The sequence below is a fragment of the Telmatherina bonti genome, assembly GCF_933228915.1.
Source record: "Telmatherina bonti genome assembly, chromosome: 15".
NCBI lineage: Eukaryota > Metazoa > Chordata > Actinopteri > Atheriniformes > Telmatherinidae > Telmatherina > Telmatherina bonti.
The window spans coordinates 16,128,756-16,189,703 of NC_136613.1; the positions used below are offsets into that span (position 1 = coordinate 16,128,756).

Consider the following 60,948-nt stretch of genomic DNA (forward strand, 5'->3'; position numbering starts at 1 on the left):
TCTAGGCATGTTAGCTAGGTGAACTGCATTAATAAAGTGGCTCTGACTACTCGATCAGAACATGTCCAGGAGTCATGGAGACTGGGGCAAACGGCTAAAAAGGAAGGGGTTTGGGTCTGAGTGGGAACAAGGAGGGGGGGGGGGGGGGGGGGGCTCGCTCAATCGGAAATAAATAACTCTACATTAATCCACCACAAGCCTGTCATTACTGCAAGACCCCCTGTGGCTAAAGCATTCCACAGCAAGTGACTGCAGAAAGTGGGTGGCTGGCTGTTGCCATCTATGTTTATGAAGTGTATTAACATATTTAGATTAGCTTTACATTCCATTAGTGTTTCATTTTGGGGCCTTTTAAATTCATTTTCTGCGTGTACTGGGAGTTAATACAGCAGGAAAACAGCCTAGTTATGGGGCTGCACAGGTGTCCAGTGAATCAGAATGACTTGAGTGGAATGCACGGCTGTATTTTGGTCTACAGGGGAAGGGGCTTACCAACTAAATCCACAACAACTGCTCCTGGCTAGAGCTCAAATGAACCTCTGCACTTATCCCACTGCTCAACAAAAAGCATTTACATACTGACTGACCAAATCAAACAATGCTAAGAGGGTGTTAATACGTAAATACTAAATAGTAGACTTGCCGGCAGTGTATAAGGAGAGACTGGTGTGTTGCTTTTTTTGTTTTGTTTTTTTAACCCTTCCCATTCCTTAAACCTCGATTATTACTACTTCGCTACTTCTGTGCTTCTTTATAGAACCTGGAAACTTGCAGCCACCATAGATGGCTGTAGTTAACATTTACCATTTCCATACTACATGTAAAATAATCTACAAGATGTTATCTTGACAAGGAGTGCCTGAAAAGTCAAGAAACTTATCAACTTCCTGACTTCAAGCAAATGAGAAAACAACAAAAAAAAAGGAAAGAATGCAAAGGCAGATATCAGCAGCACCCTTCAACACATGTAGTTACTTGGTTGAATGGTTTGCAAAGCCTTGCCGTGGAACAATGCATTATACAAATATCCTGCAAAGAGAATTTCAAACCGCTATCTCATTAGCGCTGTAATATGGGAAGGCTGGCTGAATACAGCAGAAACGTTAATGTGTGCTTAGAGATTCAACATGAGACAGAGCAAAACCTAATTAGCACATCCTTATTCCACCCTGCTACCTATATTCGTGTTAAACACAGAATGCACAAAGACCACTTTTTCTGGGTCAGTTTTAGCACAGAGTACATCTATAAAATACTTATGATGTTTGGTCAAGGCAGATTATCTTTCAGTTTGAAGCAATTAACCTGGTAGGTGAAAAATCCCCAGATAAATCCAGCATTTATATCAATATTCAAACTATTTAAAACGGATTTAAATAGCAGCCAGTGCATCAAACCAAAACAGTCTAACAAAAGAGAGCAGAATCTGCAACACTGGGCTGAGCACACAAATGAGCAAAGATACTGGATGCAGTGTAATTTGATGAACAGTAATGGGGCTAACACCTCTGTAAGCTACTGTGGTATCTCTCTTGGGTGGTCATTAAGGGGCTGTATATAGACGAGGTAGAAAATTCAATCTAACCAAATTAAAGTGTGGTTTCTCAGGGATGACAAGGAGGAATATTCAACTACCACCACAAAGCATATGCAAGGGTTAGCCACATGATTCAGTGCTACAGTTTGGTGCAGACAGCACTGATTCACATCTACTCTCATCAGCTGGGAGATAATATTTGCATAAACTTCTAGTTATTTATAGGGCATACAAAATACTGCACCTTTTCAGCTCCTAAAAAGAATGTTGACTGTTTACTCCACAACTCTCCACATTTAATCTATTAAAAAGGGCACATTATTGTGACTGAAACAAAATTCTAAATAGTCTGAATATTTTCCAGCTAAAGCCTCCGTCTTCACAATGAGTGCTGTGTTTTAAAACTGCTATACCCTGTTAGTAGCTAAAAACGGTTTAATGAAATACTTGCAAATGTTTATTAGTGATCTTAATTATGGCAGACACATGACAGCTATCAGGGACAACATGGTAATTGTTGCCTGGTGAATGCAACAACTTGTAGGTCATCTGTGGCCTTCTTATAAAAGATCATCTCCTGCACCTACGTTGCAAACAGGTTTGATCTCTGTTTGTATTTCTCAAACCATGTTTTCTTTTCTTTCTCTAGAAGTAATAATAAGACTAATATCCATTTGATGTCGATCATCTTATATATATTTTTTTTTTAAAACAAGTAATGGTCACTCTTGGTCAAATGTTTGATGTGTATTGCAGTATCCATTATCTGACAGTCTTGCATAGAATAGTTTAGTCAAAAATGAATCACTTGAGCACAAATCCCCAGAAACAAGCAGTTAAAGTCCTGAAAACACCACTAAACTCTTACATTTTTCTTCCTCCAGAATGAAAAGACTTGTCTGACTGGAGCCTTCATGGAGGCCCTCTCAGTATTTTGAGATGGCATGTCCTGAATTTATTACAGTGGGTGATGCATTATTCATAGCAACTGTGTTTACATCGATGAATATTCATGATGGAACTACAAGGCTGGAATGAGGGTGGAACTGTAAAACTGATTAAATGAGAAAAGTAGCTTTAGTGTGACAGAAATATTTCTCATCTGTTCTTTAAGGAGCCTAGCTTAATAAACTGGCTTTTTTTTTTTACATAAATGAGCATACTTCCAAGCAGGTGACGTATGTTAAAACACTGATAAAACTAACATTTAAAGTGTATATGTATGAAATAAATTTCCACACGTTCTTTTTCTCAGATATCATTAAAACAATACATGTAAGTTGGTATCATAATTATCTAATGTCACATAAAATATTATTTGTAATATGATGGCATTGTTTAATAGGAAGAGTTACTTGAGATTGAACAATTAAGACTATAAACAAAGTATGAAACATGCACCACATGGTTTCTAGATTCAATCAAAAATAGTTTGACATGAAACAGATCTTCCAAATTAAAAAATAATTACAACGTTGTTTAATAGTAATAATAATAATAGTAATATTATTTTGCTGTAATGTACAAAAAAGGCCAAATTTAAATCAAAATTCTGTCTTGGGTTTTAATAATAGTATTCCTTGCAATTTACCTCTCAAACTCTACAAGAGAAAGAGAATCCATTTTAGCCAATAAGTTATTTCTTAAGAAAATACACCTGGTTAGTTACATGACCTTTAATAACAGGTGTCCGTGGATGTTCACATCCAATTGAGAAAGTAAAAATTATTCAAATTATCAAAGATAATAGTCCCACTTGAGTGCTTCCCGAAAAACTTTGCACTGTTATTGCAGTACAATTATTTTTATTTGAGACACTTACACTCATTCGAAACAATTATTCAGATGATTTCAATTCAGCCTTGAAAACCAGATGACCCTTTTTCATCACTATTTATGTTAGTTTTCTTTCTTCTACAGTCTAGAAACACCATCTTCTTTCAGAATAGGACCTAATGATGTAACCAGCACAGGCAGCACATATTTGACATATAGTTTTAAGCATGCATAAATAAATTAATTAATCAATCAATAAATAAATGAATAAAGATGCCAGCCAAAGTTACAAATACTATCTTAAATCAACAATGGCATACAATAAAACCACTATTAGAAAGATAATTATCGTGTAATACTTTGTTGTGGTAAACAAAGTTTCTACTATAGACGTGCATTTCTTTTTCTTTATAACCAACTGAATGCAAAATGTGGAAGATAATGGAGTAAAACGGTGCCATCAAGCTGAGTCTTGCCCGGCTATGAAACCGGCGGAGAGAATAATAACAATGCCCTGCCTGTTATTACTGTGGCCTTCCGGAAGTGGGCCTCACCACCCCTCCCTGTGCCTGGGGGGGTACACAGGTACAATCTTTGAATTCAGCACAGTCGCACAAAGTCTAAACAACATCCACAAAGTATGGCAAAAAGGCAGAAACCAAGATTCCCAAAATAAACCCACTTAAAGCTAGATGACTAATAAAAAGAGACAATGCATTCAGATAAATTATACACCGTCGTCAACTGATTATTAGTTCACCAGACAACAGTATCACACCGATGCCAGGATACTCCCACCTTAACAGGACAAAAAAAAAGTACTCTGTCCAACTTTCCAAGTGTACGTGTACCTAAAGAAAACAAGCTCTTCCCAGCAACTTTCACATCGTTTTCAGCAGCCAAACACAAACAATCCCAGTCAATCTAATAACCGTAAACATAAAGTTAGCTATAAAACTGGACCAAGTTGTAGCCAGTTAGCTGTTCGGGGAAACGACCGTTTTCCGTTTGAATTTATTTTTTAAAGCGTCTGTTGTGTTTACGGCCGTTTTTAAGCAGCGCAGGACGAGCTTCTCGGCGCTGGATGGGATATGCTGAACTCCGCACTCTGGCCGAGGGAGGCCTGCATGAATAACACAACAGGCTGCTGTGGCTCCGCTGCGCCGAGCACAAAAGGCTGAGAGAAAATCCTCCGCTCCAAAAATCCCGTGGATCTGGGGCACACCGAGCTGACACCGTGGGTTTAACGAAAGCGGGGGGGGCTGTTGTGGTGTTTGGATGAATAACCTCACAAACAGTGCTAGAAAACACCAGAGCTTAACCACTGCCCAGCTGGTGAAAAATGAATATGCAAACCTCTCCCAAAAGCCTCGGTGTGCATCAACACAAAGCCAGGCGTTAGCAAGAGAGCTAACGCTAGCTAGCTAGCATCCTCTTTTCAATCAAACTGCGTTCATGATATAAATATGCGTTTCATATCAAACAGAGGAACGATGGCGATTACTAATAAAATATGCTAAATTGTATTTGTCGACAGAGGTATGAATATGTAGCGACGTACAGCCGTCTGATCACACAAAGGGGGGAGGCATGTTTCCATGTAATTTGCCGTCGCACTGCAACAGCTCGTTTCCTCCTCTGTCAAATTACAGTTGGCTAGCTTTCTGCAAACTAAAGCGACGCTTAATATCATCCTCATCAGCCAGTCACTCTGCCTTTCATAAGTATTCTGTTATCATAAATTGTGAGTAACACAGTTTGAATATGAGTATGAATATGTAAAATGCTGTAATCATTACCTGGTCCCGAACTCTCATCTTGACTCGCTGCTCCTCCGTCCGCCATTTTGAATATTTAACCCGAAATCCCAGCCCTGAGCTTGCCACACACACAGACACAAACACACACACACACACACACACACACACACACACACAAAACTGAGCACACAAGAATGGAAGGTGTTCGTGGTTTTTATTTACATACTTAAAAAAAAAAAATCTGTCACTATAAATTTTAATTGAGAAAAGCACGTGGCAGGAAACATTAAGCCGAATTATTATTAACAGTTTAGCTTTAAAAAAAAAAAAAAAAAGGTTTAAACATACACTGACACTAAAAGTCACTTTTATTACCACACATTTATGTGAGAAATAATGCCAAAGGTTTCATGTATTCAGTTTTTACTGTCAAATGCAGAGATTTTTATTTTACAAAAAATGATGTCAGTCTGAAAGTATTCCAGGGATAATTCTCATGTCATTGTAAAAAAAAAAAAGGGGAGGGGGGGAGGGGGGGGAGCACTTTCCTCCATTTTTATTACTTTAAAATAAATAATAATTTGCTTGTAATAGCTCTTGAAAGTAACCACAAACAACCCAATAAATAAACATAAGCTAAGTTACAACAACTTCCAGCAGCTATATATCCTCTTAACTAGCAAAAACTTTATATAATCACTGTCTTTATGATTTTTCCAGTATCTTACACTGATGTTGAGCAATTTTGGCTCGATTTTCTTGCTCACTTATGACAGTGTTGCTTCAGTTCATTGAGAGTTGTGGGTATTTTTTATGCAGGGCTCTTACAAAGTTCCACCACAGCCTTTCAGACTGGACTTTGACCAGGCCATTGCAACACCTTGATTCTTTTCATTTTCAGCTTTTCTGTTTTAGATTTCCTGGTATACTTGAGCTCAATGTCCTGTTGCATGACAGAGTTTCTGCCAAATGAGCAGAAGGATCTACATTTAAATCCAGAGTATGTTGGTAAACAGAGGAATTCATGTCGGACTCAATGACTACTCGGGGAGCAGGCCTTTTGGCTGCAAGCAATTCCAAGTTGTCACCCATTCGATACTGTGCTTGAGGTGTTTGTGCTGATATGCTGTTTTTATCTTAAAACACCTCCATATTGGTCTCATATTTCCAAAGGACTTTGCTTCAAAAGCCCTTTGTTTCAAAAGTCTGGCTTTTGTCAGATGCATTTATAAAACTAAGCTGTTACCTTTATCGCCACCGTTCCCACCACATGTGCACACCACCACATCATGCACTGCGCAAAGGGGCCCAAGAGTTGGGCCACAAAACTCATCAGGTCGAGGCAAAATAAGTGTTCGATATTCATGGTTACATGTTAATATAAAAATATAGACAACATAAAACTAACAATAACCAATTTATGGCCTGAGAAGAAGTTCTATATAAGGTCCTCCGCCGTTCGCCCTCTTGAAAAAAAAAGAAAAAAATTCCTGACTGTTTTGTTGTGATGGATGCCTCCTCCACTTTGACAGACAACATGGATTTCATAAATCATAAATCAGGGGCAGAAAAATGAAAAGAAGAACAAACAGCGAGTTGAAGCTGTTTGCAGGTAAATCCATGCCTGGTGTTGACGTTAGCTACCGTTAGCATACTAACTGCTAGCCATGTTCACACTTGGATTTAAAAAAAAAAAGTTTAATGTGACTTATCGATAATTTTTTTGCTGAAAAGTGAGGACAACAACAACAGACGTATTGATTAAAAACTGAGTCTGGTTTCCTGCTTTTAATAGGCTGGGGAGACAAAGCAGTTGTGCTTAGGGCCCCCAGATGACTAGCAGCTGCCCTGGTTACCATGTTCTTTTTTCAGACTAAGGATTAATAAAGTATTCTGATTCCTGGAAAGATCTTCATCTCCTTTAAATGATTTCCATTTGATAATAAGTCTTCTCACTTTACAATGTCCATATGGCCCTTATAGCGCTTGTTGCTGATGTGTGAATAAACTGCCTTGGATGAGCAGCACCTGGTGACTCCCATGAAAGTCCGATGGAAGCAGAGAGGCTGTACATGTTTTTTTCACACATGAAATCCATCCTTACACTGAAACAAGCTGTTCCTAATTTTTCACATGATTGCATGTGAAGTTACTTAACATCTCACTTTGTGCATGTGGAGCTGCAAAACTTCAGGGGGACAGAAATATTAATCCAGTAAAGAAATATTACCCAAATATATGCAAAGTGTGAAGCAGCCCCAGAATAAAGTAGCAGACATTTCTTCTGTGTTTGCTGTGATATTTTACAACATAACGTGATCTAAGCTTTCCATTTTTAGTCAAAATTGTCATCTACAATCTATTTATATGTTGCATCTGGGAGGAACAAGATACATATTGATAACCACAAAAATCTCAGATATGTGTGACTGTTTTGTTTTGTTTTTATTTTTGTCTTGTCCATCATTTAATCAAGCAGAACGATTATCTGGATGCTGCATTCTGCTGAGCAAATTTGCTCCCCTTTGCATAGGGGAGCATTATATATCATATATGCATTATATATGCATAGGGGAGCATTATATATAATGCTTTTATTGATATTCTGGATTCTTATTTTATTTATTTATTTTTTTTTTTTTGCATAGATGTTTACATTACAAAGTTTGTATTGCTGGCCCGGACCGGAGATGATAGAAGAGGGACAGAAAGAGAACCAAAAAGAAGAGAAAACACCTCATAGAGAGAGAGAGAGAGTGACACTTGGACTGTTTTTTGATCACAGAGGGGAAATTACACGTCTTCTCCAACATGAAAACCTTTAAGTTTAAGAACCATTATAAGGTAATGCAGCAGGTTTTCAAAACATGCAAAACTGACAAACATAAATGCAGTCTTGGTATCTGTTCCAGTTGATTGAATATCCTGAAGGCAGTTTCCAGGAAAGTCCCACATTCTTGCATGTCACCTGGTTTTGGTAATTTAATTAATTGCAGTTTTTACCGGGGATTGGCATGACTATTCTTTAGCCTTGCTTTTGTGGTGGGACCCTGCAACATACTTCAGTTTAGATATCATTATCATATTGAATTTAATATCACTTTGATTGTCTCAATGATTGATTGGATTATTAATTCCCTTAGTGTGCTGATACACAGAAATGGAAAAAGTTCACATGGAAATACAAAACAAAATCAATCAATCAGTCAAACTTTATTTTTACAGCACTTTTCATATGAATGCAGCTCAGACTGTTTTATATAATAAACAAAAATATGAATATAAATAAAAACATAACATTTATAAATCCATCACACCCTGAAGTTAAAAACATTAAAGTTCAAGAACATACACCTGATCATACTTACATTCTCTCTCTCACACACACATACACACACATCATCTCAAATCAAATCAAATCAAATCAAACTTTATTTCTTGAGCACTTTTCATACCACGGGCAACACAAAGTTCTTTACAGTTAAGTCATAAGGATTAAAACAAACAGTGGATAAAAAGGCATTTAAAATGAATAGACACAAGCTCTTTCCACACACTCACACACACACACACACACACAAGGACATAGAGCAAAGAACCCCCCCACACCCACACACACATATCCACCCATATTCCCCGAAAAACATCATTCTCTGAATACTGTCTCTTTAACTGAATTCTGGTTAATAAAACAACTAAAAACATTAAGTAAGTGATAAAAATTCTGACTTGGTGCTGATGTGAGGAAACAATACATAGGGATCCATCCACACCAGGAGCCAGTCCCCCGCATGCTCATAGGGGCCGCTGCCACAGGAACCGCACAACTCCCAGGCAGCAAAGGGGCCACCCCGCAGCCGTGAAGCTGCAGTGCTGGACCCCGTATCAAAGATACCTACATAGTACACATACTCCATCCCCACCCCAACCACCCTTTGCATAAACATAGACCCTTGCTTCTAGTTTCTCTCTTTAACTGAAATATCAGAATAAAAACGTAACTGCGTTAAACATCTGAGGATAAACATCTGGCTTAACGCTGAAGAAGCAAAACTGAAGAGAGGCACACATTAGATTAATTTACTGTCCAAACAGTAACATAGACACACACATCTAACCTGTACATGTCAGCAACAGTGCTGCAGAGGCATGTTATTTTTCTACCATGAAGAAGGGTTACACATGTATATAAACTGCTTGATTGTAAATTTTAGAGTAATGATAACTAATTAAACAACATCAGAATTACAGAAATATATTTGCAATTGCAAAAGTTTAAGGTATCACAAGCTGTATTTTAAATATTTTTATTGTTGTTAATTTACTCCAATTGGAAATTGTTCTTTGTAGCTGTAAGGGAAACTTTTGCTAAATAATGTAAAAAAAAAAAAAGAAACACAGCCTAGTTTTAGTAAATGTTTTGACAGAGTTCTCCTGTTAAAATGAAGCAATACATTTGAATTATATACAGTTGTATGCAGTGAAATATCAGTATAATACTCCCACAAGCAATACAGAAACTACTTTTATTGTACACTGAATTTACTGTTATTTAACAACATACTCTGTGTTCCAAATTATTCTCATGTAGGATTTCAGCTACTGAAACATTTCAGTTTTATTTTTCAGTGGACGAATAAGCTTGTAACCTTAAAAGGAGGATCTGTGAGGAGGGGGTTTACATCCAAACCAGCAACTTTGAGAGTTAATCCTGTATGAGATCCTGGCAGCACCGCTTAATTGCCACTGAAGTTCAGGGAATAAGAGAATTATTAAGATGATTAGCAGCTGTTAAGGGCTGATCTACAATGAAAATGATCTACCATGCAAAACAAACAAAAAGCGTACATTTTTATTCCTTTACAGCCTATTTAATGTTTTGAAACTGAAATAATTTAGGCCATTGTATTTTCAGTGATTGTCAATGAATTTAGTGACAGTTTTGTTTTAACAGAATCTAGACTAATATAATGTAATAAACTAATATAACCTAATATAAACTTTGATTATCAATCATGTTCACAGCTGCATTTCAGTAGTTTTTATTTGAAGTTTTATTAGGTCCACATCTGCATATGTTTCTTTAAGATGGAATCAATCGATTATGATTTGAATAGTCTTTATTTTGTGTTATTTCCTTTTCCTTTCTGACATGTTTCTATAAAGTATTTTGAATAATCCTGTCATTGAATTGTGCTATATAAATGCTTTGCTTTGCCTTTGAAAACATTGTATCTACTGCCAGTCAAATTGCCTAATAAGTAGAAATGAACACAAGAACATTTGCAAAAAACTTGTAACACAGTTTGACCTAAATTGAAACTCTTAACTAAATCCCAGGGAAAGCCACTGTTTGCTGCTGTATTCACAAGAAAGCTAAAACTATACAGTGTAAAAGGTATTTGAAGATATAAAGACTTTCTGTCAGGTGAAAGCTCTGTTAAGACAGAGCAACAGAAAAACTTGTGGTCTGATAAATCTAAATGTGAAAAAAAAAATTTTTTTTGAAATCATGAACATGTTCTCCTAGCTTAAGGGGATATGATAAGTATTTTTTTAGTCTTTGTTGGAATATTTTATCATTTTAATGTTAAACAACTTCACAGTTCTAACATATTAAGACATGTTCCCTGAAGACATTATGAAGCACAAGCAAGACAACAACACAGCTGATTTCTATCAGTATATTAATACTGAAATGATGGAGGACAAATATTTTTCTGCATTTCATCACATCGGATCCCAAAAGCTTGCAGTGTTTTGTTAAAGAAGAAGCGATGCAACACGGTTCAAAACCATGCATGTTAGCTTCAGTAGTGATTGTAATGTGTTGGCCCAACGATGGACTGGTAACCCCATTAGGGTGGACTCTACCTCTTGCCTATAGCAGCTGGGATAGACTCCAGCCACCCTCTGAACCTGAATATGATAAAGCTAGTACAGACAGCAGATAGACTATTTTCATTTTAAGATAGTTTAAATGATACATGTGTGTCACCGCATTCTGTTTTTCAAAGGGAATAATAATAAGTGTTGTCATTATGGTTCCAACCACCTTTAGGTTTATCTTTTCCATGTATTCTATTGGTAGTATGTCCACACTTATGTAACAACATTTTTTTAATCTGTCTCACACAAATTAAAGACTATAACATGACAGAGATGTGCTTAATATTTAATTAGATAACAAATAGCTTATTAATTCTCAAAAGGAAATTATCAGGTTGTTGTTCTACCTTAACACTTGTGCAGCTGGTTTAAACTATAGTTTTCAAATGATGTATGATTTACTTCACTTGAAACCTTTCAGCCTTCCATGCAAAGGCCCACTGCAAATCGCAAAAGGGTAATAATGGTCTTTTCAGATTTATCCTAACGTGTACAATTTTTTTTACACTGGGTGTACCACAGTGAGGTATACACACTAATTGAGTGCTTGAGGCAAGTTGTGTATTTGGCAGGACAATACTGCAGCCTGCAGGTCAAAGTAAGCACAGCACCAGCTGCTGGCTGAACGCGCAAAGAATAATCCAACTCTCTCAGAAGGCAAACATATGAGAAATTCTATCTATCTATCTATCCATCCATCCTCTTTCTGGTACATCCTGTATCATGGATCATTGGATTCAAACCCAGAAAACAGAGGCTCTCGATTGGCTCTCTGGTGACACGTGACCTATATTGTTAACTTATTACCTGGAAGAGTCAACTTCTCCATACTTGGGAGTTCACCGTGAAGGTTGGGCAGGCTCCTTGCTCTTTGACAGGGAGCATCAGTTGTATATTCCTTGATGTAATATATTTTTTATCTTCTTTTCAAAGATGACAATAAGAAGTCAACTTGGATGGCAAAAGCTTCTCCTCATACTCACAGGTAGGATATATCTTTATACTTTTTCACTTTACTAAAAAACTATAGCCACACCTTGATGGTATTATAAACACTGTTAATTATTAAACCAACTTGCTACTACTGAATAGGACACAGGATTGGGTCCTGGTTAGTGGAAGTTAAAACCATGATTTTACTTTACCTCATGCCAAGTTAAACAAATGAACAACACAGTTGTAAAAGGATCTCTAAGAAAAATATATTTTTTTAATATTGTTTATTTATTTTTTCATTTTCAGTGCTTCCCTGCTGCTGGAGTTTGCAAGTTTCTATCCCTCAGACAGAATATAAGGTTGCAAAAGGAAACGACATCACATTGACTTGTTCTTTTAAACCTGCTGTTCCTATTGAGAACAACTTTCTCCTCACATGGGAGGCTTACCCTGATGTTACCGGTAACCCACTGGTAAGATATGAAAATAGTTGCATGTGCAATGTCCAGGCAGAGATGATTTTATAAATAGAAATTGTTGATTGATTCTGGTCCAATTTGAGACAGATATAAATTATAAGTGTACCATAATGGGGAAATTCAGGGTGAAAGATGTGAGTGTTAACTAGAACAGGAGGTTGATGATTTGCATCAGAGCCGCATCACAGGAAGTAAAAGATTTATGGAGCTTAGTCCTCTCTAGATGTTTTTTTTTTCTTTTTGTAATAACATCAGTTTCATTTTTATAGTATTGTTAGCTCAATTCTGTTATCTGTCAACAAAAACATATGAGTAACTTTTTCATGAAATGTTATTAATACAAAAAATAATTTGCCGACACTTATTACAGGAAAACACAGTTTATTTAAACATATTTTATGATCAGTGCTTCTGTTGAATGTGAGGTGATTCACATAATGGTGACCTTTGTCCAGTGGAAAATGAATAGGAAAAAGAGTCAGCCTTGTGTACACAGGTCACTGCTGTTCAGGTGAATAATGTTTTGTAATGATTAATAGACAGAGAATAATGTAATTTATTTATAAAATATATAATATATAATATATATAATATAAAATATATAAAATTAATTTATAAAAAAAAGGAAGTGTTGGAACCAAATTTATTTTGTTTAAATAAATGAATAAATTAATAAATAAATAACTATCAGATAGCGCAAATGAGAAAATTATAGAATTAGCTTGTAATTTGCATTTCTAAAGCAAAAACTAGCGCAAGTATGAATATGCAAATCAGTATTGCAGAGTTAGTTGAACCCAGCTGAGTGGCAGGAAACATGGCTCTAACAAAAGAATTGTCTGTGGAAACAATGGAAGGGCACATTAAACTCCTTCACAAAGGCAATTCAGCGCTGAATATTATTATCTCTACCGTAAATAAACAAGTGGACGCTGAAAGTTTGGAAAATTTATTTATTCCATCAAGTAGGTTTGATCATGCAGAGGGAATGTTTCAGGGTAATAATGGATCCTACTACAGAATAGAGTTCAAACTTTTCCTCAATAACAACTCAAAGACATGAACAGCAAAGAGTCCAGAATCCCAGACTGATTAAAATTTAAAAAAAAAAAAAATTAACCATGGAAAAAGGAAAATTTAACCATGACAATACTGAAACCTTTTTATTGAATTAGGTTATTGTTTGAATGGTTGCAGTAAAGAACTAATGTTTTTTTCTTTTTCATTTTGGTTTGTAAATCTAAAATTTTCTCCGTACTTAAAGAAAGAAGCAAGAAATTATAACTTGATTTTTTTATCTATGTTTATTAAATCCAGATTATTCATTTTGTTTAAAAAAAATTATTTTTGTCATAATCTGTGTTTTCTACTTTCTGTCTGTGTTTGCTTGGATGTTTGCACCAGAAAACAGTGGCATCATACTTCCTCAACAATCCTGTTGACATTGCACCTCCTTACGAAGGCAGAGCATCCATGGAGGTTGACATCAATAGTGGGACAAGCACGCTCCACTTCACTAAAGTGACCATGGTGGACAAGCGAATTTTCCAGTGCAGTGTCAAAATACCAAATGATGATGAGGGAACAACTGCTGCCTCCACTTCCATCCTGGTCCTTGGTGAGAATTAAAGCACTGATATGGTTTTATGAGTCCTGTTTAGTTGTTACTGCAATTAAAGGGCAAACTATCACAAAAGAAATAAAATGAAATATCTAACTTTTTCTATAATCATCTGACCAAGATGATTGTTCATCATCCCAAAGCAAACATTTGGGCACCATTTATGGTTAGTATTTACTGCAGATTGTGGCCTACCATGGACTTGGTAGAGCTTAGGATAGTTGGTCAACACTAAAAGGGGTATTTTAATCATAGCTTTCAAACAGACAAGGTGATGTTTGCATCTGAAAAATCATGGTATGTGATATTATTTGTCTATCTACAAGGCAGGGGTGTCCAAAGTCGGTCGTCTAGGGCCGCTTTCCTGCAAGTTTTTGATGTATCCTTGTTTTAACACACCTGGCTTCCATTAAATGGATTCAACAGCCAATAAAGTTCTGCACAATGATGGATTCTTTTGAGCCAGGTGTGTTGAAGTAGGGGTGTATGGAAAAGCTTCAGGATTGTGGCCCTCAAGGACCTGAGCTGGGTACCTCCTGCATTAAGGTATGTGCCAAAGCCGATATAGCAATAAATGGCTTTATTGCTGCAACATTTGCCTCAAAGGATACATCCCAGACCTGGGGATGATGTCCCACCCCAGTTGATTACCTCCTAGTTAAAACTAGGTAACCCATTACTGGTCAGACTAACAATTATCAACACTAGTCAATAAAGCACACCAGGATGTAGTTTAAACATAAATACATAATTGCAAAATGAACAAAGTGAATTGTTGCACCGCACACTTGATTTAATGAGACACAAACCAAAAGAGTTGCAAATAACCCACTCACTTAGAGTCACTTTCAGCTCATTTGTGTTCAGTTAGCGGTCAAACTGAATTTTAAGTTTGAGCATTTAAGGCTTTTGAGACTTTCCAAGTTGAGAATCAAGTATTGAACAGAGCAAAACAGAATTTAAAGATAAACTTTGATATTACCAAGATAAGACAGCACTTTAACAGGAGCACAGGTCTTCATCCTCCATTTTCATTTTAAATTTGCTTTCACATTTCATTAAATAAATTACATTATAACTTTTCAAACACATAACCACAAAACAACCAGTTCCCAGTTTTTGGCATTAATTTTTCATTCATCCAATTTGTATAACGCTTATTCCATTTTAGGGTCACTGTGGAGTCGGACCTTATCCCAGCAATTAGCTGGCAAGAGATTCATCCCCAACAGGTCACTAGTCTATTGCAGGGCAAACACAGAGAGACAAACAACCGCTCGCGCTCACTCAAACTTAGAGAGACCAATTAACTTAACATAGCTTGCATGTCAGAACTCATATACATAAATGCAAACTACACACAGAAAAACCATGCAGCCTCAAATTTAGGCATGTAAACTATAATTGTAGTCAAATGCAATTGCCCAATGTTACACAAAGTTATTACATTTCTTGCAGTGAGTGTAAATTTTTCTTGTCCAGAGCCTCCTTCGCCTCCAATCTGCAAGCTTCAGGGGAAAGCAGAGTATTTTCACAACATCTCACTCACATGCCTGTCTGAAGAGGGATCTCCACCACCAGTTTATCAGTGGACAAGCTACAGTATTGAAAACATTCCCAGACCGTTTCCACCTAAGACAACTCAAAGTATGTGTTTCAGTCATCCATTCTTCTCTAAAGTCTTTTATTTGCCAAGACAATTTGAGAGTTTATTTCCTTTCCTTGGTGTTCAACTAGTGAAAGGAAGTTTAGCAATTGTCTGACCAATTTTTATGACTATGTTTCAGAGGATGGAGTTTTATCGCTCTTCAATATTTCAAGAGAGACATCTGGGTTCTTCATATGCACATCAGAAAATGAAATTGCCTCTGCTAAATGCAACTTTACCTTGGCTGTGATGCCTGGTGAGTTTTGTTTTGTTTTGTTTTTTTTAAACATTTTTCATATTATTTATTCAGATCTCCATTAGCTGTAAAAACAGATAGTCTTTTTGGAGTCTATTCACCATGCTGCCATACATTTTACAATATTTTAACGATGTTTTACAATGATCACACACAGCATTTGCTTTTCGAGAGTATAACTAGTATGAATTATTTGGCAAATGAATGTGTATATACATAAAGTTATCATCATAAAGTTTGATATATACATATATACATATATATATATATATATATATATATATATATATATATATATATATATGTATGAATAGTAATATTTCATTACTGATGTTGATGAACATTAAACGTTTCGAGCCAATCACAAGTGTATTTTTCTGTGTGGCTTCTCAGCTCTGTGCATTTTGCCTTTTGTTAGAAGCTCCAGAAGTAAAGTCAACCAGTGTTCTCCAGTCCACATGTCAAGTATACTTAGAATGATGCTGCTTTTCATGCAACTTTTTCCACAAGGGGGGTTACAAATTTACCATACTGATGCCCTAATTTATCCTTTTTGTCAATAAGGATTTTTCATTTATCCTTGACTTCAATCTTTGATCTGAATCAGGTGATTTAAATGGCATATTATCTCACTATGTAATACATTGCCCTAAGGCATATTTTGCCCATTAAAACCTACTCAAAGAAGTTGCAAACACAGACTAAAGTTTACCATTTCTTAGCTCACAGTGTCTCTCCTGTTATATCCTCAGGCAACATGAGCATGGGGTCCACCGGAATAATAATTGGAGGGGTCTTAGCAGGTGTAGTAGTTGTGGGGATTCTCATCTTCTGTTGCTGCCGGAGGAAGGGGAAGAAAGCCAAATATACAGAGGGGTATGTAGTACAATTTATGTTTTTAAACCATTATCATCATAGTAGTGTAACAGCATTGACTGTTTGCATCTAATCAACAATCCACCAATAATCCCTGCTATACCTTGGTTTTGTTTTAGTTCTCCAGGAGAAATGGAGTTTTACGACAAAGACGGTGCTGAAACTGGAAGGCAGTACTTGGATGACAAGTCGAGCAGTGAGAAAAAACAGGCTGACCGCTATGAAGACAAAGATGTTGTTCCTCAAAGCAGTTACAGCACAGGAGGAGCAGAACAAAAGTTTAATGATGATCAGCACAGTTATATTAGTGGTAAAGAGAAATATGAAGGAAAAGGCAGTGATAATGGCTCTCAGCGTTACCCTGACGACCAACATGACAGCTATCGTGGAAGTCGTGATCGCCTCGATGATCAGCGCAAGCACTATGGAAGTCGAGACCGCCTTGATGATGACTGTGACCGCTACGGTAGTCGGGATCGCCTCGATGATAATCGTGGTCGCTACGGTAGTCGTGATCATCTCAATGACAACCGTGACCGCTACAATAGTCGTGATCGCCTCGATGATAACCGTGGTCGCTATGGTAGTCGTGATCATCTTGATGACAACCGTGACCGCTACGGTAGTCGGGATCGCCTCGATGATAATCGTGGTCGCTACGGTAGTCGTGATCATCTCGATGACAACCGTGACCGCTACGGTAGTCGGGATCGCCTCGATGATAATCGTGGTCGCTACGGTAGTCGTGATCATCTCGATGACAACCGTGACCGCTATGGTAGTCGGGATCGCCTTGATTAGACCATTAGGTTCCATTAAAGATCACCTTTACTATCTCATTGCTATCATAGAAGACAGTCTAAATGACCATGTCACGCGCTATGGTGGCAGCTGAGATCGACTTGATAACCGCAATGATCCATATTCAATGATTAATCATGAGTTACTTGTCACTGTTCAGAAAATCTTTTTGTCTATGATACACGCTGTCTGAGCAAACTTGCCCACACAAGGAAACCCACCGATGAAGCTTTTCGGTTGAACATCTCTCCAGTAACACCAGCAGTTTGCCAATCCAGATATACCTAAATCTTCAGACACCCCTACATCGATCACAGCGCATGATAGCAAATCACTGTTTACCTGATATTGGTGTAATGTTTTGAAGTTCAGATATGACAGAATGATCCATGAGGAGCTAAAGAACAGAGTTTTTTTTGGCAGATTGGTTTAGCATTCCCTAGACAGCATTAGTGCTTTTATATGAGTAACTTAGCACAGGAAACAAAAAAATCAATGCTTCATTTGATGATTTATTTTGTTTAGAGGATAATTGTATGTACCTGTTGAAGCAATGCTTAGCCAAATTCCCATCCAGTAAACCGCAGCCATGAAAAACCTTAGCAGACATGACATGAAAAACCTTGATTTACTGCTTCCTTTGGTTGCAATGCAAAGCTAATTAAGTCTCTTGTGCGTAAATTGAAGTTTAATGCAAGCATTGTGTTATAGTCCCAATCAGGGCATTTTAAATACACAGGAAAGCCTCATCTGTGCACTCAGGATTTTTTTGTTAAATATATATCAATCTTTTTTTTTTTATTACACTGTAATCACCTTTTCTCAATAACAGTTGTTAAACATGTATGTGAACTATGTGTTTGTCACCATATTGACATTATATGTTTATATTGTAACTTTTTTCAACGTGTTGGTGTAAATGATAATGGTGATTAAGGTGATCTTGAGTGACCGAACAGAAAGCTTTATTGTATTGTTTTGTAAAACCTCGACAAATTTACCATGAAATATTTTGCCTCAGTTTTGATACATTTAATTTTGTTATAGATCCGACCATCACACATATTCAGGTTACATCAGTAATTAATGACTGCTTTAAACACTGGGGTTTTTTTTTTTGTTGTTGTTGTTTTGGGGTTTTTTTTCAAGTATTTAATGTACAATTTAGTTTGGGATCACTGTAAATTTTATGTGTAGTTTTCATAGGCCTTTTGGTGTGTTCACTTTTTTACATCTTATATATCTTTAGGTTTTATCTGTGAATTAAGATATTTGGGAGATTTTTGCTTTTAAAAAATGTCTGCGATCAAATAAGTAAGGATGTGTAAATTGAAATTATTGTAAGTGTAGCCTTAGTGTTTTTATTTGTACTTGTTACGTGCTTATGTTGATTATTTGAAACGTCTTTTAAGTACTTTTGTTCATTTTTGTGTGATAATAGTCCCCTTTTGGATGTAGAAGTACAGTTTTATATGACTCATAATAAAAAAAAATCCTCCAGGAACTGGGTAAAACCACTTGTGCGAAGTGAAATCTTAAGCCAACTGCGACCTGTCTGACCTAATGCCATTAAGCAGTTGGCTCCCCCCTCTTATATATAAATGGATGCCTTTAAACTTTAAAAAAAAATAAATGAAAATTTGTTTTCAAAAGTCCTCTCCTGGAGCGTATAAGCTACAATTTCTATGTTGACTTCGGACAGAAGAGTGTTGCTGTGCTCCTGAGACTCCCCTCTGTGTGAAGTGGTACAGTCCCGTTAGACGCCGCCAGACTCCGCTCTGCAGCAGCCGCAGTCCTAGCGGACAACGACATGAAGAACATACGTATAAACTACACTTTACTATAAAAACGGACTATATAATGAACTTTCACCGGATGGCAATTTTACTTGTAGCGTCAGGTGAGTTCAGTTTCCTTTAATAAAAAAAAAAGTTAAAACGTGTTATGTCCTGTTAGGACAACAGCGCAACAGGTTGAGCCTGTAAACTCCAGCTTATCCCAAAGCTGCTGGCCTCTGAGGACTCGGAAAAGCACTTGGTGTTGTTCTATATTTCAACTTTATAGAGTCGACTCAGACAAAAGTCCAATTTCTAATAATTATTTTTTACATTTGAATAAGTTGTAATGCATTAGTGGTTAAGTGACAACACAAGATGTCCTTTACAGTCCAGTATTCAGTTGTCTATGATATCCTGTAATATCAGTATTCCTGAGGAGTGTGTTGGCTTTGCTGTTGCAAGCCAGTGTGATATCCCACAAATGTAATTTTTAAAACCATGTATATCAACGTTGAAGGGTTGTATTTAATACTAAAAGAACTTATATTTAGTTGTTGTAGTATTAAATACAGTAAATTAAGTTACCTAAATGTTGGATAATTTAAGTATTTTGGCCCCCCTTCAGGGAAAACTGACAAAAATGTAGGTTTAAACATCTCGGATGCAAGAATATGTATGGAATTTTGGTAGCAATATGCATCTGTTTGAGTTTTACACTGGATATCAAACCAAAAAATTGATTTAAATACATAATTTCTGTTTGAGGGAACCTACACCCAACATATGCAGTCTTTTTTTTTTTTTTTTTTTTTTTTTTTTTTTTTAAATACCATTTTTAGTTTAAATAAATTAGGTTACATGTAACCTAAATACAAGTGGACATCAGCTCTGAAGATGGCTGGAAATGAAGCTTTGATCATGCTCATACGTAAAGTATGGACAAAAATGCTTTCATCACTTGTTTTGTGAATTTGCAGAGAAGCCCTTTATCAATGTGGAGACTGTAAAAAGACTTATTGGTTGTCTTTGTAGGAATAATGAGTTAATGTGAAAGAATGCACTGCAAAGTAAGACAGGAAATGTGACGGCTTTGGGGAGGAAAAGTCTGACCATGTTCAGGAAAAGCTCAGCGTCCAGCAGCAGAGCAGTGACCTGTAATACCTCACGCTGTTGTAAAGGCTAATCTAATCCTGAAATGAGGCCCTTCGTGTTAGTGCAGGTGGTGAAGAAGAAGCTGTAACCTGGCCATTACCTTACAATGAGTCATAGTGAATAACAGCTAACTGGTGCCTTCATGAAGCAGCCAGACGATCCTCTGATCGTTTCTAGAACCTCCTCACACTTCAGACTGAAGGCATTCATGTTGCTGATGGTAACAGTTTGGTTTAAATCTCAAGCGGGTAATTGGTCTGTTCACATCCAGCTGGATGAGGCCGGACACTCCCATTGGCTGGGTGTCTGTGAACCCCCCCCCCCCTCTCAGCTCCTCAAGTGGGACAAGAGAGGGGGGAAGCTCAAACAATAGCCGGCTACATGGAAAAAAAAAGAAATAAAAGGAAGCCCACAGCTCCATCATGGGAAGAAGTACAGATCTTGATCAACTTCCTTCTGTTTGTCCAAAACGTAAAGATGTGCAGTTAAAGTTTATCAGAGGAAGCTGACATGAAATAATGCTGGACTGTCAGGACCAGTTTAAAATTATAAAGACAACTCTCAAAAATGATTAACAGGGGTTGAAACAATTGTTCAACAGAGTAATAACTTTGCATCTTAAGACAATCATTATAGGGCATTAAAGCGTAACATTAAAAATTACAGCGGATTAATAATTTGATTTGATTCATCTGCAAAACATTAGTAAATGCTCATCTTAAATTAGAAAATATCTTCATCTTTGTAAATAATTGCCAATAAAAACTTAAAGATCCTCATTTTACTAGACAAATGGTGACATTTGAGGAGCTGGAACAGCCATATTGTACGTCTTTGTCATTTTTTTGAAGGTGTAGTTGTTATGTTGTTTGCTAATTTGCAAACATGGTTTCAGGTTCCTTGAATGTGAGGATTTACTTTGTTTTTTATGTTTTGTGTCATAGTTAAGGTAATGTCTTTGGGTTGCATCTGCATCACAAATTACAACATGATAACGGTCACTTTTGGATTAAGTTGGATTACGTTTTTGTTTTTGTTTTTTTAAATTTTAGATTTTAGATAAATTTTAGATAAACTAAATCAGTTTGTCTTGATATGTTATATACTAGCATTGTCAATAAATTTCCAACTCACTATTCTCGTAGGGGTCTGGGAATGAGTAGACTTGACTGAACTTCAGAGGGAAACTGGATTGATTGTTAATTTTAGATAAGTGTGTTAAACGCAGGGTGTGTGCTCCTCTTTTTAGTCCCAAGAAGGCTGGTGAACTTGCTTTTGTTTTGATTTCCTGTCCTCAGGGAAATGTTTAGATTGAAGTTCCTGCCCCACCTAGAGCTAATATGACTAACAGAAATTACCACAAGCATCTGTATCTCCTCCCTGTGTGATGACAACTCCCCCCATGCCTCTCCTTAGGCCTCCCCAGCCCCCCACACACTGTGGAATTTAACCTCCTGACCTCAGTACTGAGCAGAGGAGCCCCCACACACCTAATCTGTTACTGCCTTTGCTCCTGTTTTGATGTGATGCAAATTACAGTCTCTCAAAATGAATTATTTTCACAGATAGAAAAAGAGGTGCAGCTGTTTCGTTAGTAATAAACTTATCATTTACATTTTTAAGGCGCTATTGTTTATGCTAGCTTGCGGCGTACGCTCAGCCTTTTAACCGTTTCTTTTCATCGTTTATGTCACTAAGAGTAGACTACAACAAAACAAAAGCTTTCAAAATTATGACAAATTTTTAGGGAAGCTCATCTGCCCCAGATCAGTGTTCAGTTAGGGACAATTGTGCAGTTTGATGTGAAGCTCTGTACAAGTCTATTTAGTCTATATGTCAGGTGTGTTGCTGCGGGGAAAGTCCCAACTCTTGCAGGACTGCTGTCGTCTAGGACCAGAGTTGCCCACCCCTGTTCTAGAGCATAAATAAAATGACTGAATAGTTTGAACAAACTTCCAGTCATCAAACTAAAGATTTTAAGTTGTATCTTTCTTTATTTTTTTTTAATTAAACCATTTTTAACTCCTCTTTCTTTTTCTGTCTGTTTGTATGCGTGTGTCAGTCTGTGTGTGTGATGGTGTTCATGTCACAGTGCGGGAGAAGCAGCGCTTTGCGATGCTTTTCCAGTCCGTGGTCCTCCCATGTCAGTACCAAACAGCCTCCATCCAGCCTCCGGTGGTGCAGTGGTGGTACAAGTCCTACTGTCAGGATCGCACACGGGAGTCCTTCTCCCTGCCAGAGACTCTTGGCGTCAAGGCTTCCGAACTGGGAGCCAAAGCTCACTTGGAGTGCTCTGACAGCAGCCGCACAGTTCGGGCTGTGGCGTCGGCACAGGGACCCTCCTTGACACTGGCTGAACACTACAAAGGCAGAGATATCGCCATCATTAACAGTAAAGTTGTCAGCTATTTCCTCCACGCAAACATATGAAAAATGAGTTTCTGTAGCTGTTTGGCAGCTACACATAAATCTGAGCTGACTCTGCTTTTTCAAAATAAACCTCTATTGTAGTTTAACAATAAAGTTGGAGCATTAGTCACAAGACCACAGCCCCTTTACTTGCCTCCATTCATGTATGGAATTAGGTTTTATCATGGCTAAACACGGGTTTTCTAATGATAGCAGTGTTCATTGTTGATTTTTAGCTTCAGTACTTCCACATTCACCTGCTAACACTGTTTGTTTTGTCTGCGCAGAAGCTGACCTACGAATCGGGGAGCTGCAGTGGGGCGACAGTGGAGTCTACTTCTGTAAAGTTGTTATTGCTGATGATCTGGAGGGGAAGAATGAGGCCCAGCTGGAGTTACTGGTGCTTGGTATGCCCCCACTTTTATATTTGCTGAAATAACAACATAAGCACTCAAACAACCTGGCTTTAGTTCTTGTTGTTTTTATGCTTGTTTATACTTTTGAAGCTCGGAGTAACTTTGTGCCATATGTAGTTTCGAGAGGTTTTAGAAAAGGTGTCTTCACTGCGCTGCATTCTGCAGTGTCTATACAGCAGCTTCCATGGAAACAGCCAAAATAATGTTCTTTACATGGTCTTGATCCTCCATGACAGACCCCATTGTTTAGCTGCTTGTGCACTTTACTGGGTTGATGTGCACTCGGCTGTTCTGGGAAATCTTAAGTCAGTGAGGCTCTACAGCAGGGGCCAGAGAAACTACATGGGGTCATTTCTTCAACCGCACAACCGTGCAAATCTGTGTGTGTTATATTTGGTCACTGGGGAGTTTTTCTTAACTAGTTAATGATTGTACCAAGCTTCCAAATCTACAGCCAGCAGCTAATATTTCACTGTCAAAGTCAGAGAATAATCATTTACTGTTAACTTTTAGTGCTTTTGGTGAAAGATAGATATAGTGAAGTCAGCTGACAAATGTGCTACTTAAACTGTTGCCATGGTAACACCCTTTTTCAGATGAGGAAGAAGAGTTAACAGTAACAGACATGAAAAGAGAGATTTACAAAAAGTCAAGATGAGACTAAAGTCATGCACCATTGTCAGAATGTATTTTTCCTCCTTTACTTAGACTGAGCTGATGTTGCTTCATAGAACTCTTCTCCACTAATCTGATTATAACCAGCTCACAGGGGAGAGGTGGGGTCTTAAACTTACGAGAACGACAAGATGGGTTGGATTTGAGGCAGAAGACTGTTAAGCTTTACTTCTCTACGGCTTAGGAGTTGAAATTAGAAAGTATGTAGAACTAAGTCTGTACAGGATTAAATTTAAGGTTTTCTGATTCTGAACTTAAACATTTTAATAGGAATTTAAATGGAAAATTCAAATACTCATGCTAACAAATGCACCCTCCATGTTTTATGGTACTTATAGAGAATTTAGAGTTGGCATGATGCTTTGTTCAGGAGTGTTATGTTTGTCTGCACAGACTCTAAAGTTTAGAGCAGGACTGGAATCAAAGCTCAACAAAGAATTTGAAAGCAGCAGCAAAAACCTGGCATTGAAATGCAACTGGAAGTGATGGGGACAAATAACACAGGGCAGGTAATATAGACTTCTCTGAGGAAAAAAAGACCAAATAAAAGTTCAAGTCCAAGATCAATATTTTATTCAACAATTACCTAACCAGTAATCACTAGCCAGTTGTTCTGACAACAAAACAAACATGTACCACGATATATATGATGAATATATGAGCCAAAAAGTCTTAGGTGCCAAAACTCTTTCTGCATTTGCACTGGCAGATGTCTTTATTTAAAAAGAAGCAAAGAAATGATTACTAAGGGTTTCATACATTTCTTTCCTACAGCTGGAAAGTGAGCGAACAAATGTCTTATATATTGCAAAATACACAAAAGAATCAAACTATTCCCTCCAGTAATAACTTAGGGTGTTACTTTGCCTGTTTCCCTAATCTTTGGCTAAAGTTTCAGAATTTTTTGGATGAATTTGTCTTTCACACTCACTCTCTTTTCTCCCTATTTTTCTTGCAAAATCTTCCCATTTACTCCTTCATTCCTCACGCCTCAACCTTCTGCCCGCTGCCTCCCTTTCAGGGCTGCAAAGCTGCCCGGCTTTCTCAAGTTACTCACTGTTACAGATGGTATGTAGATGAGTGTGCAAGGCCTAGAGAGCAAGATTACCATTTTTTTCTCTCTTTCTTTGATAACAGCTTACTCAGCTCACTGTGCCCACTGCTGTGTCAGTTGTAGTCTGTCTACCCTTGCAGTCAGACACTCACTGGTCTTTACTGTAATCACAGTCTTTTATAATCTCATAATAAGCATGTGTAGGAAAAAAAAAAACATGAACACCTGCAGTTGTGGCTCAGTCTGTATGCAACAGTTTTCGATGCATCACTGTTCGATGTTTTTGACCTCTTTATGGTGCACATAAAGCACAAAAGGTACATTGTTTCCCTGCATTGCAACTTGTATGACCTTTTTTGATGAGTTGCCAAGCTTAATTGTTGTCCTGGAACCATTCTGTGTCCTAGTTTACAAACCGTCCTCTTGCCCTGCCTCTCTTGGCAGTTCTTATTTGTTGCATGTGTCTGTGTCTTTGTGTGCATGTTGAGTGTATAGCAGCATGTGAATTAATTAATTTGCGTCCACATTTAATGGCAAAGAGGCGTTTTTGGTCCCAACCTTATCACAGTCATTGCATTGCATTTCCTAGAAACGTCATGGTGATGTCATACTAACATGGACTCCACAGCATATCACATAAGAGGCTTTAGCCATGTGAACATGTTATCATCAACTTTCTACGATGTGTGCTGTGATTGTATGGTGATTTTTACAATGTCAGATTTTTTAAATCTACATCAGCTCAACCACCTGTTAACTTGGCATCATTTATCTATGATCTGTTCAGTGTACATTAGTTACAGTTGCAGGCATATATTTTCATGCATAAAATATTTACTCAACTCAATTAAATTGTACAGATTTCAATATTGATAAGATAAGTGGTCAGTATTCGTCCAAGTTTGAGTATTGCTGATGTCTGCACCAAATACCATTGCAGTTTATGTAACAGTTGTAAAGTCTTGGCCCATTTGGATGTTGAGATCCTGGATAGTATGGTGGCTTTGTGGTGGGGCTGTTGGAGCCATTGACCAGTTTGCAGATGTAGTCGTACTGGCACTTGTATTGATGTGAGCCAGCTTGTAATTATTTGTGATCTTGTAAAAGTAACTAGACTCCTTTGTAAAAACTAGAAAGTTTTTCTTCAACAATATCACAGTTGGCGCTCTAACGCTGGCCTCATCAGTTTTATTGAGTTTTTTCAGTATTGGTTTGTTAGGTTTTCATCAGCAGTAAATCTGTAAAAGACCAAAGTTTAGACAGCAGCTACTCTTGCGTTTGTCTGTTTGGAAACCGACTGTGGATAAGTACTTCATGCAAACATTTCAAAGAAAACACAGCTATAAGCTTAAAGTTGTGTTACTGTACGTTTGCTAATGCTGATTGTGTAAGATCTTGCCTGTTCCTTAAATTTCTCTTTCGCATGACCATTAATCATCCATTGTGCTACCAAATTAGCTTTTTTTTTTTTTTTTTTTTGCCTGATCTATTGGCCGCTGCTTCCCCTGCCGGCCTTCACCTGTGCTCTCCCTCTCTCTGCAGGCAGGACAGGTGAACACAACAACCTACTACCTGAGTTTGATGTGGAGATTATGCCAGGTATGGCCCCTCGGCTGCACTTTCTTCTCTCTGCCCAGCAATTTCCTGCTTTTCTAATGCTTCTTCTCTTTTCTTATTTACCAGTCAAACTTTCTTTGGCCAACAAGTGGACATCATTTTATTCTTTCTTGAATCAGAATGAGGGAAACTCTGCTTCAACTCTGGTCATAATTATGATTATTCTGAGGCATGTGTTGGTCTTGAAAGGGGTTTGTGTGAATTTTGCTCCTTGGCACACCCTGAGGAAATGTATTGATAACATTCAGATGATTTGGAGATGCAATGAGAGATAAGAGTCATTCAGAAGTCCCTTAGGATCCCCTGTTGTAAAGTTCTGTTGTATCTCGGTGCATCATTGGTCAGAATCCACCAGCATAAGCTTTGAAGGAAAACAGCAGTACTTTTGAACCTTAGTGTAGTTTTACTTAACATCCTCCTGTGATGTGACAATGTAGCATCCGGCGAAGCCAATGCTGTGAGCTGGGGCTTCATGGGATTACTACCAAGATGAGAAACAATTGTAGAGGGAAAGATTTTCAGCTGGTATGAAGAAAAAAAAGCCACCGTGTTGATCTGAGTGCTGGAAGCAACAAAAGAACAGGAGAGGCCTTAAATCTGAGAGATGATGCTTAAACAAAAAAAGTTGCCTGCCTCTTGTGTTGCTGTTTTTTCTTTTTTTCTGTTTGCATGTGTGACTGTGTGTTTTCAAGTTACATTTCATACATTTCACTCAAGACACTTTGAGTGTTGGGTTTATTAATTGAGTTATTCCTAAAAATAAAACAATAGACATTGAATGTTTCTGTCTTGTGACATCAGGCAAAAAATTAATTTGTTTATTCGATTATTCAACACAACTGAAAGCTGACACATCATAGAAGTTTCCCTGTAAAATGTTGTCCCCATCTGTCCTTCCTGAAGTGGGTTAAAACACAAAAACTCACTCTGATAGTTAAAACCTTTACTATTTCTAACCTTTCTGTTATGAACCAATCAGGATATCAAACAGTGACACAAAGTGTCAACAGTTGTAAATCTCAACAACAAACACATCAGTACGGCTGAAATGATTGACAGCAAAATCTCAGAGTGAAATTAACTGAATATGACACCTGAAAAGCCAAGACTCTCAGCTTAACTGGACTTTTAAAACATCTGGAAAAGATTAGCAGGTCAAAGTGATTCAGTATTTCTGCTCAGCAGCCAGAGGCAGTGTAAGAATTTGATGGTGGAGAACATGGTCTTTATGTTGTTTTGTAATGCTGTCTGTAAATAATGATCGACATCTGCAAAGGCTTGTAGGCATCTTCACTTTGCCCTTCACCCTTGTTGTTTTTTTCCAAAGGACGTTTGGCTCAATTTGACTTGTGTGGAAATCTGACCAGTCTGACTAATATTTAAGAAATAGTGACAAACGCCATGAAGAACTTTTTGGAGATGAACTTTGACAGCTAATTGACCATTTGCTTTAATCTTTCTGTGTGTCTGTGTACCAGAGTGGGCGTTTGTGGGATCTGTAACCCTGGGCAGTGTCTTGTTCCTGCTGCTGTTGGGGATCTGCTGGTGTCAGTGCTGTCCTCACTCTTGCTGCTGCTACGTCCGCTGCTGTTGTTGTCCCGACACCTGCTGCTGTCCACGACACTGTGAGCTACAAACATGACTAAATGACCTCCTTTAGTGCTTGTTTTGCTTCAGCAGGATTAATCTTCCTGACATTTTAACATGTTGTTGTAAATGTGTGCAGTATACGAAGCAGGAAAGATGGCAAAGAGTCAGCAGCCTGCTCAGGTTCCTGTGTATCCTTATTACATTCCTGGTGTACCTACTGTGGTCCCACTTGCACCTTCATCTCACCTGGACCCAAAGATCCCCTCAATCCCCTCGATCCCCTCGGTGGACAATAACCTGGCTGGAGGTGGGTGAATAGCTTCGGTTTTATTTGTTAGATTTTATTTTCAGACTAATCGATACTGACTTCACTAACCAACATTTCATCTCTCATCCTTGAGTGCATCTTTCAGTCTCACGCATGCTTGTAAATGGTCATTTTCAGTTGTTTTTTTGTCTCTCATGAGCTTTCCTTCCACACTTTCATGTATATTGTGTGTCATTGCATGGTTCTTTTGTGTGTCTGTGTGTGTGTATGTCTATATGCGTCCATGTTTGGGGGTGTATGTGTTCAAATCCACAGTGCGCAGTGGTTACCGACTGACAGCCACTCCAGACCAGGACAAAATGAAAGTTCTTTACTACATAGAGAAGGAGCTGGCTCAGTTTCCATCCAACAAGATGGCTGCACTCAAATGTAAGCCTGCACAAGTTAGGCCAGCTTCTACAATATGTGTGACAGCGTGTGCAAGATTGTTTGTCTCTTTCTTGAGCATTAGAAATTGACTAGTGCTAGCTTTCTTCTTGTCCTAACATTCATCTCTTAACATCTACATTCGATCAGTTTAAAGGATCTGTCTTTTTGTACCCCTTATAATGAGTGGCACATTGTAAAGGTTTGAGACACATACACAAAACAACATGGATTTTCTGGGAAATAGACTGAGAAATTGTCATATTATATATTTATTATTCACATTGATGTAAAATATCAAAATGTTCATCTTAAAATAATTTTTATTTACCTATTTCAAAAATTCTTCACAGCCTAAGCCAGAAAAAGATGCAATACTGACACAAATAGGTGAAGTTATACATAGGGTATTGAGACTCTTATTAACATATATAAACTAGAAAACCTTTTAGTCCTCTGAAATCATGCCTACAGGTTAAGGTGGTACACCTGAGCAACAATATTAGATAAAATTAGTCGTTTATTGCTCAAAATGATCAGTTGTTGTAAAATTCCTGCTGTTATCTCCATAGCAAGACAGTGATAGTGTGTTTTTTTCTGCATTTGGTTCCACCAGTTTAGGTTTCTTCAGTGCTTAGTTTCTTCACTGGTTGGGAAGGTTTTCAAATTCTTCTACAACATTTAGTGATTTAAGTCTGGATTTTTACTTGGTCATGTTGTAATCCACTGTTCCTTCTTCCTGTGCCATTCATAGTCGGATTTACTTGTAAGCTGAAGATTAGTTTCACATTTTCTTCAAGCTGCCTTTGATATGATGCAGAATTACTGGGAACAATATGTCCCTGAGACATTTATTAACATCTTGGGCCAGATTAGAAAAAAAAAGAGAGTTTAAATAGGATTGGACATTTGTTTCATGCACATACAATAGTAAAGATTGATGGAGAAGAATTACACATGTGCACATTTCTGCCTTTGTGTGTGCACAGCTTAACTCATGAAGTGTTACACTGTTTTATGCATCTGGTCCATGATCCTTTTGGGCTCTTTTGGAAACTATAGTTTGCCATTTTCTGGAAAACCGCATAGATGGATCAAATCAGTGCAATCCCTGACATCTGCAGGACTCACAAGCAGATCTTGTGACGTAATTGTGAGGTTCTTTGGCAACTACCTTTTTGCAACTTTCCTTTTTTTTTTAAAACTTTACTCCTGACCTGAATTTGCTGAGGTAGGTTGCCCTGAACAAATTGGCATTGGTTTAAAATACACATAGTTTGGTTTTATTTTTTTTTATTACAATGGGATAATGTATTTAATATGATTCGGAGATGTTTCAAATTAAAGATTCAGGAGTTTCCACATGTTTTTTTGAGCTTCTAAACGTTCTTAAAATAACTTTGTCAATAGCCAGGAGAGCAGCTTACTTGTGTGTTTTTTCCTCCTTAAACCCAAGGTTGTTTTCTCAAATTCCATCTGAAAATCATCCTTAACTTCAGCTTGTAATAACATCACAACTGTAGGGCCAAACTCAACAGAAGAGCAAAGACACTTATGAAAATCTGGCATGCAAAAAGGCTCTTTATCTTTATCACAAGGCCAGAGCAAGGACATTAGACCGTGTTTTTAGTAAGTGTGAGATAAGTATGCTGGTTGATTTTCTTTAAATAACAAATATAGACAGTTTGAGTACAAGTCGCTATGCTCCGTAACAACTAAAGTGAGAAATTAAATACTACACAATCTTTAAATTCCCTGCAACCCTCAATCAAACAATGCAGTTTGGAAAATGCATGCATGCACAATCTTTAGATATAGGTTATATTAACAGTTTCTGAAGGCAGGAAAAAAAATTTGCCTCATTGATTTGAAGATGATGAACAGAACAAGCTCCTCTAAACATGTTCATATTAATCCCAGTAAACTTAATCTGAAATGCTGTTTTTCCCAATAGCCAGCAGTTTATCAGAACTGAGCTCCCTTCATGATGGGGGAAACACAGACTTCAGACACACATATCAGACGGTCCAGATGAAAGCACTCCCACCCATTGCGGACCAGGATGAAGAGTTAAGAGTAGCTCCTCCTGCACGGAGTCGAAGGCCCAGACTGGATAAAGGCGTCCACTCAGATGATGAACTGGACCACAGGTAATGTGGATGTTTATTAACCAGTTTGTGGATTATTAGCTAAAGTAGAAATCAATATAATGTATCGATTTTAACATACATTCATTTGTTGTTAAAGATCCTAAAGGTTTTGGTCCTAAATAAGTATCCAACCAAAGCTTGTAGTGTACGAGCTTCCCAGAGCCCTGGTCTCTTTTTTAATCCTAAAATGGGTACTAAAACCTATGAAGAGGCATCTTTTAACTGTTCTTATTTCATTTCACTTATTGAATATTATTTTTCATCTGAAGTTACTTAAATGTCCATGGTTTTAATTTCCCTCAGTGTGATTGGTAAGTGAGGGGACAGCGTTTGTAGAGAACATAATTTTATGTAAATGTGAGTGTGTGTGGGTTTTAGTCATGGGTATGTATGTATTTTAGTCATGTCATGTATGTGAGCACATCTGTGACTTGTTGTCATGTGGTAATGGGTTAAGGCAGGTTTTTCTTATTAAAAAGGTGTTTTATAGATAAAGATAGCTACATATAACGTTACAACAGAATTACTGAGAGATAGATAGATAGATAGATAGATAGATAGATAGATAGATAGATAGATAGATAGATAGATAGATAGATAGATAGATAGATAGATAGATAGTAATTCATTCATTCATTCTCATATGTTCTTTTATGTACTCCTGCTGTACTGACCGCAGGTGGAATCCGCGGTCGGAGCACCTGCATAGGAAGACTCTGAATCGAAGAGGGCGAACTGGCTCCCTGGATGAGCTGGAGGAATTTGCCCAATCATACAACTCTCGTGGTCGTCGGGCCGAACCTCCAGATCTGCCCTATGAGCGGGATTACAGCCCGCCCAGGCGCTTTTATCGGGATGATGATGGCTGGGGCTGTCACAGCCCTTCGCCTTTACAACAAAAGAGAAGGGACACGTGGGACAGTGACCGTCCTTCTCGACCACCTCAAAGTAGAAGCTATGATGACAGCTTCCTGAACAGGGTGCTGGAGAGTAAGGCGAGGGGGCGGGGAGGAGACAGAGGGCCTGGGAGGGTGGACGAGGACAGTGACACTCCTTCTAAAGGCAGCTCTAGAGGCAAAGGCAGCGATAGTTACTACAGCCGGTCACCTAGCAACCGTCCAGATGAGGAGGACCCTTTGCCTCCATACTCTGAGCTGGAGGCAGAGCGGTACCGCAGAGCTGACATGACCACAGATCGGTACCGCACAGCAGATCCTCCCAGATCAGAGAGATACAGGACCACTGAGCCAGCTCCCAAACCCTTCTCCTACACCCGCCCCCACCTAGGGACGTCCCAGACGCTACAGGGGCGCAGAGAGGACCGAGACAGGAGTCGCAACCTGGTGAGTTATTTGTAGCAGGAACAAGGTCTTCCTTTCTGTTCTGCTCTTCAGGAAAACAGCCTCTACATCCTGTAAATAGTCACAAAATAAGTCTGGTAACATCCTTTGTTTTTCTCATTGTCAGCAGAAGATCAACAGTGAATTGTTTCATTCAAGAAATAGAATCAAAATAAAAATGTCGATTTAAGTATTTAAAATGAGCAGAGAGCAACCATGGGGCTAAAGCGTAGGCAAGACAAGTAAAATATGATGTAGCAGCACTTAAGAAAGAAGCAGAATGACAAGGAAGTCACAAAATGATCATAGTTATTAAATTTTTACAGAGACCAGACAGAAACAAAGAAGTAGCAAAGACATACAAATGACCAAAATGTGAGGAAAAACAACCATACGTTTATATAAAAACAACCTAAATTAGATACAAATTATCCCAAGTGTGATATGAACTGAACCCAGAAATGACTAGAAAGATGTTAAGATTGATCAAAATGGCAAACTAAATCATCAAATTCAAATCCAGTTGGTAACAGAGAGTTGTCAAATTATGCAACTAACAAACCTGACAAAACAATCACTGAGAAAGAAAATGAATTTACTAAGAGCAAAGTGGACTGAAAACATCCATAAAGGATTGCAAAGTGCATTAAGAAAGTGTAGATGATTCTGTATACGAAGGCTCCACACTTGGATGATCTACATGTGTCTACATTCTGAGGTCATTTGGGCCCTTTGTTGTCTGTCTTTTTTCGTTCTCTCTTTTATTGTCCTTAAGCTCATTGCTTGGATTCTGTAGCTCTCTGCTCACTGTTTTGGTTTTGGCAGCACAAATGGTTAAACCTAAACATAGAGCCAAAAGAGTGACTAATACCCACAAATCCATGAGAATGTTGTAAACACAACCTAAAAATACATTATAATGTTGCCTCTGACCTGCTCAAAGTTAAAAAAACAGCAGCTGTTTTTGCAGATGCTCAACATTGCAGTGATTACAAATTCTTCTGCTGCCCCCAAGTGGACTGACACAGAATTGCAACCTTAAAAAGTCTTTCACTTGAAACACTCGACTTTGGTGCTAACATGCCATTTGCTGACAATAAGAAAAAGACACGCTAAAATCCGCATTGTCCTTAACATGTAAAGATGTTTTACAGTCTTATGTGCTTCATATTTTTGTTTTCTGGACTTGTGCAGAGAGTCTTAACACTGAATCCTTATGTTAATTTTTAAATTACTGTATAGGTGGTTGCCGCTTTTTCATTTAAAGACATTTACAATGACCACAAGCTAACTATTAATCTGACTTCTCTTGCAACCACTACTGTGTTATCGTTCTTTCTTGCTGGCTAAAGATCCCATACTTTTTTTTTCTTCTGCTGCACATTGTTTGTGGATCAGACTAAATCTCAGGCACCACTAACCCAGCATGAGCATCTCTAACATGTGGCTCTCAATGTATTTCCCTAACAGAGCACTGCACTGAGCAGGGACTCTCTCATAGTGTGACAAGGCTCCTCAACCTCCATCCACATGGCACTGCCACACCATTTATTATATCCATCCTGCAGCTACGCAGGATAAACTAACTGTTCCACCATCATCTGCATGACGTCGGGTTCATCTCACTGAAATAACATCACAGAAAAACAGCAATAGTGGGGGAAACCTGAAAAAAATGAACGTGCACAGAGGAACATGCTTTTTTTTTATAAGTTCAGGACGGTTTACGGCTTCTAATGCATCAGCAATATTTGTGTGTTTCTACATGTCTCTTGTAAAAATCCTATATAAGTGGTGTGTGTGTGTGTGTGTGTATACCACTTGAGTTTGCTGAGTTGAGCTTACATCAGTGCCAAGACGCTTTTATTTTGATTTGCCAATTTCAGAATAATCTGATGTAACTTTAAGCAGACTCCAGTCTTATATTTCTGCCTCAGTACTCTGCAACTCAGGTTTACAGTATATTTTTACATTTATCTGTTAATTGTGCCGTTGTTTGTTAAGTACTGCGCCTTGAATTTGTTCTGCGTATTGTTCTTGCACTGCTTAGATACTTTTTTAAATAAAGAAACCTCTCGTTAAGTCTTGACTCTTTTACTGAAACATGGATCATAATACAGCTGAGAACACTGATGTGAAATAACTTCGATTATTGATTTATCCGGCTGATGTAGCCAAGATCTATCATTTGGTCTAGACAAAAAACTAGCACATTTCTTATAATTTTCAAAATCAAGGTAACATAAAAATCTTTAAAAATACAAATGAATCCAATGCACATTTTAACTATATGCTGAGAAACCAGCAGACAGTCATTCATTGAATAAACTAGAAATGAATCACAATTTATTAAAAAATAAAGTTAAAAAAAATTCATGTGGTTTTATGATTATAAGTTAAAGTTCTGATTGTTCAAGTCCTGAATACACATTATCATACTTTTCATTTACTTGAAACTCAGCTTCATTAAATTTCACCCTAAACCTTTTCATGCATGAATTAATAAGAAACAATTAAACATTTTTTTAAATACAGCATTTTGCCTCTGCAGACATATGCAACAATACTTTTTTGTTCACTAGTAATATTTACAATTTATCATGATTTATTATTTTAATGTATTCTATAAAATATTTATGAAATAATATATAATCATAATTTTATTTAAATATTGTATAAAATACAGCTTTATCATTTTCATTCCTATTTATCACAAAGGCAAAGTTGCGTAGCTACGTTATGTTTAATTATATCATATATTTATTCTCCAGTGAGTGGAAATGTATTGGATGACTCACTAACATCTACTGAAGTGGTTTATTTACAAAAATACATTTCTATTCATGAAATGCAAGAGAAAAGCTTGTAAATAGGTGCCCACTACAGGGCCACTATGTAAGGGTTATTAAAGCATGTTGAAGGATGAAACTCAATATTTGGTACTGGTCATGGTTTCCAGACATTTGACATAGATACAAAAGCATATATTAAGAATTAAAATAATTGGTTCATAAAGAATTAAATGTTTTGAATATTTTGTCAAACTTTTTGAGTTAAAGAGGATCCAAGTCTTTCAAGAGTTTAAAGAGTTATAAAATCATAATCTGAAGAAAAAAACTTGTCCAAATCACATAAATCTGACAGAAGAATAAATTACTGTAAGTGAAACCTGTTATTAGATGCTTTTTGAGAAGTAACTTAAGTAAAAAAGAATCAACAAAAGTAAGCGTTGTCTGTATATTTTAATTATGTTTCTTCTTTGCATTTGACATTTTCACACCTTAGACTTGTATCAGTTTCTCTGCAAATGCTTGATAAATTCAGGTGTGAACACTTCTCATATTGACTTCACAATTATCATTTCATGAAACGTAAAAAATGTCAGCTGATATTTATTGATCTGTTCTTCTTATCTATTTGATTTCCTATAGGTTTTTCACAATAAAGCTTTTTTTTTCAATTCAGGGTCTAAGTCACTTGGTGCCAAATACTGTGTGATATTCTCTTCTATAAATCAATATGTTAAGTTTGTCTTGTTTTGAGTTTAAACTTTATTTGTACAGTTTTATAATCTGTGCAGTACTCAAGATTTAATTTGAATAAACAAGCCTATTTTAAGTGTGAACAACCTGTAATAAAAAGCTTTTTATCTGTAATTATTTGCATATTTTCCCCATAGTTAGAGTCCTGTATCACACCGGGTCAGAAGGATAATTTCAAGCTCACTTATATTTACTTATTTATAATTATTTGGTTGTAATTTGGCCTGGGCAGTTTGAATCATTTCACAGTGTCCTTTTGACCTGATGGATTTGCGTATTGTCATATTTCATATGTCATATTGCAGTATATTAAACTCAATTGAGTTAATATCAAAACATATTTTGATATGATCCGACTAAAAACTTTGATTTTATCTGATAATTGTAAAACTGTACTTGTGTGCTTTGGGCAAATGCATTAAAACACATGGTTACAACATTTATCACAGAAATACACAGCTAGCACGATTTAGCAACAATGTGTACAAATTTATCATATGTATGTACTCTTTTTGTTTCTACTTTGTTTTTACTACAATTTTTAGAAAATGAGAGTACATGTTGAAACAAAAGGTATTTTATGGCACAGACTGTTAATCACAGTGTCAACATTAGGAACACACTGTGTATAAATACACATAAAATGGAGGGAACAGCATGTTCTCACTAGAAACTGATAAAGAAGGAATCGAGGATTTGGTGTGGGGAGTGTGGAGAATGTGACGAGTTTTTAATCTCTGCAGCATTTTTCAGTGGTTTTCCAACACTCTTCAGAGAGCTGCCAGCAGTACTTGAGTCCAACTCAAATAGCCTTGTTTTGTGTTTTTTAGTGTAAGGCTGGCCAGGGTCCATGTTTTCTAAGAAAAGGTGTAAACATCCTCACACAAAGAGCTCCAGCTCTCAAAATGACTTATCCTGAAAGTGAACTTTAATCTCAAGCAGTTGGCAAACATGATGGAAACTCATCCAAACACAGCTTTACTTGAAGCTCTCTGTTGGTCTCCCTCCTGTTTCTTCTATTTTGCACCAATAAAGCTGTGAAGTTTATGCCTGATTTGTTGTCTTAAAATGTGGTTGGTTGTGAAACACTGGATCCCTTTGAATTAGCTCATTTTGAATTGGATGGCAGATACACATCTAAAAAAAAACAACCCACAGGAGCAACAAAAGGCTGGAAAAATAAATCACACAATGCAAAAACTGCATAGTGAGTAACTAAGTTTGACAACTAACTATGTTAACTGGCAACAGATCAATAATATTCCTGCAAACATATATTAATGTTCCCCCAGTCAGACGTCATACAGAGGACAAAAATGTACCGACTGAAAGAAACATTTTATTTATTGTTTTGTTTTGTTTTTTTCTAATGCACAGCCTTGACTTTACTCTTAAAAAATTTGTACATTTTGGATATGCGCATGCTTTTACACCGAACAGGAGCACAAGAGTAAACTCTGGCAGTGTTGGTTTATTATTTTCCCATGCCTTTTTTTTTTTTTTTTTTTTTAAATTAACTTTATTAAAACAGTGACAGGTTGTACAAATAGGTTATCCATACAAAGCAGTTAATTTAAACAAAGTACATAACAGCAGGACAAAGAGAAAAAGGAAAAGGTGCCTTTTTCTTCTTTCCGCTTCACCTTTCTGTCCTCCATCATGCACCTGTCACAGGGGGCGGAGCTTGTGATGTCACCCGAAGCGGAATGGGGGAGGGGATGGAAGACTCCGCCATTCCATGGGAAAGTTGCACTGAAGACCACAATCACCCCTTGACTAATATGTTGTCTTAGGTGGAAAAAACTGGCGATTATGCAGTACAACTGTTATATGACGGATTTGAACAAATATTCCGGATTTATTTCGTGGATTTTCAGTCGTTTACATGACAAAGAGTGAAGTTTTCGCGGAAGGATAAAAGGCGACGAAATGGGAAATCTGATACTTGTGGCGCTTCTGTTGGTCCACCTGCCAACAGGTGAGGGTTTAAAGGTCTTATCGTAAACGTGTTTTATAATTAAAGTTTGTTAACAACTCAAATTGAGTCTGTTTTCTTTTAGAATTGACCAATGGAGAATGAATTTAACCAAATAGTCGAAACTAACAGCAAATCCAAGTTAATCATCGACAGGTGTAAACAGACAACATGGCCAACTGTTGTCTGGTGTGTACACACCTTTTTTTTTCTCTTTGTGAGAGAAACTAAGTCTCTAGTACATATATCATTTACTGCACCTAAGGAAACTGTTTATTAGACTCGAACAGGTTTTAGACAAGACCTTTTGGCTTTGCTGTACTGCATTTTGTAGAAACTATTATAAAATTTTGGTCTTTTTAATTATGATGGGCTTGGCACAATTTTATGACCACAGGCTGCAAAATAAGTTAATATCCAGTCAGTGTTGCAATAAAGTGAATAGGATTTAATGGTTTAGTTGTTTGTGGATTTTTTTATTTTTTATTTTTTTGGTTTTATTTTTCTAAGCTAGGTTGAAAACGTCCCTACCCTCCCTATACTTCCATAAATTTGTCCAAGAATTTCCAGAAACTGTGTTGATGTTGTTAAAACTAGTTTTAATATTGCTCTACAGTTATGGCCGTATCTGCATATACACCTTACTTTATTTATTGATTTATTTGCTAAATTATGATGTTGTAATTGTTGGATCAGAGTTTTTTCTGCAGTTAGTTTTCCAGCATTGTTGAGTCTATAGCTGTGGTTTCCAAACACTTTGATCCAAGATAACATAGATTGCAAACAGCAATCTATTGTTTTATTTGGTCATTGAAATAATTTTATTTATAAATAAGATCATCTGACAAACTTCTTTGACTTGTGTTTCTTTTACATCTATTTAAAATAATTGCTGGATTCTGTAGGGAAGTTATGTCTTTCTGATGCACCTGGACATTTGGTTATCCAGTTTAGTTACTGGTGCTGTTCAGTTACAGCATAGATTTTAGATAAGTCATTTATATTTGTACTTTGAAGGTTTACTAGTGTATTCTCCAGTTTTAGCCATTGTTACGACACTGTGATGTTTACATGAGAAGTTATTTAGCTTTTTATCTAGGTTTAAAACAGCAGACAACCACTTCTCCAGTCCAGTTTGATCTTAAGTTGTTTTGTTTTTTAAATTATAGTCAAGTAAATGGGTTGTGAAATATTATGGTATGACAAAGAAATTTATTTATTTATTTATTTATTTTTTTTAATAAACGCCCCAGTTTTTAAAATAAGCTGACACAAAGCAAAAGCTGCTACATGTTTTTATAATAACTCGGGAGCTCAGTCACTTATTCAAGAAGATATTTTACACTAACTGTGTTTAACACTTGTTTATTAGTATATGTGTTTCCTGTCATCAACATGTGTCCACAAAATACAAAATACAGCTGACAGATGTCATTTTTTCAAATGAAATATAGAGCAGTGTGTGCTGTACACTGTTAGCTAGTTTGGTCAGATTTTTATCTTCAGCCTGAAGCTACTGTAAACTAAACTGTGTCATGTCAGCATGTCATAATTTACATGACATCTCCGTTTGTGTCAGAGCTGCTGTCTATTCAGGTGGTTGTTCCAGAGACAGAGAGGAGAACAATGCTTTTTGGATCCGTGATTCTCCGCTGCGACTACTCGACTTCAGCAAATATTCAGGAAGTCCTTGTCACCTGGAGGTTCAAGTCCTTCTGTAAGGACCCAATTCTGGAGTACTACTCTACAGGTGAGTCTGGCTACTGAAGGAGAGGGCGATGTTGTTGTGCTTGTGTGTTAAAAAATTGGTCAACCCAGCAGAAAATATCTTCATATGCAACATAAAATTACTGTAAAATTACTTGAAATTTTGGAATACTGTCTAACTTAAAATGATGAATCTCCAAACAGGCCGGTGGCACCACATTTGAAGCTGCAGCAGCTGCATTTTAATGACATGACCAAGTTGGTCTTTGTTTTTTGTTTGGTGGCGGGGTTGTTTTTGTGTATTTGTATTTTTGTATCTGTAGATTGCAGTGGGACACTCAAATTTTGTTCACTAGATGGTACACCTCCTATGGAGCCATAACTTTCTTTTTAAGGCTCATTTGCACTTTGTTTTATTTTTGTTTTCTGTATTTTCACCTGTGCCACCAGTTGCAAGTTGTCTTTGAGTTTTGGTTATAATTCTTCTTCTTTGTGGTACTTATCATAATATTCTGCGGAAAATCTGCACTGGAAATGGAAAAGGGAAGATCAGTGTCCAAGTACAAATCAGTGGAAACTGAGCTGTTGAAAAAAACATGCTGCTTGTTAGTCGTTGCAACAACTTCTTGCACAAATAATCTTTTAAAAGCAAGATGGATGAGTGTTTCAGAATTGGGAAAGACTTCACTTATGTGTGCATGGTTATATTTATAGAGTTTCAGAGAGGTAGACCTGAACCCAAATATTGGTTTTCCACTTGTTGCACCAAAGTGCACAAAAAGCAGCTGTTGAAAGGGATAGTGGTTCATTTTTAGATATTTTAGATGAGTTTAATTCCTTTCTTCTGTGATTTTTCTTTATCTTTGTGATTCACTGTAATTGTTTAGTTTTCAGTGTCAATCTGTTTATATACTCAAAATATACAATATACATACTCCAATAAACAAACAAATCCCAGGTGGTAAACATGTAAACTGTTATTCTAAAGAGGTCAATCTCAAACTGATGTGCAACATGATATTTGTTCATTATGGCCGCAGCATGTTTGACTCAATTGTCTGAGTGACATTATCAGATATAACTTTAGTCCAAAGATCCACGTTGTCCTACATATACTAAATCACTAAATTCCCCTGTTCTTAATTTCTCTTTTTCCACCAGAAAAAAGAAACTTGAACAAATTCTAATTTGTCAGTGTGTTCAACTTTATAGGCAATTCTTCGATAAATCCAACAAGTATGTTCCCTTCAACATTTGTTGCAACATTTGATCCAGGAATTGACAACAATTCTCACACTTATTGCATTTCAAGATTCAGCATGTAACATTTGTACAAAAGTTCCAAACAGAATTTCACTTTTTCCAGTAAAATTGTGCACAATGAGATTACTGGTGGCTGCTTTAGTGTGAGGATTTGTCTTTCTTTTTGTGCATTGTAGTTGACCTTTTCACCGTAGCTCTGATCAGACTGGTCACACAGGAAAAACACACAAATTAAATGAATTGTTAAACATGGCTGGCTGCTATTAATATTTCCATAAGCTATGCTGCGGAAATGGATTATTTAACTTGAGCTGCACACTTGCAGCTGGTCACTAAAGGGCAGTGCACAAATGCCAAAAAGTAATTGAAAGCTTGGTGGTTACCTCTGATCTGTGTAAGGGTGTGGATGTATTTCTACAAACATACTCATCACTGACAGTGTTGTGCAAGTTCAAAGTTAAGTTCACTCAGTTTGAAATGAATAGTTCATGTTCATAGCTTACCATTTCAATTTTGAACTAGTTTGAAGTTGAGTTAATTTCAGTTGTTTTTAGCAATTTATCATTGTCAACCAGAAAAGAGTGCTAATATAATATTGCAAGACATTACTTTAAAAAAAAAAAAAAAAAAAACTAAAAAGTTATGCAGTAGTAAGTGGTCAGTACTAACTAGAGCTGTGACGATATGCTGTTGTCCCAATTCAATTCTGACTTTTTTGGGTGCCGGTTCTATTTAAATTGTGAGTCTCACAATTCTTTGATATTACTGATTTTTGTTGATTAAAAACAAAAAAAATGTACAAAACTTTTTTTTGCTCGTCATTTTTCTTAATTTCAGTTTGGAAAAAAACAACACAGTAGCCAGAACGTCATTCTGCTGCTATAATGCCCAAGAAGACAAGTAGAAAGATAAATGAAAATGGCAAAACATTTATAATTATTTTTATTGAAAAAAAAATCAATTTTTTAACAAAAGAAAACTATTTTAAAAATGTAAATCAAAAAATCTCTTCTTTTTTTTTAAACTCGGTTTTCCCACCCCTAGTACTCACATCTTCTCATATTTTTATGCTGAACATGAATCTCAGTGAAGTAGATGGAATGTAGCCTGATCTTTGATGATTTAGAACTTTATGTTGTTCTATATATTTTCTTGGATTAGCATCAGGAGGCATTTTGTATGTTTAATAAAGTGTACAAATATGGTAAAACCTGCAGCTAACCTTGGAAGTCATATCTCAAGGTTGCAGGCAATGTGATCTGGGTCATTTGGGGCTGTTGGCAGGGGTCTTACACCTGAGTGAGAGAGTGAGTGTGTGAGAGAGAGGACTTGCAGACATCCCCTCACACTGAAGGGATGCTTCAACTCTGTTACGTTACTCTGCAAGTTAGAAGTCGATGAGGCTAACATTCAGACTTGCTTTCCAAGAGCAGACAGACATTTTGTGCACACAAATGTTTTGTTTTCTTACAGTCTGTTTCCTTCACAGACAGTATGTAATATTCCAGTGAAGAACAATCACCGCACAAAGCATATGATGCACACTCTGCATCTGCCACCTCTCTCCTTTCACCTCCACTTTCCATTTCAAAGACTGACTGCACCATTGTTACCGCGGAGCATTGCTGGGTTATGCTAATGGTTTGAAGTAACCGTAGTGTGTGTGAAAATGTAGGTTGTGACTGTTAGAAAACCTTACAGAATCCAAACTAGTTCACATTCATGTTCTTTGATTGCAAATGCATTGTGTTCAGTTCGGTATTTACAGAAAAACTACTAATCAGTAGAGATGGGAAAATCAAATTGAAAAATCAAATATATCAAGATTTTTTTGCTTCCCAATTTTAAATAGATTTTTTGTTAAAAAAAAACAACCCAAAAACATCCAAATAAATAAAAAATAATCCATAATAAAATTGTTGTCACTTGTTTTTATTTATCTTTTTACTTGTCTTCTTGGGCATTATAGCAGCAGAATTATGATCTGGCTATTTTTTTTGTTTGTTTCCTAAATTTAGTCAAGAAAAATGACAAATTAAAAAAAAAAAAGGTTTTGCACTTTTTTTTGTTTGTTTTTATACTACAAAAAACAGCAATATCAGGGAATCATGAGAATTGCAATTTAAATCAAATCTGCACCCAAAATATTAGAATCGAATCAAATCAGGACGAAAACATAGTCACAGCCCTTGTAATCAGTGAACATGTTCAAATGCACAACACTGATCTTTGAATATAACTTCATTGCTCTTGTTATTTTTTGTTTTTTCCTTTTTGTTGTTGTAGTCATTCACATTTTCTTTGTTTTTATTTTTTCCAGATTGTATGTCTTTTTATAGGCTCTTCTGATGATTGTCAGCTTTGTTTTGTTGCTGTAGGTCTTCTTTTCTGTACAGGTGTAGCAACTAGTTGTTTTCTTTTTCTGCTTTTATCAAACATCTGGTGATGTTGTCCAGGTCCACCATTACTTTATAACTTCAGCAATAGACTAATTCAAACGTAAAGATATTTTAGTATCAAGGGGAGCTTTAAGACCTTAAACGTCCAACGTTCGCTTGCCTTAAAATGTGGCAACAGAATGTTGTGCTGACACGGATCTAAAGCTACAGTGAAATAAACCACTTCCACTGTTTTCCCCGCTTCTGAAGCCTATCAGGCAGCTCTGCAACTGGGACAGGATCCTGCGGATGACTGCCAAGATAGCCAGCGAACAGTTCGGACAGTGATCCAGAAGAGAGGCACCAGTGAGCCCATACTGGATTCAGAGTACAGAAATCGTAAAATCACCATCCAGAACTGTGAGTTAAATTCCACAATAATGGTTTTTGTTTTTTTTTTGCTCTTGTCCAATCTTAAAATTTGACATTTATTTATTTACTTTCATTCATATGTATGCAGAGAAATTCACAGAAGGTTTACAGTCTGTATCTTTATTCTGTGCATGCTACTTGCTAGTATTATTCCTCTTCCTGATAAAGTTCAAGTGAACAAGATAAATGCTACATTAGAAACGGAAACGACACCAAGATATTCAGTTGTCAGTGAAGGTTTTGCTGTTCAGGTTCAGCGCTTCTTTAGAAAAGTGTTTTATATGTATTTGACTGTAGAGAACCTGCCATGTAGAATTTAAATGTAGTACTTGCTCATACTACTGTGTTTTCTGTTAATAGCGGCTGATTTGGTGATAAATGAGGTGATGTGGTGGGACAACGGTATGTATTACTGCAGCATCTACGCGAATGGAGACACAACAGGGGACTCAGATCGTGAAATCAAACTAATTGTGTTCCGTGAGTTCCTTCATTAAGGTCAGATTGTTGCGCTCATGTTGAAATTGAAGGCATAAAGTGACAGATGTCTTCTTGTTTCAGACTGGCTGACTGTCTTGTTGATCATCATCGGCGCTCTCCTGCTCATCATTCTGTTAAGCATCTGCTGCTGTCAGTGTTGCCCGCAAAAGTGCTGTTGCTACGTCCGCTGCCCATGTTGTCCTCAGACGTGCTGCTGCCCAGAAAAAGGTAAGACCTTTCTGTTTGTTTGTTTACAAACAGAGGTGCATTTTGTCACAATCCAGCTCGAAGATATGACAAAAATGGACCAACAAAAGAGATATTAACAAAACATAATGACTATCCTCCATTGATGATGCACTCCAAAAATGAAAAATTAAACATTAATAATGCTACATGTTTGTGTATGTAAAAAAAAAAAAAAAAAGTATGGTGAGAAATACTTGGCTGTAAAACATTTCCACTGTGGAGCTTGAGCCATCTCAAATGCACCAACCAAACAAACATTAACAGGTGTGGTGCTATTTGGATGTTGAATTAGTCATCATTAGGGACATGTCACTGAGAAAATGTTTGAATTGCGTCTTTAAATAACCTCAACATTTAACAAAGCCTCAATGTGTAATTGGACCACTGGTTGGTAACAAATGTATTAAAACGATGAATAACTAAGGATTACCAAATTCAGCAACATCTTGCTTTGTAAGCTTAAACTTTTATATTAAAACTTGTCTTTTATGACCAGTAGTATTGGACAATGAAGTCTGGCAAATTCAGTATGATAGCTGATTGTGAATATCTGTTCTGAAGACCAAAACCGAATTTGTTACAAGCTCTGAGTAATTGAGTATATGTCTATAAGGTGAGACAAAGCTTAAACTTGTATTAATCTCCTACTTTGTAATGGTTCACCTTTCTGTTTTGTTTCCAGCTGTGATGCAGCACCGGATGCTGCGCGAGGCTCAGAAGGCTATGGTTCCTTGGATGAATGGCCAACCCATTTATGCCCCCATCAGCTCCAATGCCTCCTCCCAGGGTGTGCCCATATTGTATTCAGGTGAATAAAAGTAGGATAACACTGTCGTTGAATGATTTGTTGACTTACCAAAGGCTTATTTGTTTGGTTTGGCTACGCAGGCATGAGGAAATCAACTCCTCCACATGCACATATTTATAACAAGAAAAAAAAAGTATGTTAAACCTGAAGAATATGAATATCAGTCTAGTTTTCTCAGATTTCAGCTGCCATTCTTTGCTTGAATAATTGATGTTGCAGGTTTAATGTTGTTTTATACTTGTGAGGGAACGAGCCGCAAAAAAAACAAGAAGCACAAGGAATTTAAAAAAAAAAAATGATGTCTACATTTGTTTAACAAAAATATCAAAATAAATCTTTTAGTGCAATAACTTTGCGCCCATAAAAGAGGTCAAAGAAAGCAAACTTCAACATGGGCATTATCATAAGGAATTTAAAACTGAAACAAGGGACACATGTATACACTGGCTGATCAGGCCATTTTGACACACGAGGGGGGGGGGGGGACAATACAATACTATATACAAAAAATAACATAAACTTAACTTATCAGGATAGTGTTACATGTAACCTGTTAAGATAATAAACTTAACAATCTGAAGTTCCCAAATAATGCAAAACACAGCTGACACTTCCCTCCTTAAAACATGGCACTGACCAATTAGGCCTCAGCCTGATTTAAGGAGCTCCAGTGCAGCCAGGACTCTTTTCTTTGGCAGGCTTGGGAACTTCACACAGGAACTGGCAACTCAAAAGGAAAGTATATTAACTGAAAGCAAAGCAAATAGACAAGGTTACAAAATAAACCAAATTAACAAGGTGACAAAATAATTTAACTAAATGTGTGCACCCAGTTAGTTAACACTCTGTCAACCCAGCGAATGAAAATATGAAAAATGATAGTGTGGATCCTAAAAGTGTTTACATAACTAAGTGAGAAAGAAACAGAAAGTTACCAGACCTTTACTGTGTCACAATAATACTGTGCGTTTTGTCACAAGCTAATCTCACTGATTTTTTTTGCTCCAGGTTCATACACAGATTACCCAACCAAGCACGACTTCGCCATGGCTCCTATCCAGCTGTTACCCATGCCCCTACAGCAGCAGCAGCCTCCTCCTCCCCCGCCTCATCACCATGTCAATGGGAGTCTGCGCAGCAATGTTCAAGGTACTAACCAGGTATTGGACTACCTGGAGAACCAGGTGAGGGGGCTGGATGTTGGAGCACTTCAGATAGCTCCACATACTGTTCAAAATATGCCTCCTCTGCAGCCTCATCTGCAGCCCCAGCCCACTCCTCCAGCAGTCCCCTACACACCTGGGCCCCCAAGCATGTTGTCAGCGCTGGATGAGATGGGGGTGAGAGGGATGGAGAGAAGGGTGATCACTTTGCCTCCTATTGTCCAGCGTGTACCCAGCTTTTCTTCACATAAGGGTCCTTCTGGTGGAGATGTAGCCAGGGGCGGGCCCAGAATGTCCAGCCAGTCCAGTGGGAGCACCAATCGCTCTGGAGGAGGCTTCCAGCGAGACAGCCGTGGGTACAGAGACAGAGATGTCTCTCCTCCCAGACGGGGGATCCTGCGTGATTATAGTGACGATTCGGATTGGAACAACAGGCGGGGAAGAGCGCCACACAGGGGCTCAAGGAATGAAAGTGGAGGTTCAGCGGGGAGGAGAAGAGGTGGGTCTAGGCCACGCACCCGAAGTCGGGATGATCTAATAGAGGAGCTGCAGAGCAGAACAGCTCGAAGAGAGAGGAGCTACTCCCCTCCTCAGCATCGCAGAGGGTCCTGGAGTTCAGATGAGGAGGACAGATGGAGGAAGAGAGGAGGCAAAGGGAAAGATTGGCCTGAGAAACCACCAAGCTACTCCTCCATTGAGCCTGAGCGCAGTAACGGACGCAGGAACTACAATCGCCTTTCTGTAAGCCACACACACCAAACCAGCTGAAAGTTATCCTCTTCATGTCAATGTATCCTGTCTCCTGTTTCAGCTTTCAGTTCTTTTTTTAGGTCTCTCTTTAACCCAGCTCCATTTTGATATACAGTGAGACAGCTCAACGTAGCAGCGAGATTATGTAAAGTAGTTTTTATGAAGAGTCCAGAGTTATTGTGGAACATTAAAATTGCAGACACCACAAGGGATCTACTAGATGTAAATAAATGGCAGAAATACATATTTAAGCATATAGCACTGGGCTCTGCGTGCAACAGGTCTGAGGTGAATGCTGCAGGGATTTCAGCAGGTCTTCAGTGCTCATGAAAACAGCTATTCAGTCATTCATGCTCCCACACAAAAGCTAAGACGTTGCAAACTCTACCAACAATGTTACACCTTTGGGTAGAGTTATGTTGCCACTTGACAAGAAATTTCTTAGTTCAAATCTTGATTGGTCCTATACTCTGTATAAGTTTACATGTTGTGGTTTTGTGAACTTTCTCCTAAAGTCCAGGAACATACATTTTTATGGACTGTAAGTGTATTAGTGTGCATAGTGGGTTTGGCCCCTTAGTCTCTATGTGGCCTCTGATGGACTGATGACCCGTCCAGAGTGTACCCTACCTGTTGCCATGTATTGGCTTAAATTGTATTGCCATGTGTTGGCACCATCAGACTACTGTTGCAGATAAAATAGATATGGGAAATCAATGACTGAATGATGACTGACTGAAAAACCTATTTTTGTATCAGAATGTTTAAACATGTAGTTTCTGAAAGCTTTTCAGTATTTACTGAGCAAACTCAGGCAGTTGTTTTAAATATGCAGGAGAAACTGTGTGACATACTAAACCTGACTTGATAGATGCTTTGCCTGAGACACCTTCTGCTTCTGTCTAAAACTGCTAACAGCATCATGGTCAGGACTACTGTTGGTCAGCCTTTTCCAAGATCATTTCAGGGGATTGCCAGATCATTTGTAAAAACAAATATAGCCCACAGCAGGGGAGTGTAAAGTCTGTCCTCGAGGGCCGCTGTCCGGCAGGTTTTTGATGTATCACTGTTCCAACACACCCAGCTTCCATCAAATACATCCAGCCTACGATGTTTGGTGCAATAGCTGATTAACTTGAGTCAGGTGTGTTGGAGCAGGGATACATCAAAAACCTGCCAGACAACGGCCAGCTTGGTGGTTTCTCAGGCCAATCCTGTGGATAGTATGTAGCCCTTGATAACCAGAACCTCTGGCCTATGTTGATCAAATAAATGTCGGATGGTCAAAATGTTTTTAGGGTTGCCAAAATGAAAGCATTAAAGTAAAGAGATTAAGCTGCGGAAGTAATGCGTTTTTAACACATTAAGGCATAATCAGTTATTACTTATGCCAAATTAAACATCTAAATCTGGCATTCTTTTAGAAAAAAGCTGATTTTGGCCATGTAGGTTTTTGTTACAGCTATGAATCAAATCCACAAAAAACTTCTTTATTCTCTCATTTATGAAGTTTAATCTTTTTGTCTAGTCTTATATTAACTGTTTTTTGTTGTTTTTTTTTTTTTTTTTTGTTTGTTTGTTTTTGTTTTTTTTATCGGGTGTCCGAGAATAAAGTGATTATTTTAAAAATCTACATTTGGCATTATCTCAGTGACAGAGGCTGGTTTTCAGCTGTGTCGGGTGGGTTGGGTGCCGTGATACAGCTATTAACATAATCCACCAAAGCTGGGAACCACTCATGTAGATAGCAGTTGTTTCCTTTACTGTTCACTCTAAAGCAGTAAAACAATCTACAGCCTGTAGACTTGTATTAGTAAATCTCTGCATAGAATCTTTGTTGTCTTGATTTCTTTCATTTCACCTTCTTGTGCTGCTTTATCTCTGTGGTATTTTCCTCTACCTGCACATACCTTCTTGTAGTATAACCTCACCTTTGTCACTTTTCACTTTCTCTCACTTAGGATAGAGGCTCCAATAGCAGCACCAGCGTAGTCATCTGAAACATTTCCATCTTTTTCTCCACAACGGTGAAAATAAAGACGAAGGAGGCTGTAAATTGAATGAGTTGTTGTGAAATCTGATAGTGAAGATGTTCTGTAGCAGCATATTAGAGCTCTGTAGAGACCACTTGTGATTATAGCAAAAATGTTTGTTGAAGACAATTTTAATTCAGACTGTAATTGTTGATAGTATGCAGTTCTTTTAAGTGTGGCCTCTTTTTTTTTTTTTTATATTAAAAAAATTTCAATATTCAATATGTACTCCACCAAGCTGTCTTAGTTTTTATGTGTGTTCTCACTGGTGATGAAAATAAGCATGTTTGCAAATGTAAATATACAGTCCCTACAAGCAGATGTTGAAAACTGTTAGATTCATTTACCATGTATTGGTAATTATGCCTTATTGTTTGTTTTTAGCAGCCTTTATTTTGGCCTAATTTCTTCTCGGATTTTGTCTTTTTATATCTATACTAACAAAAGTCTGAAGATTAGTAAACATTTTGTAAACTCTTATTGTAAATAAATACATTTCACCAAAACACTGTTTACTATTCAATTTTGTTCACCTTTTCTGTCATTGTTACAAATCCAAATGTAAATGTATGATTAGAAAATGTGTTTTTAATTAAAAAAAAACAAAACAAAAAAAACTTTTTGAAATCGTGTCTTTTTTGTACTTGGACATACATATATAATCAATTTTTTAAAAAATTAAAAAAGAAACAAGTCACATAACTTAAGAGAATGTAGGATTTTTTTTTCTCTTAGAGGAGGCTTCTTGTAAGAGTACAAATGGGGGAAAAAAGAGGGAAACTATTTTTTTTTTTATTTTAAAAAAGCTACATTTTATGGAATAACTTCAACAATTGGATGGTAGGATTAGTTTTGACAGTGTTAGTAATGTCATCTCTATAATAAAATGGGGTTGGTCACTTAAATATTAGTTTACTATGTACTGTGATGTAACCTAATGAAATCCAGCAGCTATGCAAGAAGTCATACTCTCATTGAGGTTGTGTGGTTGCTTATTTTGTATCTTGTGGTTTATGAATCATGCTGGTATTTCTATGCCTGTTGGCACACCCATGAGGAGCATTTGGACATTTCCTTGTGGGACTGATACAACAGAGTTGGTTCATTGCATTCTGTTGAACTCTTTTGTTCCAATGATCGTTCACAAAAACAAAACAAAGGCGACAGGAGGGTGATATTCACCACAAACCGCAAAAATCCGATCAAAGCCATATTTTTTTCATTTAACCATTACAATAATAGTCGCTGTTGTACAGGGGATGTCCAGCAGAGGGAGCCATTAACGCGGCTCAGTTCAGTCGTCTACTTTTATCTATGTTTTTATTAAAAATGCTAGGAAAAAACGTTTTCTTTGCATAATGTATATCCTGTAATTACATATAAAAGCAGAGTTTCCAATAAATGTAGCTGTTGTGATAATGTACTGAAGAAGAACAGGACGGGGCCTTGTGTGCTCTCCGTGTGGGAGTCCGGGGGATGAAGGCTGGCCTCGGTGCTGCGCCGTCATTGGTGGCTGCAGAGCTCGGAGAGGCGGACTCTCCAGTCAGGTGACTGGGGAAGTGAAACTGCCAATGTCAAAGGGTCCTGAATCAGCTGTGACGTCTCCTCCCTGTTAAAACACACACAATAAATACAAGCGGCGGGCAGTTTCAGAGGTGCGTTTTATGAAAACATAAGTCAGGTTCACAGCAGCTTCTCGCAGTTTGCAGGTGAGGCTAAGTGAATTTAGCTTTATGCTAGCTAGCATTAGCAGCTTTGCCGGTTCTTCCATTAGGAAAACATTGCTTATCATAAAAAAAAAAAAGCAGCGGGCAGCTATCAGAAGCTAGTAGATCTGATGCAGCTGCACACACCGGGAATTACACATTCAAGACTTCGGCTGGTTCTTTAGTATCTTCTGCTCATCTATTTCTATTTCATAGCCGCATTGGTACGGAGGCGACACCTGTTGTTTATCACCGTGGAAGTGACTCAGCTAATGGGTCAGATATACCCACTTTAGGCGGGTTGTTTACAGGGGGACAGAGGCTGAGCTTTTATCATTTACGATATGTTTGGCATGTCGGGGTTGCGGGTCCTCTTTCCGAGCCGTAAGGTGACTGCTGCTACCAGCGGACATGCCATATGTGCTGTTTTTCTTCCCTGGATTTCTGCAGGCAGCATGAACTCCCTCCCAGGAAAAGCCGCTATGTCTCTGTGCAGACGCGCGGCCACCGGTGGGATGAGGGTCCTGGCAACTTCCCCGGGTGTCCCTACTGGGGGACTGCAGGCCGACAGGGCCCTTGTACAGGCTGTGCGGATCTGCCATTCAGGAACCACTCGCAAAGGCAGTGTTTACACCAAGAAGCGTGGCTACGACATCACCAGGAACCCTCACCTGAATAAGGTGAACGAGTCTTTTAACATTTGCTGATAAAACCACACAAGCTTTAAGAAAGAGGCTGTCAGCATCCTTGCAATCTGTGATGCACAGTCAAGAGGTCTGCATATCAGTGCAACAGCTAACTCTATTGTTATTATTGATAAATCATTCTTTTTTTTTTTTTTTTTAAATTAATTTACAGGTGCCAAATACAGCAACATTAAAAGAACACAATGAAAAAGAACATAGAAATGCAAATCAGAAAACATTGCATCTACAGTATTTACATTTTGTGATATTATTTCTTTTACACAGTAATGACAGTCCACATCCAAACTAATCACATATAGTTAAATGTGACGCTGATATTACATGTAGTGCTACATATGTAACATTTTAGATTATGCCTACCATGTGATGTTTATGATGATTTGTTGAGATTTTTACTTTTGCCAAGTCATGATAAAGAGCACTGGTGACCTCTCAGCTTATTGAAATGACCCATAAAACAACAGCAATAAGCAGTTAAGATTCCTCCCAGTTTGTGGCATGGTTTTAAAGAATGGTTATTATTTCTTCACACAGGGATCATTTTATGGAATGTGAAAACAACTGTGTCTGCAGACACAGTTGTATCCTGCAAATCATGTGCGGTGACAGTGGAACATGTATTTAAGAAGAAAAAAAACAACTAAAATCAAATGAATGTCAAAGGTTCGGGATATACAGAAGAGTGGCATAGCCAGAAATGATCTTCCGGCTGTCCATTATACATTGGACAATGTATAATTGTCCAATTTATAACAATCCTGCTCTTCTGTTGTGGTGCATCATGCGTAGAAAAGAGCCCCAAGCATCCATCAACAATAGATTTTCTACATCACTTCTACAAGGATGTAGAATTAATTGTGCAGCTTAAGATAAGTTTATTACTTTATTGAGATTGATAGGAGGTCAGTTTCAGTTCTTTGCAATGCAGATGCTCAGCAGTCTCATCCTGAGGCCAATTAAACAAGCAGTCAGGAAGTGGACTTCCACTTGGATTTCCAAAACTATTCAGTCCCATTTTCTGTCACACATTTGGTGTGAAGCAGTTTGATGTCTGCGTACATTCACTGTTCTTTATTATTGAAGATGTGTTGTGTTTTTACACTCTGAGCTCTTCTTTTATGCAGACATGACATGCTGATTCAGTCATTTAGTAGATATCAGAATCAGTTTCTGTCCTTCTTTTCATTGTATCAAGCGATAAAGTTATATTGTACGTTTTGCAACTTGCCAGTAATCATGATAAGATGTGGATAAAGGTTGATTTAATAGCAGTTGATACCTTCTGTCCTCTTTTTTTTTTTTTTTTTAAATGCCCTTCCTCTTCATGTGTTCATCCTCTTTAACTTTATTACAACTGCTTATTAAAAGTGTTACCTTAATGGGTATACTTTAAAGCCTCTTTACCTGCATGATGTGAGAAGTTAAGCTTAAACTTAACTTCTTAACTTATTAATACCCTTTGGGGATTAATAAAGTATTTTTTCATTTTATTAACTCTGTAAATATCTGACTTTTTCCCATGTTTACATGACTGAGAAGTTTTCCATCCACACAAGCAATTTCAGATTATTTTTTATTGACTTTTCCTCTCAGCTGACTTTCTCCCTTCCTTTTCTAGTGCTGATCTGGTTTAGCATGCTGTGTATCCTTGTCCTCTCTGTGACCTCTACTGTAGCAGTGTAGAGAAGTCCTCCTCTACACTGTGAAACTAGTAGCCGTTGTATACAGCTCTACTCTTTTGTCAAACATCTTTCACCTAAATTCTCCTCAGTGAGAAACACTGTAACTGAAGTTACAGTTGTAGATACCAACTATCAGATTTTACACTCGTCTGTGCCAGCACCCAGGCTATGGTAACTCATCTGTTACAAAAGCATGGGTGCAAAACTATCTACGGTATAACAAACTGAGCCTGGTCAGTTATTTTTTCTGCTGTGTAGGAAAAGGAAATGGGACAAGTGACAAAACAGAGAGGAAAGAGAAGTCGAGTTGACAGGGGGGTGGGTCTGGGCACCCTCTCCATTGGACAGAATAAATAGATTAAAGCCCACACTCCCCTCTAGTCTCTGTTTGGAGAGTTTGCCAACACAGAAACGGAAAAGAAGAAGCCATTAGCTATAACTAGAAGGTAGACAACACTGAAGCTGAATGTCAGTTGAATTACAGCTTTACCTTTCATTTGCTTCTCAGAGTTTCCAACATGTTATAATGTTTTCATGTATCCAAAACTGTTATAACTGGAAGTAAACATAAAAGAAAGACCTCTGTGTTTTTGCAGATGAGTCATACTTTACATCTCAGTGTGATTCCAAACCCATGAATCACTGTGGTGTGGATTTTCCTCTCCTGTGTGTGGTTTATGGGCTCAACTTTGTGCAGACTTTCTGCAAGCTTACAGTGGTATAATGGCGCCTTTTCCACCCTGCAGGGAATGGCATTCACCCTGGAGGAACGTTTACAGCTGGGCATCCACGGCCTGCTGCCCCCCTGCTTCCTCTCCCAGGATGTGCAAGTACTGCGTGTCATGAAGAGCTATGAGACCCGCACCAACCCTCTGGACAAGTAAGATGCAGACACTCTCAATGACACATCTGTAAAGGCTTTTCAAGATTATCACATTGCAGATTGTTCCATACTGTCCCAATTGTAGAGTCAAATCCTCTTTAGTTTGTAACAGCTGTTGCCAGTGCAACACTTTTTTTTTTCTTTCATCAAGTTAAATTAGTGTGGCACTAAAGGCCGGTGGAGCAATTTTCAAAGGATGGCAACATTTACTCCAGATGCAACATCACTCATATTCACCCCATTTTACTTCTAAAAAATAAGGCTGAAATCTTGAAAGCATGTCATTGGTTGGACTCATGCAGGAGCAACAGCATGCAGTGTATTGCTATTAAGTGAATTTGTGATTCAACACTCATAATGTGAGGGGTGTTTTTGGTCAGGTACATCCTGCTCATGACGCTGCAGGATAGGAACGAGAAGTTGTTCTACCGTGTGTTGACCTCCGACATTGAGGAATTCATGCCCATCGTGTACACTCCCACCGTTGGCCTTGCCTGTCAGCAGTACGGACTGGCTTTCAGGAGACCACGGTGAGCTTAACACTGTTTGCTTGTGTTTATTTGCTGTGTCCCACCATATCAAGGATGAAGGAAACTAAGGGCATCCGGTGTGAATCCTTCACACCTAATGTCTAAAATGAAAACATATTAGACATCAGGTGTGTTTAATATGTGTAATAAGAAAAAAGTATGAAAACACACGTAGAAATCCATTTATCAGTGAAAATGAATGAAAACCAGTTATTTGCAGACACAAGTCACAGAATTGGTCTTTCATCCTGTTTGCAGCGGACTCTTCATCACCATCCACGACCGAGGACACATCGCTACCTTGCTCAACTCTTGGCCTGAAGATGACATCAGGGTACACTCCACATTAATGACATCTAACTCCTGAGAAGTTAAAGATGCTTCTGGTTTTTACACGTTCCTATAATGTTTGTTTGTCTCCAGGCCATTGTGGTGACAGATGGGGAGCGTATCCTTGGACTGGGAGACCTGGGCAGCTATGGGATGGGAATTCCTGTTGGGAAGCTGGCGCTGTACACAGCCTGCGGCGGGGTTCGACCTCAGCAGTGTCTCCCTGTGCTGCTGGACGTCGGCACTGACAACCAGGTGAGCGTGACTTATGGTTTTATGACCTGGTGTTTCACTGCGTATCTGCCCATTATCAGTCATCCCAAACTCCATATGGGACAAGTTTAGAGGATTATTGGTGAGACTTGATAATTATTTTATTATTTATAGTCATGGTCCACTCAGAACCAATCACAAAGTTGATAGCACATTGTTTTTTTATATTGATTGTTGTAATTTCCAGGTGCTGCTTGATGACCCTCTGTACATCGGACTGAAGCACAAGAGAATCAGGGGAAAAGAGTACGACGAGCTCATCGATGAGTTCATGCAGGCCGTGACAGACAAGTGAGGAAAAGTGTGATTAACTAAAAATTATCCAGATGATACTTATGTCTAATCGTTCTGTCTTTCTACAGGTATGGGATGAGTTGCCTGATACAGTTTGAGGATTTTGCCAACAGCAACGCTTTTCGCATCCTTAATAAATACAGGAATAGATACTGCACTTTCAATGATGACATCCAAGGTAGTTGGAAGGATTTGTTTGTTTTTTTAAATTATTATTATTATTATACTCAAGTTACAAGATATAACGAGGCATGACAAAAATCATCTGAAAAGTTAAAGAGGATTGCAAATGAATCATCAGGTGTTCATATATCATAAAGATATGTCTCTTTATTGAATACTGGAGCTTTTCCATAACGGTTGGTGTCTTTCTGATGTGAAGAAGCTGATTTCTACAGCTGCTTTTCTACACTGGTACAGAAGTGCAAAACCTTGCTTACTCTGCAAAATTACCAAAGTTTACTAGTAAGAGTACTTCTCCATTCAGAAAATTCTGTAATTTTACTCCTCTCCCTCACAGTTTTAACAGCAGAAGAAGCCTGTTAAGTTATGTTGAGGGTTTTAACAGGACTTGTGCGTGCCTATGAAAGTCCCTGTCATGTCTAGGCTGATTTCTTTTTTTTTTTCTTTTTTTTTATTATTATTATTATTGTTTTGAATATCAGATATCAAAAGACAAACAAGGCTCCATTTCTCTGAAATCATGTAACTGCCTCATCATGTGATCGAAGCCGCTGAAAAAGCCGGAGGAAATTCAGGTCAAGTGTTCTGCTAGATTTGAGGTGATGCCGAGGATCATTATGATCAGCAGGAGATTGAGGAGACTGATGGCACTTCTTACCACATTCAGTATAGAATCATTTTCTCATATTAACACACTCAGTATGCTGATTCTTACATAACACATGAACAGATCTACTGGTATGTAGCCCACATTTATCTGAAGATGATTGTAGAACTGCTGTGCATCAAATCACCAGCAGATGTCAGGACTTCTATATGACTTTGTAATAACCTTTTAGGAAAGCATTTGGCCACGCAAGGCTTCATCACACAGTCACTACTTACAGTATCTGTAGGCTTTAATAGTCAACAATGGCTTTTTAAAAAGTGCATAGAGACACCTTTAAGTTTAAGTTCCCACATTTGGACTGGGACTGAGTGAGACGTCAGGCTGTAAATCCGTTAGATTTATCAGTTATTATATTGTTTTCGAACAGTATACTTGGCAGTTATCTTTGGCATCCATTTACAAAGAAAATTACTGTTTGAAGAAATGTTTCAAGCTTACAAAAAAAGGCAAAAAATGAACCAGCTTTTTTCATGTGATTCCTAAACAGTTCCTAACTTTACTATGAACAAGCATTATTGGCCAGTTTTGCCATAATGGGAGTCTTTTTAAATAATATACCCCAGCTAGTCAAATTGGTCACGACTTGTTCTTGCAGTCTGCTGTGAGAAGTCACATGTGCATGTTGCTTCACGAGAGAGCAAATCTGTGTAAAAAGCAGAATAAAGATTTTTTTTTTTCCTTGCAGGCACGGCCTCTGTAGCTGTCGCTGGGATCTTGGCTGCGTTGAAGATCACCAAAAACAAACTGTCAGACCACACTTTTGTTTTCCAGGGTGCAGGCGAGGTGAGAGGATTTCTTCCTTTAATTAATACTGTTCTGTAGAAATATAAATTGTAACATTAAAATGAGCTGAAACAGGAACTTTGACAATTATCCCTTCCTCTTTATGTTTGTTTTGATTTTCCTTTTCCACCAGGCTGCTCTGGGTATCGCCCATCTTCTTATAATGGCCATGGCCAAAGAGGGATTAACTAGGGAAGAGGCTGCCAAGAAGATCTGGATGGTGGACTCAAAAGGCCTCATTGTGAAGGTAGCACATTCATTCACATGGTATTACTTTTTAAAATATAATGTATGGACTGAAAGAAAAAAAACACAGTAACATAAGTTTTCCCTTTCCAACAGGGAAGAAGCCACCTAAACCATGAGAAGGCTGAGTTTGCTCATGAGCACACACATCTGAAGACACTGGAGGAAGTGGTGAACACCATCAAACCCACTGCCATTATTGGTGAGATGACTGGAAGTGCTGGTGAAATAATGCACACACAGTTATAAAACACATTGTTTTGGTCAGTTTTGTTCAGACAGGAAAAAACATTTGGGAGCAACATTTAATGTAGATGATGTCACACCAGGTTCAGCATCCTACAAATGAGGTTTTATTGGAGCGGGTGGGGTTTCTGAAGACTGACTCGGCTTTGTCATGCAGGTGTTGCCGCAATTGGAGGCGCATTTACCGAGAAGATCATCAAAGACATGGCTTCCTTCAACGAGAAGCCAATCATCTTTGCTCTGAGTAATCCCACCAGCAAAGCCGAGTGCACAGCAGAGCAGTGCTACCAGCTCACAGAGGTGATGCTCAAACTCAGACTGGACGTTGCAGTAGCTGCATTTTTTTTAATTCTTTAAAGCAGGTTTAAAACCAGCTGCCAGTACAAGTATAATCTAACACCTGACAAAAAAAGAAAAGCATATCCTGCTGCAACCCGTTTGGTTTCAAAAGGCCCGAATAAAGCTGTTGTAGTTAGTAGTTGCTTAACTGTGGTATTGAAGCAGTCTGTCGTTAAAAAAAACCAGCAAGTTTGCGTTATCTTCATACAAGTGTGTCACCTCCTTTATCCTTTCTTTAATCAGGGTCGAGGCATCTTCGCTAGTGGGAGTCCATTCAGCAAAGTCACTCTGGCTGATGGACGCACCTTCTACCCCGGGCAGGGAAACAACTCCTACGTCTTCCCTGGAGTCGCTTTGGGCGTCATAGCCTGCGGAGTACGTCATGTATCTGATGACGTCTTCCTCACCACTGCAGAGGTGTGTTCCCCAGATACTAATTTGTGGACAGTGTGCATGTTGATATGCATACATTTATGTGGATGAAGGTAGAATTCATATAATAGCCTAAATAATAATTAGTTTTTCTGCATATTTAGCAGTTGGCCTTTTGATGGCATGGAATCACATTGTACCCTCAACTCTTATTTCCTTTGTTAGGCTATAGCTGACATGGTAACAGAGGAACATCTGGCTGAGGGAAGACTTTATCCTCCACTCAACACCATCAGAGAGGTATCCTTCAAGATTGCAGTGAAGGTAGGTACATCAGCATCCGTAGCATCGGTCATTCATTGTTCCTGTTTATGGTGTAATGTTTGCCTCCTTGAATGTAGTTAGGGAATCAGTTTATCAGGATCCAAAGTTATTTTCCGGTTGATTTAAAAAAAAAAAAAAAAAAAAAAAAAATTCAACTCTTCGTTCTCTTATACAATGATGTGTCTGTAAGATTTGTGATATTAAATGTTAGGAACTGTAGTTTAGCTTTTAGTGTGACTCATAACACTTAAATTACTCCTTCCAAGACAGCTCCTTCTGCCAAGGATACAGTGAGATTTAACTAGAATCTTTAGACATCAGGATTAGACTGTGTGTAAGGATATAGTCCTCCTGCTGTTTTGCTTATATGTTTATACCACCTGTACATGCGGTAACGTGTGAGGGGATGGCAGTGACCTAACGGTCAGCGTTTTGAGTCCTGCTCCCCTACGCTGCTGCAGGCCTGAGGAGGATTGTTCTCTGGGGGCCGGTCCCCAAGCCTGGATAAATGCAGATAGTTGCGTCAGCTGGGCCATCAGGCATTAAACATGTGCCAATCCCCTTGTGCGATGATTTGCAACCCCCTCAGAGGAACAAGTCAAAATGGGAACGTCATGAGTTTACATACATTTTGTTTTTATAAATTGTTAACCAACATTAGCTCATAATATTCTGTGACAGAAAACAACAGAAAGAACCAAAATCCAGTTATCTTGTTACAAATTGCCCCTCAGGGTGTTTTTTCATTTGAGTTTGAAAGTAGATGGGTAGGGGTCAGCCTGCTTTACCTCCTGAGTCACAGCAGCTCACAACAAGCCTCAAAGTTTCATATTAAAATAACTGATCACCAGTTGTCCATCTGTTTTCTCCTCTGACAGCTTGTCAACTATGCATACAAACACAACATTGCTTCAGTCTATCCTGAGCCCAAAGACAAGGAGGCGTTTGTGCTGTCCCACGTCTACAGTCCTGATTATGACTCCTTCACTCTGGACTCATACAGCTGGCCACAGGAGGCCATGAACGTCCAGGACGTGTGATCTCCCTGTAAATTCAATGTTCTGCTGTGGTGTCACGTACAGTTTCTACATTGCCTTTGCTCAGAAACTTTGTTTGAAGGAAACAGTTTGGGTTATTTTTTCTTTTTCTTTTATACATGTCAGTAAACATCAGTCCATTCAAATCTCCAACAGTATATAATATTTTCTATGTTTTTCTGAGGGTTCATATTTTTACTCTTTTTTTTTTAGAGCTTTCATGTTTTGTTTGATCAGTTTTCTGAGAAGAAAATTTTATATCCACACAGCATACCAAACAACATAAATGGAACTTTAACACTCCTTATACTCTTGCTTTTCATCTGAAATGGTTGATATTTAACGCTTGCATTGGCTCAGCTTCACAGTGTCATATACAGCATTATTTAAGCTAACAAAAGAAAAATCCTCTGTGCCTATGTTTGTGTGGGAAACATCACTTCTCTACATTACTTAAAGCTTCTGGCTATTATACAAGTCCCATTCGGCTCATGTCTTTAGCCTCTCATTTTACACTCCTGTCAAGGTGTGCACGTTTTAACTTCCAGGATCAGCGTGTACTTCCTTCTTTGTTTGTTTTGTTGTGAGATTCGGGTCTTTACAATAGTAGGCGCCACTGTTTTCTTCACTCCATTCACAGGATGAATTCCCAGATGTGAGCAGACGCCATCAATAGGTTTTTGTACACAGTGGTGTGTTTTGCTTTTAGTTTGTACAGAGCTCTGTTTGTTGTTGTTTTTTTTTTTTTTGTTTTTGTTTTTTTTTGCCAAAGTTACTGATGAACTGTATCTCCACTTTTACTCCAAGAGAAAATTATACTGTGCAGGCTTTAGCACTGAGAGATATGTGTTAAGTTTTCAAAGGAAACATGTAAATTTTTAAATAAAATTGGTAACAAAATGCCTGGAAATAATTTCATTTAGTCAATGATAGCATGGGATTTGTTTTAATCAATTTTCAAGGGCAAAACGGAGTATATAGAGGCACATTGTTGTAGAACTGAGCCTTTCCTGTTACCACAGGAATATCAGTTGCATATACTGTCCTTTGTTGGATGTTTAATGAACTGCTTAGTTGGAATCTGAGACATTTCCTTGTTGTAAACTCAG

The 60,948-nt window shown here is 37.8% G+C and overlaps 5 protein-coding genes across 6 annotated transcripts in view; 4 read left to right on the top strand and 1 right to left on the bottom strand.

Moving 5' to 3' along the window:
* pou2f1b (POU class 2 homeobox 1b) overlaps nucleotides 1-5,158 on the bottom strand; it is a gene marked incomplete at both ends in the record, with an annotated part of 19,965 nt that extends 14,807 nt beyond the window's left edge. The window contains one exon of the mRNA XM_079253707.1: nucleotides 5,113-5,158. Within this exon, the coding sequence (XP_079109833.1) occupies nucleotides 5,113-5,158 (46 nt within the window). The remainder of the gene's footprint in view (nucleotides 1-5,112) is intronic.
* Nucleotides 5,159-11,895: 6,737 nt separating this feature from the next.
* On the top strand, nucleotides 11,896-17,579 carry LOC306766821 (coxsackievirus and adenovirus receptor homolog; the record flags this gene model as incomplete). The annotated part of the gene is made up of 7 exons (XM_079254671.1): nucleotides 11,896-11,947; nucleotides 12,205-12,371; nucleotides 13,782-13,995; nucleotides 15,481-15,645; nucleotides 15,786-15,902; nucleotides 16,655-16,778; nucleotides 16,898-17,579. The coding sequence occupies 7 exons, from the start codon at nucleotides 11,896-11,898 to the stop codon at nucleotides 17,577-17,579; spliced, it is 1,521 nt and encodes a 506-aa protein (XP_079110797.1).
* Nucleotides 17,580-19,390: 1,811 nt separating this feature from the next.
* LOC306766790 (immunoglobulin-like domain-containing receptor 2) lies at nucleotides 19,391-34,478 on the top strand. 2 transcript variants are annotated; one of them, XM_079254632.1, is made up of 10 exons: nucleotides 19,391-19,479; nucleotides 22,572-22,901; nucleotides 23,206-23,325; nucleotides 26,606-26,662; nucleotides 28,159-28,305; nucleotides 28,407-28,577; nucleotides 28,854-28,967; nucleotides 30,919-31,114; nucleotides 31,794-32,457; nucleotides 33,925-34,478. In XM_079254632.1, the coding sequence occupies exons 1-10, from the start codon at nucleotides 19,440-19,442 to the stop codon at nucleotides 33,958-33,960; spliced, it is 1,875 nt and encodes a 624-aa protein (XP_079110758.1). In that variant the 5' UTR covers nucleotides 19,391-19,439; the 3' UTR covers nucleotides 33,961-34,478. The 2 variants fall into 2 exon arrangements, with proteins under 2 accessions (XP_079110758.1, XP_079110759.1); XM_079254633.1 differs by lacking the exons at nucleotides 26,606-26,662; nucleotides 28,854-28,967 and having other exon boundaries at nucleotides 31,794-34,478.
* A 3,447-nt stretch (nucleotides 34,479-37,925) lies between these two features.
* LOC306766696 (immunoglobulin-like domain-containing receptor 1) lies at nucleotides 37,926-49,201 on the top strand (the record flags this gene model as incomplete). Its single annotated transcript, XM_079254514.1, has 8 exons — nucleotides 37,926-37,974; nucleotides 39,551-39,721; nucleotides 43,590-43,739; nucleotides 44,112-44,231; nucleotides 44,313-44,459; nucleotides 45,163-45,288; nucleotides 46,297-47,192; nucleotides 49,163-49,201. 8 exons carry the CDS (start codon nucleotides 37,926-37,928, stop codon nucleotides 49,199-49,201), a joined length of 1,698 nt encoding a protein of 565 aa, XP_079110640.1.
* Nucleotides 49,202-50,807: 1,606 nt separating this feature from the next.
* On the top strand, nucleotides 50,808-60,739 carry me3 (malic enzyme 3, NADP(+)-dependent, mitochondrial). The gene is made up of 15 exons (XM_079254797.1): nucleotides 50,808-50,943; nucleotides 51,391-51,620; nucleotides 54,076-54,209; nucleotides 54,593-54,742; nucleotides 55,001-55,076; nucleotides 55,166-55,327; nucleotides 55,533-55,636; nucleotides 55,708-55,817; nucleotides 57,178-57,275; nucleotides 57,409-57,522; nucleotides 57,618-57,723; nucleotides 57,925-58,067; nucleotides 58,350-58,523; nucleotides 58,704-58,802; nucleotides 59,681-60,739. Exons 2-15 carry the CDS (start codon nucleotides 51,396-51,398, stop codon nucleotides 59,840-59,842), a joined length of 1,857 nt encoding a protein of 618 aa, XP_079110923.1. The 5' UTR covers nucleotides 50,808-50,943; nucleotides 51,391-51,395; the 3' UTR covers nucleotides 59,843-60,739.
* Nucleotides 60,740-60,948: the final 209 nt, after the last annotated feature.

Bases quoted from the DNA above. Each gene is read 5' to 3' on its own strand.
- me3 (XM_079254797.1), top strand. From the start codon at position 51,396: ATGAACTCCCTCCCAGGAAAAGCCGCTATGTCTCTGTGCAGACGCGCG. The intron at 58,068-58,349 runs GTGATGCTCAAA...TTCTTTAATCAG, and splicing joins AGTGCTACCAGCTCACAGAG to GGTCGAGGCATCTTCGCTAG. The intron at 58,803-59,680 runs GTAGGTACATCA...CTCCTCTGACAG, and splicing joins CCTTCAAGATTGCAGTGAAG to CTTGTCAACTATGCATACAA.
- LOC306766790 (XM_079254632.1), top strand. From the start codon at position 19,440: ATGAACTTTCACCGGATGGCAATTTTACTTGTAGCGTCAG. The intron at 28,578-28,853 runs GTGGGTGAATAG...TCAAATCCACAG, and splicing joins GGACAATAACCTGGCTGGAG to TGCGCAGTGGTTACCGACTG. The intron at 31,115-31,793 runs GTAATGTGGATG...TACTGACCGCAG, and splicing joins GATGATGAACTGGACCACAG to GTGGAATCCGCGGTCGGAGC.